Raw genomic sequence first — 72,089 nt, forward strand, 5'->3', positions numbered from 1 at the left:
CTCCAGGGTTACTCCATGACGACTTCAGCAAAGTATAATGTCTCCAAGTCTTATGTTCTTCAAGTATTCCATGCAAATTCAAGCACAAATCTGAACTTGTTGTTCTTCAAATCAAGGTTTCTAATCATAGAATATTTTCCTTTGTTCCAGACTGTAATATCACTGGTCCGAGCTTATTTTTCACAGGTCAAAGGTAGTGATTATACCTATCACAGAAGACAGTATTAGTTTCTCCACAAGTGGTTGATCCTATTCTCCAAACCAAGCTTCAATAGCCTTCACATAGGTATATACTTTTACAACCGAGTTTCGGTAGACTATACCACTATTTCCAAACAAAGATCCGAACACAGGTTCCGTTCTACATGTATCCGAATTGAGACTTAACTCCATTGGTCTGAGGTTATCGAAATTTTATATTTTCACAAATCCAAGAGAGAGATATAGAACTGCTCTGAGCTACTAAATGAACCTCCATTGGATCGTCCTTCAGGTCAAGGTCTACACTTTTTCTGAGCTACAAATGATCTGGGCCTTCGCAAATTTGTTGTAGCTCCGAGCCTCTCATAGATGTATGTTTCACATAGTCCAACCCTTCCAAATGTGATTGTCCACAAAACTGGGCTTCACTGAAACTAAAATGTCCCACAGATCTGAGCTCTTATGGCCTTATCTACTTCAGATATCTAGTGATCCTTCTAAACCTTTAACTCTCCTTGCCTTTGCTCTTTCAAGTTCATGAGTTGTCCTCTCTGTGATGGATGAACGATATCGATAGTTGATAATGAAGTATTTGACTTGTATTTATATGAGTTTTTCCAATAAACGAAAATACATGTTTATTAGAGGAGAGGCTGACTTGTGCATGAGGTCGCACATTAAAAGTATATCGGAAGGGGTCTTTGTTAATAATCAAATATAACATAGTTTCATTGTTTATGGAAACTATATTATAATAGCAACATAGGAGGGGCTATAAATTTTAAACAATGTGAAACCATATTACAATGGATTCTGGGGGGTCCCAGACACCAGATCATCATCGTACTCTGCACATCGTAACCACATGGATATCGAAGATTTTTAAAGTTGTGCACAAGCCAAAGTTTCGATATGTCAACAATGTAGATATTGCGATATCACATATCACTCTTACTCTCTCTAACCTCTGATGCAGTGGATGCGATATTACATTATAAACATTATGGTAAAGCCACTCAGGTCCGCAACCATATCGCAATCACAGGTTTTAACATGACATGGCCTACAAAAACTTGCGATAGGAAAGTTTGGATGCATGGACATGACATTACATTAAAATTGTTATGATAAACTAATCGGGTCCACAACATATCACAATCGGAGCTTTGTTCTTATCGAAGGTTCTAATCGGAGGTCCCATTTCAAAAACTACGATAAAGTGGTGGATGTGATTGAATAGTTAAATCATTATTAAACCATTCTAGTTCCACATATCGGCAGTTTGAGGTCCATATAATAGTTTAGAGATTGAAGGTCCACATCGTAAATCGAAGATCGAAGTCAGAGTTGGAGATCATAAATCAGAGATCAGGGTTTCTAAGTGGTGACACACAATAAAATGTGCCGATATGATTTCTCTTATGGATATTTCGCTGATATCATTTCTCTTTGCTCCTCTGATATTGTTGTTATTTCCTTTGGCTCTTTCTCTTGGGCATGTGCAATATTCTCTTTGGATCTACTCCTCCTTGGCTTGTCGCTCCTACTCCTGGCTTTCATATGCTTTCCTTTGGATTTCGATGGCTTCTCTTTGATGGATCCAATGGCTTACGATGGCTTCTGATGACTTCCATCCTCTTTCTTCCGATGGATTTCCTCTGTGGCTTTTGATGCCTTCCGATGGCTTCCCTCCTTGGGACTGCTCCTTGGGTCCAACACTTCTATTTTGTATGTATATATATTCAACCCATATGGTCCTCCATCTCATCACATGATCTCCAACCATGTCATCATATGTCATAATGTATGTCATCTTCTTGATATGACATCTTCATAAGAACTTTCATCACTATGATCAATGGGAAACATCACGGATCACAAGAATTTTCCATCACAAACAATCATTAGGGGAATTTTGAGGTCTAAAATGGGCCTCCAAAGGAAATTATAAAATAATAGTTGAAATAATAAAATAAGATTAGCTTACATCATCAAATTTTAGAGGGAAAAAAGAAAAAACCATTTTTTGAACTCGTATTTTCAACTTATCTCCCTATGGGTTTACTCAAATTTCAAGCGGAAACACTTGTTAGATGAAAAATGTGTTTCCTCATTTAAGGAGTACCCATGTTTCATACTTTCGATGGACCCCACTACACAAAAAATGAGAAATACATGAAAACGTGATTGCAATCACATTTTTTCATGTATTTCTCAATTTTCATGTAGCAGGGTCCATCGAAAGTATGCAACATGGGTACTCCTTGGATGAGGAATTAAATTTTACATCCAGCAAGTACTCTGTTTTGAAATTTGAGTAAAACCTTAGGGAGATAAGTTGAAAATATGAGTTGACAAAGTAGTTTTATTATTTTATTACTTTTTAGTATTTTTACTTTTTTACTCCAAAAATGGTGAATCATCCCCCATGGTTGACATCATCATCTTGAATCCTATTGGTTCTTATAAATTTTATTTTGGTTGTACATTTTTCTTAGGAGGCTCATTTTAGGCCTCAAAACTCTCCTAATGGCCATATCGACATCAATGAAAACCTTGAATAACAGTCTCCCCCTTTGTCATTAATGATAATATTCTTTCCCTTCTAACATTCTCTCCCCCTTTGACATCAATGGCAAACAGTTTTCCCAAGTACTCCCCCCATCACATTGTTTCTTGTCATGTTGCTTCTTCCGCTTTTTCTTAGATAGTAGCTCGTACAACTCTCCCTGAACTTGTGCTCCCTTTTCTATCATAATAATACTTCTCAGTCACCTCTATCATCTTGTTCTATAGTTCTCCAATGGTGCTATATTGATCTGGGTTTGTTTTACTTCGTCAAGCATTATTATATATATATTTTTATATTCCTCTTATTCAACAGTTGTCTACTTCCACAAATGTCATTTCCCGATTTTAACTCTATTCAGAATATTTTGCGATCAGTTTCAGTCTTTTGTCTTTACCAAGCATCTATCAGTCTGATCTCAGCAGCCCGTAATTTTCCAACGTTAGTGACTGTCTACAATTCAATTGTATATGATCAATTGGCTCCCTCTGCCTGCATAAACTCCTCTAGCTTTTTGTTTTATTCAGACACAATAAATTGCTATAAGTGGAAGGTATCTTCAATCAATGGATGGTTTTCTTCAATGGAGTTACTTCCGGGAGATTATCTATTGGGAGATATGCCTCATAGCACAATTGTCCATATGTGACTCATAGGGCTCTTCACAGATAGCTTTTGCAAGAATCACAAGCTCCCCCTACCTATATGGATGGTCTCTTCTTGGCAGAATCTCATCATCAAAATCTATCAAATATGTATTCATCAGATCAACAACATGTGTTGTTGGCTTGAGTGTTCAAGAGGATTTCTGATCCAATCTGCTTCTTTCTCCAAACTTATGTGACTTTCTTTTCTGGCTTATTAGTTATGCTTTGAGATTGTTTAGGAACCCCAGAAAAGTTAAAATCATGAGCCATGTGTCCAATGTTATGACATTTGAAGCACTCAATCTTAAACATGAAAGAGAGAGCATAGTTTCTTTTTGTAAATCTTGTTCTAGAGAACTGAAAGGGATCTTCATAGCCTCTGTAGTGTTTAGCCATGTGTCCAAAATTTGAGCAGGAATAACAATAACCATGAAATAAATTTTGGTACCTGGGAAATGATGATTTCCTTGATGCACTTTTGAAAGCATTCTGCCTCAAAATTCTTTGATGATATCCATTTCCTCTTGCATCCTTAACACTTTTTGCACAATTTTTTCTTGATGCACTTCTAAAGTTATTCTATCTTGGAAGCCTTTGATAAGATTTATTTCCTCTTGTAGTCTTGACACCATCTTCACATCTTCTTGGAGTAGGGTTTCTTCCAATGTCATCTTGACTCTTCTCTTTTCCTTTGTTGGAACTAAGGACATCAATGTTTCTTCCAAGTTTCTCCACATCTCTGTTGTTTGAAGCAATAAGAGTTTCTTCACTTCTGTTTGAGGATTCACTTGTATAAATGAGACTTATTTTATCAAATGGAGATATCTGATGGCTAAGAAAGTCATCCAAGGCTTGAGAAATTTTTAAGTTTTTGTTTAGAAATTCAACTTCTTTCCTTAGTGAAATAATCTCCTCTTCCAATTTTCCACAGTAATCATTTTTCGTAGCTAGTTTCTTCTCAATTTCTTCCTTAACTAGTGTTGCTTCATTAGATTCTACTTTGAGGGAGATGATATCTGATTTCATCACAAAGATTTCTTCATTCTCCTTTGCTAGAATGATCTCCATTTCTTCCTTCATCCTTGTTGTTTCACATGCTTCATTCTTAAGAAAGTTGATATCTTATTTCAATTTGAAGATCTCTTCTTCCTTTTCTCCTAGTTGGCATATCATGGTGTTTCTTTCTTTTTTTGCATCATCAACTTGTCCTTCTATGAGTGCCAAAGATTCCATCACCTTCTCACCTCCTTGTGCTTGTTTCTTTGTTTCTTCTAGTTGAGATCTAAGGGAGGAGACCTCTTCCTTGTATTGACCAATTTATGCTTCAAGTTTGTTCAAGATCTTGTGTCTTTGTTCAAGGTGGCTTGAAAAGTATTCTTACCTTTCCTTTGCATTATCCAATTGATTTGTCATGGATATGACTTCTTCATGATGATTTCTCTTGTTTTGATGAAATTCATCCTTAAGCTTGGTGAGATCCTCATATCTTTCTTGAACTTGAAGCTTGAATAGGTTAACTTCCTTCCTTGTCTTGTCAAGGTCATGTTCACCATCTTGTGATTGCTTCTTGAGCTCCTCAGACTCATTTTTCAAACTTCTTATCTCTTCTAGGGTAGCTACAAGCTTCGCCATGAGATCTTCTTCAAAGTCATCTTTACTCTCTTCATCTTCTAGGTCTTCCTTGGCCTTGATGTCTTCACTCATGTTTTCAGCTTCCTTAATGGATTCTGGATTTCCTTCTTTATTTCCATCATCTTATTGACTAACAATCATGGTCAATTCTCCTTTTGAGTGAAGATCGTGAAGTTTGTCCCACATGCCTTTTGTTGATGAACATTTCTTCACTTTGATTTTTATAGCATATGGTATCCCATTGAAGATTGTCTTCATTGCTTTTGTATTATATTCCTTGGACTATCCTTCCATCATGCTATCAGTGATCACAGATTCCTATACTTCAACGCCTTGAGCCATTAAGAAATTTCTCATTCTTACCTTCCATACATCAAAGTTTCCATTGAACAATGGAAATTTCCCAATATGATTGTCTTTAGTTTTCATAGTTGAGTAAGAGACATCTTTAGAAGGATTGGAGGCTTTCTTCCTTGGATTTGCCATTTTGGCTCTGATACCAATTGTTGGAAATACTAAGAGGGGGGTGAATCAATATTTCTTTTCAATTGTTATTTTTACCAGTTAAGATCATTTATAATTATAACACAAGATGAAAAAAAATAGAATAATAATTTTATTAATCAATGACGGCGACTCCAATCCTCTTTATAATAAATCCATTACGATAATGTGTAGGTATCTAACCCTAGATGAAGAAACCAATCTTCAATCTCCCAGGCTCCAACCTATATTTTTTCCAAGCACTGACTTGGACTTTCCAAGGCTCCAACCTTGTCAACTTTGAGGCAACAACCCTATCTCTGGTACAGGCTTCAACCTGGTATTTTGAGGACTCCTATCCTCTAGGGCTCCAACCCTCTTCTGGTACAGGCTCCAACCTGATATATTGATGACTCCTATCCTCTAGGGCTCCAACCCTCTTCTAGTATAGGCTCCAACCTGGTCTTTTGAGGACTCCTATCTTCTAGGGCTCCAACCCTCTTCTGGTACAAGCTCCAACCTAGTCTTTTGAGGACTCCTATCCTCTAGAGCTTGAACCCTTAGTTTTAATTTGTCAAGATAAGTTTTATGATCCTTTATGGCTCCCAGTATCTTCTAGAATGAGCCTTGTCTATCTTCAGCAATGCCTCCACTTAATCTCCACGTCACTTCATCAATGACAACCTTGCTTTATCATGAAGGTGTCTCCGTAGCTCTTCATGACACCCAAACATAATCTCCAAGATTACTCCATGAGTACTTAAGAAAAGCATAATGTCTCCAAATTTTATGTTCTTCAAGTATTCCTTGCAAATTCAAGCACAAATCTGAACTTGCTGTTCTTCAAACATGAGGTTCTAATCATAGAATATTGTCCTTTGTTCCAAACTATAATATCACTAGTTCAAGCTTATTTCTCATAGGTCCAAGGTAGTGACCATACCTACCATAGGAGACAGTCTTAGTTTCTCCATAGGTGGTTGATCTTATTCTCCAAACAAAGCTTCATTAGCCTTCACACAGGTATAGACTTTTGCAGTCGAGTTTAGGGAGACTGTCCCATTATTTCCAAACACAGATCCGAACTCAGATTCCCTTCCACAAGTATCTGAACTGAGACTTAACTCCACTCGTCCGAGGTTATCAAAATCTGATATTTTCACAAATCTGAGACAAAAATATAGAATTGATCCGAGCTACTAAATGAACCTCCACAGTAATTTCCTTTAGGTCGAGGTCTGTACTTTTGACAAGCTACAAAATATCTGGGCCTTCGCAAATTCACTTTAGCTTCGAGCCTCTCACAAATGTCTGTTTCACTTAGTCTGACCCTTCCAAATGTGTTTTTCCATAGAACTGGGCTTCACCGAAAATAAATATATCATAGATCCGAGCTCTTACGGCCTTATCTACTTTAGATATCTAGTGATCCTTCTCGACCTCTAAGTCTCTTTTCCTTTACTCTTTCAAGTTCATGAGTTGTGAACTGTGTCTTCCTCTTTGTGATGGATGACTGATATCGATACTTGATAATGAAGTATTTGACTTGTATTTATATGAGTTTCACCAATAAACGAAAAGACACATTTATTAGAGGGGAGGCTGACTAGTGCAAGAGGTGGCACATTAAAAGTATGTCGGAAGGGGTCTTTCTTAACAATCAAATATAGCATAGTTTCATTGTTTACAGAAATTGTATTATAATAGAACCAAGGGAGAGGCATATTACAATGGATGTCGAGAGGCCCCACATGCCACATCATCACCGTACTCTCACACATTGCAACCACATGGATATTGGAGATTTTTAAAGTTGTGCACAAGCCAAACTTCCGATATGTCAACAATTTCGATATTGTGATATCCGATTTCGCTCTTACTTGCTCTGACCTCTAATGCAGTGGACGTGATATTAAATCACAAACGTTATGATAAAGCCACTCAAGTCTGCAACTGTATCGCATTTGAAGGTTTTAACATGACATGTTCTACAAAAACTTGCGATAGGAAAGTTCTGACACATGGACGTGACATTACATTAAAATTGTTATGATAAACTAATCAGGTCTGCAACATATCACAATCAGATCTTTGGTCTTATAGAAGGTTCCAATCGGAGGTTCCATTTCAAAAGCTGCGATAAAGTGGTGGATGCGATTGAACAGTTAAATCATTATTAAACCACATCGGGTCCACATATTGGCAGTTGGAGGTCCATATCACAGTTCGGAGATCGGAGGTCCACATCGCAAATCAGAGATCAGAGTCCGAGTAGGAGATTGGAGATGAGAGTTGGAGATCAAAGAGCAGGGTTTTTGAGTGGTGACACATAATAAAAGGCTCCGATATGATTTCTTCAATGGATATTTCTCCGATATCATTTCTCTTTGCTCCTCTGATATTTTTGTTCTTTCCTTTGACTCTTTCTCTTGGGCATGTGCGGTCTTCTCTTTGGATCCACTCCTCCTTGGCTTGTCTCTCCTACTCCTGCTCCTAGCTTGCATATTCTTTCCTTTGGCTTCCATTGGCTTCTCTTTGATGGCTTTGATGGCTTCCGATGACTTCCCTCCTCTTTCTTCTGATGGATTCTGATGGCTTCCGATGGCTTCCCTCCTTGGGACTGCTCCTTGGGTCCAACGCTTCTATTCTGTTTGTATATATATTCAATGCTTATGCTATATTCAATCCATATCGTCCTCCATCTCATCACATGATCTCCAACCATGTCATCATATGTCATCATGTATGTCATCTTATTGATACGACATCTTCTTAAGAACTTTCATCACTATGATCAATGTGAAACATCATAGATCACAAGAATTTTCCATCATAAACAATTTCATATTGATATCAATGAAAACCTTGACTAATAGGGTTTATTGCAGGACCTCGAGATTCTATGGATTTTGTTTGAGATCACCTAACAGATAATGTCGTCCTTGCAAAGATGGTCTCTTAATTTGGAGGCTCATCATTTTTCTATAGGAGGTAAGGTTGATGGGTGTCTGGAGTTCAAGAGGAGGAGCTTTGTTTCTGCATTTTCTGTTCTTCAGGAAAAAAAATGCAATGCAATAATGAATACCCAATTAACTAGATTCAATTTGAGGGTTCCATCCTTATCCTTTTGGCTTCCCTGTTGGAATTTCCTTAGAAAACCAAGTTCTCCTCCTCCTCTTCCAGATGAAACCTTGAGAATCCTAATCCAAGGTGCATAATTTGAAGCAGCAGAGTATGAAATATTGTTGCAGGAAGTTCTCGAGATTGGATATGATAATCTGAACAAATAAATTGGAAGAGTAGACATTGCACATAAAATACACACAAAAACAATTCGTATTATTCATTCAAAGCCAAATTATAAGCCACATAAATAGTGCTCATGAGATCCAATAGATTCCAAACAAGGAGAATATTGTTGAGAAAATCTCTCAACAAAACTCCAACAACCAACAACCCAATCCTACCTATATACTAATGTAAGCATTATTCCAAGTCCCCCCTTTAATGCTTACATTACATCATTACAAAGATTAATACAAAAAATGACAAATTACAATTCACATGTCACATTTGTCTAACTGGTCTTCCTCGGCACTTATCCCCACTCTGAAGTCTCCCGGACAACACTCTTTTCACCACCACAATCTTCGAGCTTCCCATTCAACTCATTTAAGACATAACCGCCTCTAACCATCTTTGATGAACTTTGTATAATTGACACTTCTTGATCTCCCAAAGGACAATCTCGATACTAGACTGCAACTGACTTTCCTAAACACATGGATCTCATAACATAACCTATAGTTGATGCTCTTGAAGCCCGAAGCACAAAAAGATCCATAAGTATATAACAAATTCACACAATTAACTTAGCAATACATTCTCTCGACACCAAATAAAGAGAACCACTAATTTAATTATATTAGTATGTTAATTAATTGGTTCTACACTTCTTACAAACAGAATGGAAAAATACACCAATGAAATTATCTATTATCATTCAAACATAAACAAATCTCTTTGTCCCTCCCTGATTGTTCATATATATATATATATAATCTTGGAGTTTCTCTTCTTCACAAGGAAATTGTCAGAGGAAAAAACCTAACCGATGACAACAAACAAACTTGTTGCTGGAAGTTACAGCAGTCTTGAAAAAGACAAAAATGTTGCCCTTGGAACCACAAATCATAGATCCACGCGGTCTCCCGCAAATAGACCTTGCATGTGGCGGTGATGCAACTCGTTTGACTATCTATCTTAACTTTGTAAAGAATGGTACAGTCGACCACCGACATAATAATTATATCCAAGATCCTACGAATTTTTAATGAATTAACCAATGCCTTTTGAAGAATAAAAATAAGGAAACAAAAACAAAAGAACGCCATGTATGGAGCATATTCCAATGACTGAGGATCCCAGGATATCACGTTCATGTATGCACTCGCATCTGACTCTAATCATGAACAGGCCCGACACAATTCAATGAAAACTGATTCAATGCAAAATTTGCATTATTGAAGTTCCTGGTGATATGATGAGAAAACGACTCTAGTGATAAACTCAAATGCAGTTGCCATATGTGGACTCAAGTATGAATTGCCATGTTTTGAGCTAAAAGAAAATTAATGGCAGTTGAGTTTTGGAGTTCCAGCGTATGCTTACCATGACTAATGAATGTTTTGATTGTAGTCTAAACACAACAACAACCAAAACCCTTTTTATCTAATGAAGAACGTAATATTCTGAACAACGACGTCCACGACATGAAGTTGGAGTCGCAACGAGAAAATAACCTGTCCAACAAAATGGACGCCTGTCTGCTCGTTGTGTAAGGTTTTTAGAAGATTTCGACGAGATGGTACGTTGGCCTCTCTGCTAGATGTTCACTAATGTGCCCACTATACTCATCATACATCCAAATCAAAGGATAATGGTGTCTAATTGCAGCTGAAAGATCCACAATTCCTTCCTGTTGTGCGATTACTTACAACTAAAGAGATTTAATGGCCTTCGTGAAACCAACATCATATTGACCAAAAAGGGATGTCGCCGGACTCGCCTACTTCTTTTATAACATTATTCCACATCGAAATTCGGTAAATGGTGGACACAATATCCTGTTGTGCACCCAAGAAACCACTTCTCAGCACATTCATGAGACGGGGAAGTAACCCAACAGATATCAAACCGTTGGCGGGGATGGATGTCGTCACGTGTCGTAAATCTCCGATGGCAGATTGTGGGGGCAACGAGTAGTCTAAGCACTTCAACAAATGTTGAATTTTGCTCTTTGATACCACCATTCACTTCAACAAATGTTGAATTTTGCTCTTTGATACCACCATTCGACGGTCTTTCGTGGCCCAAAGTAAACAGTCAATAGCTTATTCTTTGGACGGAGTCAAACCAAATGCATAGGCACATAGAAATAAATAAAACTCGCACCAACCATCCAAATTTACATGAAAAATAAACACTCTCAAACACTGTCTGATTTATTTATTTACAAAGACCAAAATCTCAAATTTGGTAGATAAATAAATAAAACTCACACCAACCATCCAAATTTACATGACAACTAAACACTCTCACACCTTGTCCTGTTTATTTATTTACAGAGAGTCCATCTCACCAAAATCTCAAATTTAGTCCATCTTTATGGGCCCTCCTTTGAGGGAGTCAAGCCCATATGGGCTCTAATACCAATCAAAAATTTGGTAGAGCTAAATAAATTACACACAGAAACAATTCATATTATTTCCAAAACCAAAACTAAATTATGAGTCATATAAATAGTTCTCATGAGATCCAACAGATTTCAAACAAGGAGAGGGAAATAAATTACACACAGAAACAATTCATATTATTTTCAAAACCAAAACCAAATTATGAGCCACATAAATAGTTCTCATGAGATCCAACAGATTTCAAACAAGGAGAATATTGTTGAGAAAATATCTTAACAAAACTCTAATAACCAACAACTCAATCCTACCTATATATTAATGTAAGCAGCTTTCCAAGTTAACTCCCGCAGAGTAATTGGGGGGAAATATTTGGAAATCCTGGTTATAATATTAAGTTTTAAGATTTTGAGGTGCCCCATGGGTTTTTGATAACCCTGAATCTATTTCCACCATAAAATAAGATTCAAGCACTCCTATTATCAGATTTTTTATAAAAAAAAAATAACTAGATTCTAACAGCCTTTAATGTCCGAACAAATTTAATGCTCAATAGACAGCGTAAAAACCTTGTTACATAAAATTGACATGATAGAAAATAACTCATTGCATAAACCGGAATTGACATAATAGAAAAGAACTTGTTGCATAAACCAGAATTGACATGATCATGCATGAAGCGTGATAGAAGGGGTGTAAACGTTATTATCCCTGCAGCTGCAGCGTATAACACATTCGAAAATGGGTTGACTCATTAATTATTCTGTGTTGACAAAAAAATTAAACCAAAATATATAAAGTGGACATTAGGAAAAATAAGTAATTTTTTTTTTAATTTAAAATTTTATTTTTTCACATTCTGAATGGTGCATAGAATTGGAGTCTTACTGGGGCATCATATTTTACATGGCCTGATGTGTGGGAGTACTCCTGTGACATGTACATCATGGGTAGGAAATATAAATATGATGAGACATATAATGTGAAAATGCTATGCTGGAAAAAACGTCAATCGTGCACTGCCACTTGTTATCGTTAACAAACATATTCATTATATCATTGTTCATACTATATCATAGTGATTATCATTATTATCCTAGCATGCATATTCATTAAAGCCGCAATTTATCTATATACGTTTTTGAGGTTTTCTAGTGTATTTTCTATCTAATTTATTCAGAATTATTATTATCATTATAATTTTTATTATCATTATTATTATTTAATATGGATATAAGTTATTAATATTTTTATTATCATTATATCCATATAAGTTATTAATATATACTATAGAGTATAGGTTCACTTTTTTTTAATTGGTGTAACAATTTAATATGGAAAATTAAGTTAGACTATATCGATCAATTTTTTATTTACAAGTATTTGTTTACATTAACTTAATTCAATTCATTTGTATTTATATATGTATTTGGTTGTTAATATTTAATATATTAATTTAACAACATAGATATATAATGGTTGATCTTATACAAAAATATATATATATATATATATATATATATATATATATATATATATATATATATATATATATACTAAAACAAGTACTGATTGTGTTTTTATTGATATTGAATTTGAAAAATAATCAATTTAAAAATATATATATTTTATTAATATTAATTTTAATTTTAAGAACATGACCATAATTTATCAAAATAGTTTATACATTAGTTAGTTATAAAAAATAAATAAGTGGTAAATGTTTAAAGAAATATTTTGAAATATGATATAGTTAAATTTAAAAATTAAAAAATCATAAAAACTAATAAAATGATAAATAAAAAAATTTATATATATAACAAAAAAAAATATTATTAATAATAAGTAATAATTTAATGTTATAAATAAAAATTAATAGAAATATAATTTACACATGTAAACATAATATTATTTTTAATTAAATTGAAAATTAAAAAAGCTTAATTAAAAAGGCATAACTAGTTTTGACATAAATTTTAACTTTTTATCTTTGATTATTATTAAAATTAGAGCAACCATATAAATTAAATGGCTCATAAAAACATATAGACATCAAAATACTTATCTTATCTTATGATATATCTAACATTGCCCAATTTAAATAAAAATAAAAAACTTAACTAAATTAAAACTGCTTTATTATTAGTACTATTATTATTGATTCTAAAAATAATTAATATATGATTTAAACATATATGTACATTTTAAAATACATGTAATGAGATATTTAATGATGTAGGTTAATTCCACTTTGCATGAAGATTCTTAACCTATAAATAGACTTTGGTACAATACCATGGCTTGCTAATAACACATGCTCCAAAATCTTTAACTCATGTTCATATGAGATATGTTTTTTTAATTAACCAATTTAATTAAAAAGGAAGAAAGGGCTTAACTACTTTTAAAATAAATCTCTCTCTTTCATTTGCCATCCACCACTATGAATATTCTAGAATATTATGTGAATGTTAAATCACTACCATCTACCTAATAATTATTGATAATTAAATTAAAATTATAGAAGCCTTATGTTACTACTGTAATCATATAAACAAAATGGTTGGTAAAAGATTATGATCGTCAATTCATGATAAACATCAAAATATTTACTTCATGATTCTTAACCATGGAGATTCATGCCCACTTTACTATATTTACAGATAGGCTTTGTTACAATACCATTGACCAATACCATGGTTTATCAATACCACATGATTAAGAAACCTATAGCTCATTTCATATGACATTTCTTTAATTAATTAAATTAAAAGGGAAAAATGGTCCTAACTATTTGGAGATAAATCTTAAATATCTTAAATTTTTTATTTTATTAAATATGTTAAACCTATAATTGTTAAAATTTTCCTAAATATTTTTGACAAAATATGTGGGAAAAGATAACATGAAATGACCATTTCATTTATGGGTTAAATTAGACAAATACAACTGCCACTAGCATATATTTTACAAAGTGAATCTACCACATATACCATCTATACTGTTTTTAGCCCTTCTTCAAATATGAGAGCTAGTTCATACCTTTCAAAATTCAATAATTAAACAAAGCTGCAGAAAACACTAGCTATTCGACCTTATTAAATTGTAAAATTTTCACATGCACTTCAACTTAATAATATCACTTTCAACTTAATAATATCACTTTTTGTCATGATTTCCGTAATTTTCAGATTCATTATGCCAAAAGGTCCCAAGTGATTTCCTTGTATGTAAATGACGATATGTGGATCTTTCACAAAAGTAATTTCTCAGTCGAAATTCTCAAATAAGCTAGCATAATAGCAAATGCTGCAAAATCGTGCCTTCTCGATATGTGGATCTTTATTAAGTGGATTCTGGGTATGCATGGTATATTAGTTATTCAGTTTTTTTTATATAAATTATTTAATATATTTAAAAATAGATTTATAATTAATTTAGTCATATAAATTAAATGGTATAAATGTGGATAGGCATTGATTTATAAGAAGTATCAAAATATTTATTTTATCATACATCTTAAATTGATAGCTTAAAAAAACTATAAAAAATAATTAAATTATAACTTCATTTAAAATAATCTAATTATTATTATTAATGATAGAAAGAATTAATATATAAGTTAAATATATATACATTTAAAAAAAAACATGTAACAAGATTTTAGATTGGAGGCTTCTGTGATTCATGATTTAAGAAAATCTTCGAGAAAAATCACATTGACAACTTAGGGTCGACTACTTTCAAACATCCACTGAGGCTCATCATCAAGACAAAGATTAATTTTAGCGAAAATTGGGATTATCAAAGCATCTCTGCAGTGTTTAATAAATGTTAGATCTGCAATCTTCTTCACAAACTTTAACCACTTTCATTCGAAGAGAGGAACTTTGTTTGCAACATCCCTTCTGTATGGGGATAAAATATCAAGTTGGAGGCTTCTGTGATACATGACTTAAGAAAAATCTTGTGGGAAAATCACATTGAAAACTTAGGGTCGACGCGTGTTGAACCTCTACTAAGGTTCATCATCAAGACAAAGATTAATCTTAGAGAAAATTGGGATTACCGAAGCATCTCTGCAGTGTTTAAAAAACGTTAGATTTGCAATCTTCTTGGTAACCTTTAATTGCTTTCGTTCATGAAGATTCTCAATCATGGAGATTCACCCTCACTTTTATCATGCAGATTTTTAATCTATAAATAGGATTTGTTACAATATCATGGCTCATCAATTATATATGCTCCAAAAACCATAAGTTATTTCATATGACTCTTTTTAAATTAATGAATTTAATTAAAAAGGAGAAAAACACATAACTTCTATGGAAATAAATCTCAACATTTCATTTGTGTATACTACTAAGAATATTCTATGAATATTTTTTTTTTTTATGAATTTGACTAATTCTATTATCATACAAAACAAATATACAAAATAGAGTACAAAGGGCAAGGCTTAAGAAGATTTGCCTGTCAGCCCTGGCCTTGCCCACTTGTCAGCTCCAAAATTGAAAGGATTCAAAATTGGGAATGTTGCTGAACCACTGCCGACACTGTTACATAACATAGATGGACTGAACATAGATGGACATAACATAGATGGACACCAAGACACCAGGGCCGTAGGATGACCCGGACAAAGACACACAAACAACTGGACAATGACAATTGACACTTGGACAATTACAGGTGACACTTGAACATTATAGCCGACACATTGACAGAGATAAGGCTGCCACTTAGTCGATTTACACATCGAAATCCCAACAAAAACAGAGATTACCAGGGCGAGTTCAATCTTCATCAGTAGTCTGGAGCGCCTCTGCAATTCGGCACCCGAAATGGAGCTTATCCTCTGAATCTGAAAGCTGGATGACCTTATCTGGGCTACCCTTTCGGGCTGGCTTGCTCGGACCGGCCAGTGAAGTAGCAGCGTGCACAGAAGGGCCAGCATCCGGGCCAAGATTGGTAGCGGGGCGTTCCAGACCCATCCCATGTGCGCGACGAGTCTCCATCCATCCCGGCCCAGGATCACGCTCAGGCGGCGACCAACCAATTCCTGCTCCGACCGGAAGGCAAGCAATTGGAGAGTCTTCTCTGCTGGAGCGCTGCCCTTCTGGCAGAGGCTCGACCTCCATGTTCGGATTAACTCCAGGTTCAACAGTAATGGACACAACCAAAGTGGAATTGACTTGTGGGCAGGGGAGTCGATGCCTGAGCATGGGGAGCTCCCTCTGCCTTTCTTCAGCAGTTGGGCTTCTTTCATTATGCCCCCCCTCCTCATCGTTGCTGTCCTGAAACCACTGAGGCTGCGAGGTTACCTCAATGGAAGAAGAGGGGGAATAATAGTCATCCTGCGGTGGAGCTCTGCCCTGAATTCCACCTCTCCGGCTGCCCATTCTCGGCCTTTCCCGCCGCATTGCTATTCTCCTTCCAATTCCAGTGCTCTGAGCTTCGACAATGGCTATAGCGACCACCCGCGTCAGGAACCAACGCCAGCACCAGGACCTGACTCCAGCCCCAAGAACCAACCCCGGCAACAAGAACCAGCACCAAGAACCAACCCCGGCAACACGAACCAGCACCCAGAACCAACCCCGGCAACAAGAATCAGCACCAAGAGCCAATCCCGGCAACAAGAACCAGCACCAGCTCCAGAGACCAACACCAGTCTCGCAAACCCAGCTCCAAGAACCCACACCAGTCTCGCAATCACAGCTCCAAGAGCTAACACCCCTCAGCTCTGCAATCGCATTGCTGTCTGAGCGGAGCAGAGTCTCCTTACTAAGCTCGCAAATCTCCCTCCGTCGTGCCATCCTTCGCTGTTTAAACTTCATCTCCACCCCGTCGCTCAACTGCCTCCCTCGAGCCGAGTAGACAGGCATTAATGCCTTCTCCTCTTCGCATTCAAACGGTTTAATGCAGCCCAACGCGTGGTACCGCCAGGCACCATGAGCATGCCACCCGCCCACGTGATGGCGCGTGCCATTCTCCCTCCCCCTATGCACCCGCATCCGGGATTCTATGAATATTAAATGCCTACCATCCATGTAATAATCATTGATAATCAAATTAAGTTTGTGGAAGCCCTATTAAAAAATAATATTCTATGAATATTAAATGCCTACCATCCATGTAATAATCATTGATAATCAAATTAAGTTTGTGGAAGCCCTATTAAAAAATATAAATTTTATGCGTATAACTAGTGCAACCATAATAATTAAAATTTATAGCCAAGAGTCTTAATGGACATTTGCCCCCACTTTATCAAGGATATTATTAATATGGAAGTAGGCTTTCTTAGAATACCATGGGCCAATACGATGGCTTATCAATACCACATGCCAAACCATAAGTCACTTCATATGGCATTTTTTTAATTAATCAATTGAATTAAAAAGACAAAAAGGGAAATAACTACTTTGGAAATAAATTTCAACATTTGATTTGTGTATGCTACTAAGAATATTTTGGAATATTCCGTGGAGGTTAAATACCTGCTATCCACCTAATAATTATTTTTTTATTTTTTTATTATGTCAATAGGCATGTCTATTTTGGTTTTGGGCTTCCACAATTTTAATTTAAATAACATAAATCCATCTTAACCCTAAATTACCAAGCCTCATGAGGGATCAAATTTGTCAAGAAGTAAACCTCTTTTTGAGTGAAAAATTTTAGGAAAGGTTTGCACCTAAGAGATTTGATTCCTCTATGCTCTTGGCAGATGTGGAGTTAAGATGGATCTATGCTTCATTTTGAACAATATACTAATAAAATGTTTTAAATATAAGATTTTTTTTTTTTTCACTTGTTTTGGGTGTGTATGTGTGATCCAGGTGGATATTGGTGGCCACCAACCTATTCCACTTAGACCCTCACCATTTTTTCTTTCAATTTTTTCAGTTTCCTTAATTGTAAAACAATTTACTATTTTTGGCGGTTTTTCAGGTCTTGAACTTCCAGAGCCGTTTTGAGGCCCTAAACGACGTTTTTTTTGGAAAAATTCCTTCGGCAATGACGAAAACAATCATGTCTGCAATTTTAGTCTTAAGAAAGATATTTCCAATGAGGTATCATACACATCAAACAGAGATAATATGACCAAGTTATGACCCTGTGAAGTTGGCTGCCCAAGGGGGCCCATAAACTCTTGGTCTTACATCTCCTTGGGTTAGGGTTTTGGTTGTTTAGACTTTTCTCTTATTGTTCAATAATAAAAAGGCCCTTGAGCCTCATTATAACTCAGTTCAGAGGCATGTAGCTCCCACATCTCTTCTCAAAGATAAGCTACCATCGCCTGAGCTATCTTATTTCCATTCTGTTTGTAAGCACAGTTCAATATTTTTCTATTAATGAAATGAAGTGTTTTTCTACTGCATCTCTGTGTTTATGATTATATTTGTAAGTTATAGTGTTCCTATTTAAGTTCAGATAAGTGGTATCAGAGTGGTCTGCCATTTCCCTATTTTTCTGTGCATGTCCCCAACGAGGTCGGGGTATAAGGAGTTAGGGCTCAATCTGGTTGAACCATTGTAGGATCAGCCTCACAAAACCCGACGACCTCCAATGGCAGAAGAAAATAAATACGAGGGGGCAAGAGGTCCTTTCAAAATGTTGCTCGAGGAAGCCCTCAAGCGACAGAGGGATGCGATGATGGATAACTTTTCCTAGATCCTTCAACGGCTACCCATAGGCGATGCATCTTCATCCAGAAGCCACTCTGGAGGCACTACTCCTTTTAAGGTACAAGTTAACTTTGATATTCCCATATTTGAAGGCTTGATAGATGCAGACGACATAGATAAATGGTTAAATCTGTTGGAAGGATATTTTTCAATTCATGACTTTTTCAATTGGGAAAAGATTAATTTTGTACTTCTCAAAGTCACCCCACATGTCAATGATTGGTGGGAAACCTACCATGAACAAAAGGAAGAGAGTGAACCCTTGTTGTTTTTAGCCGCACCCACTTGGAATTATTTTTGAGACGCCATCAAGGAACAATATTACCCTTTCGGGAGCTATGAAGATAAATACATAAAGTGGACCATGCTACGGCAGGGAAGGGACCAAGATGTATCATAGTTCAAAAATACTTTCCATACCCTTCACACGAAGCTGGGTATCAAGGATACTGAGTGGAATTTGGTGCTTAAGTACCACGACTGTCTACACAATTACATCCAGGACGAGATGGAGTTCCTGGACATCTCCTCACTCGGCACAATGTATCAGTATGCTGTAAAGATTGAGCAGAAGTTTAAATAGAAGAAGCGGGACTTTGGATCTGTGAATCCAAAGAAAGGAAAAGGCACCCCCAAACCATAGAAAAAAGTAGTAAGCCAAGGTGGGGCGACCCAGGACAACCCACGAAGCCGAAAGCAAAAAATAACACCACAAAGACAAAGAAGGATACGGGAAAATGGTGTGAGTTCCATAAGATCTCCACTCACAATAAAAGTGAGTGTCGAGCCAAGCAGTTACTGGTGGCCAAGATGAAGGCTTCCGAATCAGACACAGGTTATGACTCTAAATCAGAACCTGATAAGGGAACTGATAGGGAAGCAGATCATTGATGCGGAGCCCAGTGCCACCGTGGCCACCACAAAGATCCAAAAAATTGATCCTGGAGATCCAGAGGAGGGGCAACGCCTCTTCCACTCACAGATGTGGGTGAAGGGTTTTCCGATGTAGTTATTATCGACAACGGGAGCCAAAATAACCTCATTTTAGCAGAGGTCATGAAGCAGCTGGGCCTAAATACTACAACACATCCAAATTCATACACCATTGAGTGGCTTCACTAAGGAAGAGATCTTCGTGTCAGCCAACAGTGTTGCCTTCCCTACATCATCAAGCCCTTCACAGATGAGGTACTGTGTGATTTTTCTACTCTTGAAGTTTCTGATGTATTGTTAGGACAACCATACTTGTGGAAGTGACATGTTTAAATGAGTCTACACCTCATTCTATGATTATTACTTTGGCTAATAAGTTGTATAGGATACCATAGGTAGCCCCGCCTGCCGCCATCTCTTTGATCACTGCAAATCAATGCAGTAAGATCATTTCCCAGACGAGGAATTTTTTTTCTTATGATTCACCCCCAAGGCAAGAAGAAGGTTGTGGCCACGGCTTCTAGGCAGGGCTCCTCTACACAGTAGCAATAGATGGACAAGGTCGTGGAGGAGTACAAGGATATTTTTGCCTCACCCATAGGGGTACCTCTGCACTGTCAGGTGAAGCACTCCAATGATCTAACTCGAGGCGCGTTGCTGCCTAATAGACCGATCTATTGACACTCTATTCTGGAGAATGATGAGATCAAGAGGCAGCTTCAGGAACTACTACAGAAACGACACATCAAGCCAAGCTCATCATCCTGTGGGAGCCTGATTGTATTGGTACAGAAGAAGGATGGGACTTGGAGGCTCTGTATTGACTATCGGACATTGAAAAAGATCATTGTCTGGAATAAGTACCCAATCCTACGAATTGATGACCTTTTGGACCAGCTCAAGGGGGAAAATATTTTAGCAAGATTGACTTAAAGTCAGGTTATCACCGAGTGCCTATCAAACCCTTCGATGTGTGGAAGATTACGTTCAAATCCAAGGAGGGCATTTTCGAATGGTTGGTCATGTTGTTCAGATTGACGAACGCCCCTGCAACCTTCATGAGACTGATGGAAGACATCTTGCGACCCTTCACCAATGCATTCATGGTGTTGTATTTAGATGACATATTGATCTTCAGCCAGAGTTGGGAAGAGCACATCCACCATATTCGACAGGTCCTTCAAACCGTTCGACAACACAAGTTGTGTGCTAACTTGGAGAAATGCACCTTTGGCCTGACCAAGGTTCAATATCTGGGGTACATCATTGATGAGCAGGGTGTACATGTGGACCCATTCAAGATACACGTCATTCAGGATTGATCAACCCCAACCACTCTAATAGAGCTTCGTAGCTTTTTGGGTCTTGCCAATTTCTACCGTAGGTTCATGTTGGGGTTCTCTCATATCACTTGGTCTTTAAGTCAACTCACCAAGGGCAGAACGAAATCAAATTTATTTTGGTTGGAAACCAAACAATGATCGTTCTCCGAGTTGAAGAATCACCTCTATTCTGCACCAGTGCTCACATTACCAGACCTGCAACAACCATTTGAGATTGAGATAGAAGCCTCCAACTATGCTATTGGTGTGGTTCTTACTCAGCATGGGCATCCAGTGGCTTACCAAAGTGAGACACTTTCAGATACAGTCTGAAAGTACCCCACTTACAACAAATAAATTTATTTGATTGTGGAGGTCTATCGCCAATGGAAGCATTACATTCTGGGGAAGGAAACGGTCATCCACATAGACCACCAGCCTCTATAGTTCATAAAAAGACAAGGGAATTTGTAGAACGATCGCCATCATAAATGGCCCACCTATCTGCAAAAAATCCATTTGAACATAAAGTATAAGAAGGGCAACACAAATAATGCTGTTGATTTCCTCAACCGACCACCAGTCATGGAGCTAATCACTGTTCTCAACTCCTGTGGGAACACGACATCAGGGTGGCCACATATTTACAAGGGCGATCCAAAATTCAACAACATATACTAGAAACTCCTAGAAGAGAAGCAAGCTCCAAATGTTCACCTTTAGGATGCACTGTTATTCCACTTGGGACACATCTGTGTTCCTTCAAGTGAGCTTTCCAAGATGATTTGGGAGGCACACTATAGTCAGGTTGCTGGACATTTCGGAGTAGATAAAATAGTCGCAGTATTGCAGAAGTATTTTTATAGGTCGAAACTTTGTCAAGATGTTGGGAAGTACATTATATCCTGCACCGCCTACGCCATTGCAAAACCAACCATCAACAAGCAAGGCATGTATACTCCTATACCTACTCCTAATCGGCCTTGGGAATCTGCCTCCATGGATTATATGTCGAGCCTTCCTTCTACTAAGCACGACAACAATTGCGTTTTCATGGTTGTCGACAGATTCTCTAAGATGGCCATCATGGCGGCCTGCAAGAAGAGTATCACAACAGAGGCCACTGATAAGCTCTTCTTTGAATGAATGTGGGTACACTTTGGGATCCCACAGTCCATTATCTCAAATTGAGACAACAGATTCCTGAGTGTATTTTGGTCAAGTCTCTAGTCAATGCTGGATACAAAACTTACTAAGTCCACATATTTCCATCCCCAAAATGATGGCCAAACAAAGGTTGTCAACAAGATGATTGTACACATTCTGCGCATGTACAACTCAAAGAATCCACACACATGGGATGAAAGTCTATTCTATGTCCAACATAGCTACACCAGATCTCTCCACAGCTCAACAGGTCACATCCTCTTTTAGGTAGGGCTAGGATTTCAGCCATTATGCCCCATTGAAGTGGTCATGCCATTTGTAGCCACTCAGATAGATTCAGCTCACATGTAGTCCGAATCTGAAAGGGCTAACAACTTCATTGAGCACATTCAAAACATCCTCTAATAGGTCCATGATATATTGGATAGAGCTAATGCTAAGTACAAGAAACACCATGATCAACATCGAGTGTTGCACAAATTCTAGGTGGGCGACAAAGTTTGGCTACATTTGCAGAAGGAGCGCCATGCTGAGCCCCACCACAAGCCTCACCTGCTCTGATATGGGCCATACACCATCACCAAGGTCGTTAGTGATAATTCCTTTGAGCTCAAAATCCCACCATTCCTTGGTTTATACCCAATGTTCAATGTAGATCACCTTTGGCCATACTTTCCACCATTGTTGGACACATTTGACGTTGCAGAATAGCTCACACCAACACAGATTAACTCGGACTGCATGGAACATGCCACAATTGATCAGAAAATGGACACACAGATCAAGAACACTCAGCAACAGAGGATACATCTATATCAAGTTGTCAAAGTAGGCCAACTCCTTCACCAAGGCAAATGGCTCACCAGGGACCAAGTTGAGCAGAAGTTTCCTCATCTCATGGAGGAACTCAATGCAATGGGGACCATTGCTTCCTAAGGGGGAAGGACTGATCCAGGTGGATGTTGGTGGCCATCACCTATTCCACTTAGATCCTCACCATTGTTTCTTTCAGTTTTTCATTTTCCTTAATTGTAGCAAAATTTACTATTTTTGGTAGTTTTTCGTGTCTTGAACTTCCAGAGCCATTTTAAGGCCCTAAACAACGTTTTTTTGGCAAGTAGAAATTGATGATTGCTAAAGAAATTGTGTCAGTGGTTGTAGTCCTCGGAAAGATCTTTCCAACGAGGTATCAAATGCATCAAACAGAGATAATATGACAAAGTTACGACACCAGGAAGTTGGCTACCCAACTAACCCCAACGGGGCCCATAAACTCTTGGTGTTACATCTCCTTGGGTTAGGGTTTTTCTTGTTTAGGGTTTTCTCTTATTGCTCAATAATAAAAAGGCCATTGATCCTCATTGCAACTCATTTCAGAAGCATGTAGCCGCCACATCTCTTCTCATAGATAAGCTACCATCGCCGAAGCTATTTTATTTACATTATGTTTGTAAGCATAGTTCAGTATTTTTCTATTAATGAAATGAAGTGTTTTTCTACTGCATCTCTATTTCTATGATTATATCTGTAAGTTGTAGCATTCCTGATTATCACTTTGTCTCTTTATATTTCAGAAGTGGAGAAAACAAGATGAATTCAAGGAGTCGAAGGAGAAGTTGTTATGTAGAGAAGGAATAATTAAGCCCTGCTCACAACCTTCCAATGTGTATAGTTAGTTGATGATGGAGTGGTAGCCTAAGAGAACATAGAAACAAACCATAATGAGGTATGCTAAACCTACAAATGAGCATAAATCAACCATGTTCGACATAAGCCATCTCATATATTCTAAAAAGATACACAATGAGGTGATCATATTTGTTTACGAAAATATTACTAGAAAATTATATTAGGTCTAGCAGATGATCATAATTGCAAAAGAAAATGAGGAGAACAAGGGAAATGAGGATTCCATAGAATGAATGAAAAAGGGTTGCAATCGGGTTGAGATCGAAGGAGGAAAGTGAGAGATCTGGAATTTTGCTAAGTTATTGCAACTTGGTTTAACTTAGGAATCCTTAGCATAATGATAGCCCTTGTTATCAGGGAAAATTTGAGGTTTGGACTTTATTGGAGCCAAATGGGTTTCAATCTCATCAATTCTGAATATTCATAATGTGCAATCGCTACGAAACCTGAATCTCCACAAGGTACACTAGCTAACAGAGACAACAAATTTTCCATTAAATTTATCGCCTCTCATCTTATTAGCATTAGCTCATTTGATTCATTTGTTAAACTAGTTGTCATTACACCGATCTGATACCATATCAACGATCTGATACCATATCAACCTAATAGCATATTGATGCCCAACTCTAATGCTATAACAACTCGAGATCCTATTGGGGCCCAGAGCTAATGCTATATTAGCCCGACATCCTATCGTGGCCCATAGCTATATCTATATTGACTCGATAAATAACAGTCGGCATCATATTGAGACCACTTTAATACACAACTTCATCCTAGTGCGGATCCAACACGCTAATATCATATACAATTCTACACCAAAATCCCATTGGGTTTTTCCTCGGGTGAGATCCGGACTCTGGGATCTGTCAATTGTTGTAAACAAGAACACTGATGTTATCTTCATGAAAGGATCTCTTTCAATCATGGATATCGTATTAGGGTTTTGGTTGTCAAAACAAAGAAGCCAAGTCAAGGTCCAATAGTCGAGACCCTTCCCAACCTCATTCATGGACCAGGATATGTGGATGTAAACCATGAAGCATCGGGGCTAGGAAATTTGAGGCACACAAAATCATTGCGATTATGTTATGGATGCCTTACAGAACATTTTATAAATTCTAATCCTTGATACTCAATCATGAATAGATTCCATCCATGAGATCGTAGCTTGATCATGGGGGTTGATGAAAGCAAATTTGGATTTCATATATTTGGGGAAGAGGTATTCTATGGATTTAGAGGAAGAACTAGTGGATTATTCTAGTGACCCTTATGAAGGCAAACAATTTTGGGTAGATATAGTTGGAAAAAATATGGTTGGAGAGTATTTAGGAAGGGAGGGAAACTATATCACATCTCTTCCTTTTTAGATAAAAACAAAGGCGGTTCTCCAGTTGTCTTGCTTGCAACTGGCATGGAAGGTATTTTTTGTTTTCTAGGTCATCAACTATGGCCAAAGGTAGAAGTTGGTTGAGATTTTCCAATAGAATGGGAGCTTATGCCTTTAGTTTCCAAAAAAGGAACCACTTTTTCCTCCCCCTTTAGCCACCAAAGGAGAAAATGCAGAAAATAAAATATCATCATTGAAAGGTAGATGGAGCACAACAAACTTAGAACCTACTAGGATATGTAAAATACCTAGACTAAAAGAGACATAAGGAGATGGAGTGTAGTTTGGAGGTGCTTATATATATATATATATATATATATATATATATATATATATATATATATATATATATATATATATGAAGGTCGGCTTACTGGTAAAAGGAACCTGCAGTAGTGCATTCATAGCTTCGTTATTGAATATGGACAATCAGAAAAATCAGCTAGAAGTAAACAAATAATATGGAATTTCTAGTCCAAAAGGGAGGAAGTGATAGGAGTAAGGAGAAGCATAGGAAGAAAGAGGTGAAATAAAAAAACGTGTTAAATCCAAGGGGGTTCAACTCAAAAGTTTACTAGAAGAAGACATGGAAATGAATCAGGTTATATCAACACCAATTCAAGTGGTGGTAGGAAAGGCTAGAGGCAGGAATTTCAAAATTAAAACCCTCAAGGATAAGTAGAGAAAAATTAGAAACCTCACCTATTGGAACCTCCTTTGGCCAACTTATTGGTGCAGGGTTTGGTTTTTTTTCAGGTTCAACACATTAAAACATGCCAACTGGTCCTAAAAAAAATTGGAGCGTTTATGCCTCCCCAATTCTCTTTAAAAAATGGACACCTATCTTCAAAACAAGTAGGGAGAGGATAGACTTATACCCTATCTAGGTTCATATGTAGTGTATTCCAATGGAATTTTGGATTGAAGGAACACTTTGTGAGTTGGGAAATATGCTTGAGACATTTTTAGAAGTTGATATGTCATTTCAAGAGACTCATAACATGTCAATGGCACATGTGCTGGTGAACATCTATCTCTGTGAGGGTCTAGTGGAGGCCATGATAGTGGGAAAACTCACCTGGAAACATAGACAAATCTTGTGTTATGAAGGTGTGTCATTCAGATGTCATAGATGCCACCAGTATGGGCATTTTGTGAAGAGTTTTCATCTACCCTTCAAAAATAAAATAAATATTAATATGCAAAAAAGGGCCACTGTAGAGATAATGCCTCCTTCATCCTCTTCTAGTGCATCGAATGTTGGGAACCAAGGGGCTCAAGGACTTAAGGGAAGAAATGAGGAAAATACGAAAGGGTATAGTCTTGGCAAGGCAAGTAGTGACAAAGGAAAAGAGAAGATGGACTAGCACAATGAAGAAGGAAGTTGACATAATCAAAACAAAGAGGATCATATGGAACCAAGAGAGATGTAGAATTCCCTCCGAAGGATACTTCTTGTGCTCCTATTCCATGCTCATTCTCCTCGTCAAGAACCCCAAACTCTATTTTGGACAATGAGGATATGGTTTCATATGCATTGACTTTCCTAGCTTCCTGAAAGTTTACTAAACCTGTTGTAGCACAATGATCATGCCCAATGAGTAATTCAAGCATCTCACCTCCAATTATTTCTATTGAGCGAAAAAAATTGATAGACTCAAAAGACTCCAAAGCAGCTTATATCCTAAGGTCAAGAATAATTACAACAAGAGGAGACAAAATAAATGGAGGGTTAGGGAAATTTCCCAGGAATCTAATAGATGTAAAGGGAAGGGGGAGAAAAAAATACATATGGAAAGCAAAGGAGAAAGCCAAAAAGGAGATGGAAGTAGGAAGACAAATGACCATTAATGATGTTCTTAAAGTACCAACAACCCTGGGAGGGGTTATCCTATGAAAATGCAATCATTCAATTGCAGGGCTTTGGCTAGCTCTTTGAAGGATTATGCATGTAAAAAATTTGGACATACTCCTTCTTCAAGAGACACTTGGGGGAGGGGATGAAATTGCCAAATTTCTAGAAGTCATGTTCAAAGGATGGAAATTAATAAGTCTAGATGTCAAGGGAAGATCAGGAGGATTATCCATGGGGTGGAAATGTCAACACATTAAAGATCTATCTATCTAGATTGTTGAGTCTAGGCTAGGCATGAAGTTTTTTTATGAAGAAATGGGATTTCCAATTCCAGTGGTCAACATTTATTGTTCATATAATGATAGAAAGGTATTTTGGGTCTTGTTATCGCAAAAATGGTTCATCTCCAAGGAAAACCTAGTATTAGGAGGGGAATTGAAATTTTCATTAGGAGATGTAGGAGCCTAGGGTCCCCATTAAAGAAGAGATACCCTCATGAACTACTTCCTTCATCAGTTAATGGATCATAAATTACTGGATATATACATGGTGAGAAAAAAAGCCACTTTGAGGAACAAAATAAATAATGGGTTGGATATGGAAGGGGAAACAAACCATGACCCATTTTGCATGGAACTAAAAGGAGGAAGTCAGAAATTAGCCTGTCCATTCAAGTTCAACTCTTCCTGGATAAAGGATGAGGAATGATAGGTAATCATTAAGAACCCCATTTAATGTCAAATAGACGGATTTGTAGCAGAGAAATTTCAGGACAATCTCAAGATTTGTAAGAAGGATGTGATTGGATGGAAAGCATTAAAGCGTAAAAGGGATGATCTACAACAAAAGGACATTTAAGAAAATTTGAGGATAATCTATGGCTTAGAGGAAGGGGATTCAACTCATAGTCTTCCAAGGAATAACTCTTTATGATAGAATAAAAAAGGGAAATACTTGTTGTGGTGAAAAAGAGGAATCTTTCATGTTGAAGAGCATGAAAATATGGCTAGAATGTAGAAATAAGAACTAGAATTGTTTCCAAGCTTATGCCAAAGGGTGGAATTGAATAAATACTATTTAGATCATGAAGGAACCAGAAGGAAATGAGGTAACTTCCTTTGAAGGACTTGTAAATATGGGTAAGCATTACTTTTCATCTCTTTTCAAAGCTCCAAATGGAGTATCTATTGCGAAGGTTATTTTAATAGCCCAATTTTCGCACGTTGTAGTTCAGAGGAAGACAACAAACATTTGATGGTGAAGGTTATAGAGGATGGGTTGAAAGAGGTGTTTCTAAGCTTCCAAAAGGAGAGAACTACGGGTCTTGGTAGTTGGACCATAGAATTCTTCATAGGTATTTTTGAATTAATTGGTCCAGATATCTTGAGAATTATATAGGAATCAAGACTGAAGGAAAGGGTCCTGATTGTTTTTAATTCAACATTCATAGTTCTAATCCCAAAAGTAAATGACCCTTAATCATTCAAATATTTCAAACTAATTTCATTGTGCAACTTTATCTACAAAGTAATTGCTAAAGTGATTGCAAGAGGGATCATAAAACCTATACTATAAAAAATTGCTTTAGGGGAGCAATTCAGATTCCTAGAAGGAAGGAAAATTCATGAAGCAATAGGGGTGGCTTAGGAATTCCTTCATAGCATTGAAACAAGGAACCTAAAAGTAGTGATAATAAATATTGACATTTAAAAGGCCTATGATATGGTAAGATAGATGTATATACATATTCTTCTTATGCATGCAGGATTCAACACATGTTTCATTTCTTGGATTATGGGGTGTGTCTCCTTGGTATCCTTTGTTGTATTAATAAATGTACATCCCATTTTTTTCATGCTAAAAGAGGACTTAGATAGGGATTCCCTTTATTACCACTCCTTTTTATATTAGTGACAAAAGGCCTAAGTAGTATTTTGCATGAATTAAAAAGGAGAGGGTTTTCAAAGGAATTTTAATGGCTCATAATCTAGCAATATCCCATTTGTTGTTTGTAGATGACGTCCTAATCTTTTGCGACAGATCAAGGTGAGACATGAAATTTACATGACATATTATCCCTCTTTGCTACAACCACTAGAATGATTATGAATGGAAGGAAATATACCATATTAGTTTAGAACCTGGAAGAAGCAGAGGTGCAACATCTTCAAAAATTTTTCCCTTATGAGATGAAGGATATGTTGGAAGGGATAAAATACTTAGGCTTCCATCTCAAGCCAAAAAACTACAAGAAAAAGGATTGGAGATAGTTGACTACAAAATTAGAGAAAATGCTAAGTCGTTAAGAGTTTTGTATGGCTTTCAAGAGAAGGTAGCTTGGTCCTGGTCAAATATTTATTAGAGGAAATTCCAATTTACTGGACGTATTTAGCATGGATTCTTAAAGGAATCATGGAATCCCCACGAAAAGTCAGTTCTAGATTTATCTGGGTAGGATCCAAGGATCAATTTGTCATGCACTGGATGAAATGGGGCAAAGTAACAATGCCACAATTGTTGGGGGTTTGAGGAATTAAAAAAATATTTATGTTCTCCAAAGTGTCGACTATAAATAATATATGGAGGCTTATAACCACTAGGAATTTGTGGATAGAGGTGGTTTAGAGCAAATACATTTGGCATTAATCTATTGAACATTAAGTACAGAACCCCAATAAAAGTTGTAACAATATCTTGATTATTTGGCTAGATGGTTTAAATTCCTTTGAGGTAATTGTCTCAGGTACATCCTGTAGGATTGGTTATGGGAACAACATCAAACTTGGAGTGGATTCATGGGTTGGCAGCATAATTGATCATATTCTCCCTAAAACATTGGCCAATATTCTAATACAAATATGGTGTTCGAGGCTAGCTCAAGTAGTAGTCTTAGTACCTACATCCATATGACATCAAGGTTGGTTATTGGTAGAAAATTTGGACCTAGTTGGGGATCTTAAAGACCATTGGAAGCATTTCCTAGGTGCCCTGTCAAAATATCATATTACAATTATAGCAGAAGATGATGAGATAATATGGATTCGATCACCTCATGGATTTTACACCCCTAAATAAGGATATATCTTTCTTATGGCGGATAGGTTTAATGCAAAACATAAATGGTGGTTGAAAGTGGTTTGGAAAATAAAGTTCCCAACAAAGGCTTGTATTTTCATGTGGTGCTTAATGGAAGATAAGGCTCCAACCTAGGATAATATTCAAAAGCACCATAAATAAGGTATGGGATGGTGTGTATTATGTAATAATGATGCATAGTCCATTTCACATCTCTTTGTACAATGCACCTATATCAAGGAAGTTTGGGACAAATGCAAGTCTGAACTCAACATAGAATTCAAATGCTAGTGGACCTCAATAGAAGAAGCATGGAAAGGATGTCATTCAAGTACTAATTTTAGCAAATACAAATCCATGCCTCTGATTATATGTTGGGGGGTCTGTTTGGCAAGAAATTAAAAAAAAAATAACGAGACACATATCACCTCAGACATAATGACGACCTCAACACTCTCAATTTTGTCACACTTTCCTTAGCATAAAGCTTCTAAAAAGTTGAGGGTGATAATAGAAGAGAATCCCGATAGAACAAAACCTTGGGATTCGGGGCCTTACAAGAGCATAATCAATCATCTAGCCAGGGAGGAGTTTTCTATCTTGATCCAAATAATTCTTATGAAATTAAGATGGGTTTGGGTAGTGGTACAAACAATTTCGCAAAGCTGAAAACTCTCAAGTTGGTCCTCCTTTTCATAAAAGAGAAAGGATGCAATAGCATTCATATCTTTGGAGATTCCTAACTGGCAATTAAGTGGGTCAAAAGAGAGTTTCATTGTAGAAATCAAACCCAAGTCATTCACTTGGAATTTGGATAGTGGCACTTTCGGGGATTCATGAATGGAAAGCTCTATAAATTTTACCACAAAACCTTTATGGAACAAGACCATGTGTCAATTTTGGAAGAAGATCCTCAAACATCTTAGGAAATTTGTTTGTTTTTTTACAACAACATCTTTTTTGGGACTTGTTAGATGACTAGGAAGGATAGGGCTCCATATCCCTTTGCATGTTTTTCTTTATTCAAATTGCATCACAGGGAACAATGTAAACGTATTTTGAAGGTTCATCTTAAAATTTGTAGACTCTAGCAGACTGATCATATTGATTATTTCTCTGACACATGGGTAGTATTTTTTCCCCTTGTGAAAGTTAGTCTATTAGTGGCATGCATATGCATGTAATACATGCACCAATGTGTATGCACATAATGTAACTTGTATCATTATGCTAAAGAAACAAATTATATATATTTATTTATTTTGAAGTCATATTTGTATTACCTTCAGAAATCAAATTACATCATTGGTAGACTAATTGTTAAAAAATATACCAACCTCACTTTGCCACCAGGGAAACTGGATTTGTCGGTTGGTATAAGATGACACTAAGTTTCAACCAAAACAAAAGAGACAACAATTGAACATCGCAAAGCCATATGACAATGAGATGAAATGCTACAATAGAAAAACAACATAGCATTCAAGTCAGGTATTCGAAGATGTCATTGGAGTAGGGTCCTTCGCACTAGTACCATCAATATATAATATTTTTTATTATTTTTTTCTATATAAAGTTGACATAAAAAGTATGTTATTTATAACTCATAGTAAAATATTTTTTGTTATTAATATACTTTTGTTTTAAATTTTTCATGTCAAATGAAATAGAATGAACTACACATCGTGTAGTAACAATAAAATTATTTTTACATGTCGGTTGTCAACTCGATATTAAATAGTGAAGAAGTTACGTATCTCCTTCATACAAAAAAGTAAAATATTCTTTTTAACTTTCAATTATTTCATCTCTCTATATAAAATTTGATATAAAATTAAAGTGGAAATTGAAGTATTTTATTTATGGCCATTAGTTATTTTTTTTATTAATGTATTTTAATTTGTTAAAGTATAGTTTTTTTTTATTTTTAAATGTAACTTTACGTGACAACATCTCCCTCATACTCGGCTCTAGAGCGCTTTTTGGGGCAAAAAATTATCAATAATTATTAGGTGGATGGTAGAGATTTAATCTCCATGGAATATTCTAGAATATTCTTAGTAGTGTTCACAAATCAAAGGTTGAAATTTAACTCCAAAGTAGTTATGTCATTTTTTCCTTTTTAACTGAATTGATTAATTAAAAAAAAAATCATACGAACTAGTATCATATGGAATCATTTATGGATTTTTAGGGCGTGTGGTATTGATAAGCCATGGTATTAACCCATGGCATTGTAACAAAGTCTATTTATAGATTAAAATTTTTCATTGTAAAGTGGGGGTGAATGTCCATAGTTAAGTTAACTTATATATTAATTCATTTTATAATCATAATAATAATAATAATAATAATAATAATAATAATAAAGTTATAATTTAGTTATTTTTTATGATTTTTGCGTCGAGAGGTGCTCTACAGCCTAATCTGGCAGCGATGTTGTAAAACATTAGTTATGTAAGGCATTATGTAATGTAATATTATGTTGACTCAGTAAACATTAAAATTAAAAAATAATAATTATATATAATTAAAGTTAAAAGTTAACTTTGGACTTGATCTAGCTCAACACTTAGTACATCCATATTTAAGATGGATCTAGATTGGTTTTAAATTTAGCAAAGTGAGATGTACGATGAAGTGTTTTAATGCTTATCATCAATTGATGGCTATCGCCATTTAATTTATATGGTTATGCTAATTCTACTTTAGTTATAAAGATATGTCTATCATATTTTTTTAAGATTATGTTGGGTGTGTGTTATATTCTTCCCATGACTAGCCCCACGCGTGGGGGGGTGTTAGTCCCCCTTGTATGTTGTGTCGGGTGTAGCAGGGGGGCGATAGCACCCTTGCACGGGGTCTGGGGCAACGCCCCATGATTTTTTTTTTGGACCCTATATTAGGTGGGCAGACCTACCTATGGTTTTGTGCATGGATTTCACAAATGGGTTTGGGCATGTTGGTTTTCTGTCCATGGTATTTTCTAGATCCGGTCAAGGGAACTATGGTTATGTTCTAATCCAGGGTTAATGGGTTGGGGTTTATGGATGCTTCAGCATGTATATATACGTATTGTAACATTGAAAGGAATATAATGAAAAATCAATCTAGTAGTCCCAGTTTTGGGATCCAAGGGAAAATATCTATGTATATATGTTTTATGTTTATGCTCTCGCAATTGTTTATTTTCTGTTTTTAGAATTCCTATGTAGGTAATTTATGTACGGGGTTAAAACTTACATTTGGTATCACAGTTGTTTTGACTTCAAGGGGACGCCTTTGCTGCTAAGGGGTTTTGGTTGGGACTCTAGTAGACACTGTTCAGTGGGAGATCTACAGGATCAATTCTTGTGGTGAAAGTATGTGGCGAGAAATGGAAAGATAGATGTTAAGAAATTTAATGGTCTGAGTTTTGAGTTCTGGAAACTCAAGATGGAGGATTTTCTGGTGGATAAAGATTAGTGGATCATGGTAGATCCAGGTACTAAACCAACGATAATGTTAATAGAAGACTGGGCGAAGTTGGATCGAAAGGCAAAGAGCACAAAACAGTTGTGCATCTCAGATTCAATATTGTTGAATGTATCAGGGGAAGCTTTAGTGAAGGCTTTGTGGGACAAGTTAGGGACTTTGTACTAATCTAAGTTTTTGTTAAATAAATTGTTCCTACAAAAAAGTTGTATAACCTGAGGATAAAGGATGGAGACTCAGTGACAAAGCATCTGAACGTCTTTAATATTGTGGTAATATGGTTGTTATCTATTGATATAAAAATTTTAGATGACAATAAGTGCATTGGTTTGTTGTGTTCTCTACCAGATTCGTGGGATAGTTTGGCTGTTGCAATAGGTAGCAATGTGACTGCCTTGCAATTTAATGAAATAGTGTCATCCTTGCTATCAAAGGAGATGAGATGGAAAAATACGGAGGGCCATAATGGTGATGCCTTGTCTGTACAAGGATGGTCCCATAACAAAAACAAAAATAAATCCTCGAGTAGCAGATCTAAATCTAAAGGGAGATCTAAATCTCCAGGAAAACCTGTAAAGGTGTGCTGGAAATGTGGAAATGAAGGGCACTTCAAAAAGAATTGTAGATCTAAAGCTCCCGAGAAAGAAAAGGGATCTGATGATTCTCCTTCTGCAGAGCTAAAAACCACCTTAGATGAAGGTGGGGATGTGCACTTTCCTTCTTCTTCAAGTACACATGTAGATCATGAGGCATGGTTGATTGACTTAGGTGCATCTTTTCACTTCACTCCCCACATGGAATGGTTCTGAGGAGTATGATAAATATGATGGTGGTGATGTCTTCTTAGGGGATGACAAGAAGGCTAGAATCATCGGTCGCGAAAAAGCCAAGTTGAAGTTGCAAGGTTGAAGGGTTAGAACACTTTCAGGTGTTCTCCATATGCCTGCATTGGATAAAAATCTGATTTATGTAACAAGCTAGATGATGCAGGTGTAAAACTAGTGTTCTAGAAAGATACCTGTAAGATGGTTCGGGGAGCACTGGTATTGATGTGGGGAGTTTGGATTGGAACTTTGTACAAGCTTTAGGGTAGCACAGTTACTGATGGGTGAAACAGTTTTGTGGTTCCTAAAAGTGGAGCAGAAAATCTAGTGGTCTTTGGAGAAAACACCATGTTATGGAATCAAACGCTTGGACATATTGGAGAGAAGGGCCTTTGAATATTTCATGGTAATGGTAGGATAGAAGGTATGTCTAATTTCTCTCTTGATTTTGATTTCTATGAAAATTGTGTATATGGGAAGCTGAATTGGGTGAGTTTCCCCTCTAGTGCTAAGAGGGCGAAACAAATATTAGAGCTTGTGCATAGTGATGTGTTTGGACCTATGTCGGTTCCATCACATAGTAAGTCTATGTACTATATATCATTTATAGATGACTTCTCAAAGAATAAATGGATATATTTCCTTAAGAAGAAATCTGAAGTCTTTGACAAGTTTAAAGAATTTAAAGCTCTGGTGGAAAACCAGACAGAGAAGAAGATAAAGGTGTTGAGAACAGATAACAATGGAGAAATTTGCAAGAAGGAATTTGAAGAGTTTTGTAAGAAGTGTGGTATAGTATGGTAGAAGACTACTCCATACACACCTCAACAAAATGGAGTTGCAGAAAGAATGAACAGGGTGTTCATAGAAAATGAAAGAAGCATGCCCAATGGTATCGGGTTAGGAAAAGAATTTTGGCCAGAGGCAGTGGAGACTGCATGTTACCTTGTCAACAGATCACCTTCATCACCGTTGGAGGATAAGACTCCACAAGAGGTATAGACTGGTAAGAAACCCTCTCTTTCACATCTGAGGGTATTTGGATGTGATGCATATGTACATGTTCCAAAGGAGAAAAGAACCAAGTTGGATAGTAAATCTGAAATGTGCATCTTTATTGGGTATAAGGATGGTTTAAAAGGTTATAATATTTGGAACCCAGAAACAAGGAAGGTTCTATACAACCGCGATGTGGTGTTTAGAGAGGTGAAAGATGTTATTAAACATGAAGTCCTACCAAAGGAACCTGAAAAGATAGAGTTTGAGCTAAAGGAGGAGGAATCAAACTCTACAGTAGAAGAGGAATTAGAAGATGAAGAGGCACAAACTCTAGTTGTGATAAGATCAGATCGAGAAAGAAGGTAGCTAGAAAGGTATCACCTAGCTTCTTTCTGTTCAAATTTTGCTTTATCTATTACTGATGATGATCCTAGAACTGTTAGGGAAGCAATAGATTTAGAGGATGGAAAACTCTGGAAAGAGGCCATGGTTGATGGAATGGCATATTTGCATAAAATTGAGGCTTGGGATATGGTGGAGTTGTCGGCTGAAAGGAAACCCATTGGCAGCAAATGGGTGTTTAAGAAGAAGATGAATGCAGAAGGCGAGGTGGAGAAATACAAAGTTTGGTTAGTAGAAAAAGGTTATTCCCAAGTGCCAGGAACTAATTTTGGTGATATTTTTTCTCCTATTGCGAAGGTATCTTTTATTATATTACTTTTATATGTTGTTGCTACTTTTTATTTTGACGTAGAACAGATGGAAGTGGAGACAACATTTCCTCATGGGGATCTGGAAGAATAGATCTACATGAAGCAACCTGAAGGATTTGCGGTGAAGGGTAAGAAAGAACTGGTATGTAGGTTAAAAAATTCTTTGTATGGGTTAAAATAGTCACCACAGATGTCGTATCATAATTTTGATACATATGTATGGTGACATGGCTTCACCAGAAGCAAAGTAGATCATTGTGTGTATTTTAAATTAATTGGTGATCGTGTTATTTATTTGGTCTTGTATGTGGATGATATGTTAGTTAATGGAAATAACAAACAAATTATCTAAGAATTGAAGACCCAATTGTCCTCCAAATTCGACATGAAAGATATTGGTGTTGCGAACTATATTTTGGGCATGGAAATTAAATGAGATCGGGCAAAAAGGAAACTCTGGTTAAACCAGTGGAAGTATGTTGAGACAATATTGTAGAGGTTTAATATGCAGAATAGTAAATTGGTGAAGGTTACTATTCTTGTCAATGTAAAGTTATATGTTGAGCAGTGTCCTAATACGCAAGAAGAAGAAGAGGACATGTCTCGTGTTTCATAAGCAAGTGCAGTCGGTAGCCTAATGTATGCAATGGTCTGTACTAAACCAAATGTTGCACATGCAGTGGGATTATTGAGAAGGTTTATGTCAAAACCAGGGAAGGAGCATTGAACAACAATGAAGCGGGTTTTCAGGTATTTGCTTGGCACTAGCGATTATGGTCTGTGCTACCAAGGAAGACCAGGATTGGACAGTGTTTCGGACATCCGTGGCTTTGTTGATGCAGATTGGGCTAGAGATATGGATAAGAGAATATCTACAAGTGGGTATGTGTTTAACCTATTTGGATGTGTAGTCAGTTGGATGAGCAAGAGACTGTCTGTAGTGGCACTTTCAACTACAGAGGTAGAATACATGACAACCACTCATGTAAGCAAGGAAGCAGTTTTGTTGCAGATATTGTGTTCAAGTATGGGGTTAGTATAATGAGCTATAAGGATAGACTGTGACAGCCAAAGTGCAATTTTCTTGGCAAAGAACCCTGCTTATCATTCAAAGACAAAGCAAATTAATATTCAATAGCACTTTGTGAGGGATATGATTGAGGAAAAAAAGGTGTTGTTGGTAAAGGTGGACACTTTGAAGAATATTGTAGATGCATTGACAAAGTCTGTGAGGACTGCAAATTTCTCTTGGTGTAAAGAAACAATGGGTGTTGCAGGGCTGGACCAATGACTAAGCTGTCCTATGGCCCCCTGTGGAAAGAAAACAACAAATGGGAGAATGTTGGGTGTGTGTTATATTCTTTCCACGACTAGCCCCACGCATGGGGGGGTCATAACGGGGGCGATAGTCCCACATGTACGTTGAGTCGGGCACAGTAGGGGGGCGGTAGCCCCCCTGCATAGGGTCGGGGCAATGCTTTGGGAAGTTTTTTTTTGGACCCTATATTAGGTGGGTGGACCTACCTATGGTTTTGTGCATGGATTTCGCACATGGTTTTGGGCATGATGGTTTTTTATCCATGGTATTTTATAGATCCGGTCAAGGGAACTACGATTATGTTCTAAACCAGGGTTAATAGAATGAGGTTTATGGATGCTTCGACATGTATATATATGTATTGTAACATTGAAATGAATATAATGAAAAATCAATCTGATAGTCCTGGTTTTGGGATCTAGGGGAAAATCTCTGTGCATATCTGTTTTATGTTTATGCTCTCATCATTGTTTATTTTCTGTTTTTAGAATTCATATACAGGTAATTTTGTATGGGGTTAATACCTACAGATTACATATAACTATTATAAGAAGTAAGTATAAAAAATTTGCTACTATTTTCACTTATTTTATTATTATATCATCCACATTATTTTCTAATTTCTTCCTTTCATTTTTAAAAGTATATATATCATCTCTATAATTTTATCATTTTCATTTTCATTTTTTTAAAGAAAAGGTGTTTTTATTTCTTAAATTCAAAAAAAATATGACTATGGTTTTCTCTGGTCCGTCACTAGGGAAATTAAACCAGTGGAAAAAGTAAGGTTTTCTAACATCCAAAAATTGATAGATAATATAAAATTTGAACTTACAATAAGTAGGTCCTGAAAACTATAAATTGAAAACTAAAAGACAAACAAGAATATATGCAAAATGAGAGTGAATACAAATTATCATTTTGTCTTTGGGATTTTGGTTCTTCAATAGTTATTGGTTCCTTGTTGTTCCCTGGCAAGCAATCTAGGTCGAGAGGGTGGCCCAAATGATCTCCAATATGCTACAATCATATGTACATGGATCATGTCAAGAGCTAAAGTTCATTAAACATAAAGAGGATTTCCTCCTTAGCATTGGTGTGGTCCAACAACACTCTCCAACTACATCTTAAGGTGCCAATAGATGTTTATTTTGTACAAGTATTGGCTAAGTTGACCCCCGATCATGTCCAACACTAGGAACAAAATTTATAATTTCACTTGCTACTTCCATGTCGAATAGGTATCCTCATTCATAGACTATGTCCCTTTCAGCATTAACAATTTCATCTTGGACATGTTAGGGCATGTGGACTCAAAAGAGCCTAGCTAAGGACTCTACTCATTGTTGGGCTCTAGAATTTCCCATGTCCCTATAATATGCGAGATCATGCTATCACTTGGCTCTCTATTGTGGGATAGAAACTAACAAAATAAGTGATGGGAAATAAACAAGAAAATAGGTGATAGGACCTGGAAGAAGAATGGAGAACATGGGACTTGAGATAGAGGTGGAGACTAGCAATGAGAGTTGGGGTTAACTAAGGATCAAATTCCAAGGAGACTTAGAGCATAGTGATAGGGGAGAAAACTAGAGGGTCTAAATGGGAGAGAGAGAATGTCCACCAAAAAAAATAGAGGGAGGAAAAAAAGAGACTTCTGGGAGAAAAAGAAGGAGCCAACGAGAATTCTAACTAAAAACTTAAGAGAAAAGCTTGCCCCAAAAGGAAACAACTAGATATAGCTAGTGCACATGGAAATCATTTGAGTTTAACTACCTTGGTGCTCCTTTCCTACATTGAACATGCAGTATTGGAGCCAAGGGCCATGAGTAGATGTGAGCCTTACAGTGTCGAGACTTGTACTAGAATTCAACCTCTGGCATGTGCATGATTGCACTTGTACACAAATCGATGATCCTCATTTGCAAATAATGAATAAAAAACTTGGAAAAGGGAAATGGTAAAGAACCCAAAGGCGATGCCTGCAACCCTCCATTAACCAAAATAACTTGATTTCTATAATGAGTAGCATTAAATTCAACTCATCGCCATGACCTTCATTCATAAATGTTCTTCATTCATAAGTGTTCTATGTGCAAGCATCATGTCCAATATCAAGATGTGATAGCATAATAATAACTTGAGAAAGCACTGCAGCATGTCCTTCTTTTAAAGCAAAATGAAAAAGAAATTATGCACCATCATTTAACTCATCTAAAATACCATTTATCATTTCATTAGTAATAACACAATTATTCTCTCTCCATATATATATATTACTAATATTATGGTATCATCTCCTTACCTTAAATTACCCAAGGTACATGATCATTTTATATCTTGATTACCTATAATTATAATATCTAAAAACCCCCTTGCACATTTTACCACGTGACTACAAAACGTAAACAATACTTTCAAAACTCCACATAAGTATCGTAGAAACCATTGAAGATACAAATAAATATTATATAGTATTGGAAGATGGAACTCACAATTAAAAATAACTCATGACAAACCTTTAATTGGAACGTAAATGTGTCTAGTTATTGGGGTTTTTTTGGAAAAAAATTAGTTGGAAAATGACTGAAATTTTTGTGTTATGGAAAACTTGTTTTACTTTGTGACAAACTATAGTTAAACTAAGAAATCAATAATTGGAATGTAAATGTGTTTAGATATTGAGGTTTTTTTGGAAAAAAAATTAGTTGGAAAATGATTGAAATTTTTATGTAATGGGGAACTTGCTTGAGGGTTTGGATTGAGCCTCCTGCTCAATTTCAAACCTACATTGAAAATTGAAATATGTAAAAGTTATGGCCTTATAATCCATATTTGTATACCTGCCAAAAGCAAGTTATATTGCAATTGATTGTTAGTCAAACTCATTTGACTTTTAATTAATTTGTAAATTTTCAAACAATTCATAAAGTTTATTAAAGTTTTAAAAAAATTGAATATTTCAAAAATAAAAAAATATATTTAAAATTTTTAAAATCTAAATTCCAATTTTCTAATTGATCCATATACAAGATATGACTAGTTTTATGAGCTTTTAAATAGAATTGTCAATATTAAAAATTATTAAAAAAATTAAAAATAACAAAAAAAATCCTACATATACCAAATGTCTTCGTCATTAATGAAGATTCAGTACTTGGGTATTGTTTATTAATAAAACATAATTAAACTATAGTATTTTTAATTATCGTCGGATTTTCCATCATGTCAATCGTCGCCATCAACCTTTGATATCCCTACTCACTCACATCCATTCTCTAGAAAATTAAAAGCAACAGGCAATCAATCAATTTTTATTTTCTAAATCAACATTGGTATGCCATCAAATCTCGCACTTGTATCAAAGCCGGAGTCATCTAACGAGGTGGAGGAATTGCCCGGACGGCCAAAAGTGGCCGGAATCCGGGTAAAAAAAATTTCAAAAAATCTTGTAGCGGCACTATTTGAATCGTGTTTTTGATGGTGGAAATGGATTCAGCAACATCAAAAACATCTAGGACACCTAAAATTTGAAGTTTAACAATTATAACTTGGATTTACAAAAATCCTTGCCAGATTTTCTCCAAATATCACCGGAATTTCCATATCTTTTCGGGCAACTCCTCTGCCTCGCCAGTTTTTCTCTAAATATAACTGGAATTTCCATATCTTTCCGGGCAACTCCTCCGCCTCATTAGACTACGCCATTCCTTATTAGTCCCTACCCAAAGGGCCAGGCAGGGACTCTTGTAATCAAAATGCTTTGGGAAAAGTGGAGACATTAAAAAAACTGAGGTTTTAATGCAAATTAGCGAAACTTTTGTTGTACATGTATTTTTGGCTTTTTCTTCGCCTTCTTCTCAGCCTATTAAACATTGTGAATGCACTCTAACTGTTTTATGTTAAACAATCAAATGTTTTGAGTTCTTATTTGGCCTCTTCTCGAGGTCGACAACCACTAAACTTTGGCTTAAAATGAGATTTATTGAGTTTTGTGGCTTAAAATGAGATTTATTGATTTTTTTTTTTAAATTTATGGCATAATGGAATAATGCTAGGTTGAAATTAAATGTTATGAGACCATCTGTATTAGCCTGCACGCTGATCTGTTGTCAATGCATGATGTTGATCTGTTGTGCATACAGGTTGATGATCTGTTGATTTTCTATCAAGAGGATGTTGTACATGTTTCTCTGACCGCTTCAGAAATTCACTGCTTCAGAAAATTTAGAAATTCACTGCTTCAGAAAATTCTATATCAGAGGTGCCTAGGAGTTGGTCTTCGTTGGAGTTTTGTGTGGATCATTGGAATTTTGTTGAACATTGAAGTCTGCCTGATCAATCACTGAAGCTCGATCACTAACTGAACCTTGCCTGAGTTCATCATGTTGTTGTTCGCATTGTGTAAAACAAATGATACTATTCTTTGTCAGATATTTTTTTCTTTGTCAGATGTTATCAACAATCAGTAATTAGTTTCACAGATGTTATCAACAATCAGTAATTAGTTTTGCAGTGGAATGGAACAATCAGTAATTAGTTTTGCAATGGAATGGAACATTCAATAATTATTTTTGCAATGGAATGGATTATGAATAGCTTATCCAGTGTGAAATTGGTTACCCACCTATGCATTCACTGGTTACCTAGCTATGCATTGCTAGGTATGCCTGTATTCACTAGTTACCTGGCTATGCATTGCTAGGTATGCATGTATATTCTTATATCATACCTTCTTTCTTGTTCTTTTGGAGAAGTTTAAGAGTCGCCAATGCTACCTTTGAGAATACAATGTTGTTGATGGATATTAAAAATAGATGATAAACGACTAATAAACATATAAATAGAGCACGGCTTGAGCCTTTTTCCAAAACAATTTATAAACAGAGGACAAATGCGGGTAAAGATAGAAATTATGATTAAAAATCTTTGGTGATAGGTAGGATTCTATTAATAAGCTAACTATTCCAATTGTAGGATTCAGGCAAGCCTAGAAAGGAGAAATTGCAAATAACTATTCCAATTGTAGGATTTAGGCAAGCCTAGAAAGGAGAAATTGCAGATAAGGGTATCCGTAGAATCAGAAATAATTGGCGATTAGCTATTCAAGATTGAAAAAACTGCAAGCAAGTTTCATGCGTCTAGAAACCCAATAACCCAATAGGCTACAGAAATTAATAACAATGATCCTAAATTATCGGAACTCCCTATGAATATGCTAGATTCATACTATGATCCAAGGGAGATTTTAGTATTATCCGATCTTACCTTTTAGTATTGGTTGTCTGCAAAGGAAACTAGGCCATCCACTCTTACCTTTTAGTATTAGCTGCCTGCAGAGGAAATTAGGCCAGTGCCAGCTTTAGGCATTGAGGCAACAACAGTTGATCGAGTAGATTCAAAGGCAGATTCTTCATAGGATTCTATCAGGTAAGACTACTGTTCATCTATGCCTTTTCTTCAGAGATTCGGAGCCCATCGTCTTCTCCAAAAACGCTGGCTCGATGACCTGAGACAACAAGCATTTGATGTTGTAGCTTAGAACCAAACATATTTGCCAAAGGGATACATTCAAGTGTTGTACACTGGTTCGCTTCCACTGCAATTGTCCCAAAATGGGGAAGGGCATGTTTGCCAGAGTGATAATCAGAAGCATATTGTAAAAAAACAAAATAAAGGAAAAAAATACCAACCACTTGATCCAGGCAGTCAGAGCATAATTCTATATAATTTTGTAATACATATGCACATTAACAACTAGGCATCTTAGCCGATAAGAATTCTCGAAGTACTGTGCACTGGATCTATTCCATTGTAATACTCCTGTATGGGAAAGGGCATGCTTGCAGCAGTGATAAATGAAAGAATATTATCAAATTCACAAAACTGACGTGATCCAAGCAGTCCGAACATGATTTTAAATAAAAATGATCTAGGCAAACCCAAGCATAATCTAGGTTTCCATCAGTGGAATAGTTTGAGAAGTGGGAGGAGCCTGGAATAGGAAATGATTTTTCTCTATAAGTTCTGGTTTTTAAGGCATATAATAACTCCCTTGCACATAGGATTCGATATTTTCTAGAGGATGAACACATTCTGAAACAACTATGCTTGTTGTGGTTTTGAGGTTAAGCTTAAATATCAATTCTATAATGTGGAATTAAATGCTTAAAAGAATCTAAAAATAAAACTTTAATGCCAAAGAAAAATACCTCCGGCCATTGATGCTGCTCACAATCTTTCACTATTTCTCCCTCACGTTTTGGCATTGGGTACAGCTTCAACCTTTGCTCATGGAGTTTAACAAATATTTCTTTCACCGAGACTCTTGAAACTAAATATCTCTTCACATTTATTTTGCTGTGAATTTCTCCGTGCGCTCAAAATAGAAATAGTGAGGGGAAATTTGCTGTAGCAAAACCAATTGTAAAATACACCAAACGTTCTTCAAACACCCATGGCTACCGACAATGAAGGGAAACACCCACAGTTGACGCACTAGCATTTGATTCGCCGACAACCACCTTTCATTTGTGAGAATGAGAAAACATATCCACTTGTGCAACAGCTATTCCGGTCATGCATTAGACAGACCCTACAAAGTCCAAATCCGGGTATGCATGTTGTAGAATAGACGAACTTTTTTAGCCAAGAACAACATTAGAAATCACGCCTACGAGGCTGTAGCGGGAATCGAACAATGAGGAGCAGTAGCCCAAAATCTCTCATCCATGTGGCACTTCCAAGCTCTGCTCACTCTAAGTTGATGGTGTAAGACTAAAGGCGATTGAGTTAGTGAGCTTGGGGACCAAATAGAAGTATATATAGCCAATCTTCCATCAAGCTTCTGATGGCTATGTGTCAAGTGTTCCACAGATTATGGTAGAGAACTGCAGATGGAGTAATGGACCACTTCAGAAGCTCCCAACAAGAAATTAATTAACTGCAGTTGATTTCCTTAATTTAAGGAAATTACTGCAGTTGGTTTCCAGAAATTAAGGAAATGACTGCAGTTTACTTCCGTAATTGTAGGGAGCAGTTGGGAAACGTAAAGGAGCTTAACATTCTCCCGCATGGTCCATACTTCCAATCTTAATGTCTCATCTTAAAACCCATTGATAATCTATATTAAGTAATAGATACATGAATCATGGCGATAAGTCCTCTAATGACGAGTATTATCTTCCATGTATTACTATGTATTTATTTCTACTAAAATTTATGTGGCAACAATTTCTTAATGAATAAACCCTACATTTATTCTTGGTCCTAAATAGATGAATTTTCTCAAATCAAATTAAGGTGCACATAAATATGAGAAAAACATCACAATAATTAAGACTTTCATTAAAATAACATTGTCCATACAATGAGAAACTACATAATGGAACCAAGTCCCATATTCATTACATGATCCTTGAATTTAAACGGTGGCATGCCCTTAGTCAAAGGATCAACGATTGTCAACTCAGTGCTAACGTGCTCAATGACCACTTTATTTTCTTTAACACGTTCCCTTATAGCTAAATACTTAATGTCGATGTGTTTATTTCGACTCCCACTTTTGTTGTTTTTAGCCATAAAAACAGTAGTTGAATTGTTGCAATATATTCTCAATGGCTTAGAGATAGAATCCATAATTTTAGGCCCAGAAATGAAACTCTTAAGCCATGCACCATGTAAAGTAGCCTCAAAATAGGAGACGAACTCGGCTTCCATAGTGGAAGTGGCAATCAAGGTCTGCTTGGCACTCCTCCATGATACAGCTCCATCGGCCATCATAAAAATGTATCCTGATGTTGATTTGCGTGAATCAACACATCCAACAAAGTTAGAATCTGAGTAGCCAATTACTTCCAAATTGTCCATCTGTCTATACATCAGCATGTAGTTTTTGGTTCCTTGAAGGTACCTCATTACTTTCTTTATAGCTCTCCAGTGGTCTAAACCTGGATCACTATGATATCGTCCCTACATTCCCACAACAAATGCAATGTCAAGTCTTATGCAGACTTGAGCATACATTAGGCTTCCGAAAACAGAAGCATATGGAATGTTCTTCATTTGTTCCCTTTCAAAGTCGTTCTTCGGGCATTGGTTCAAATTGAACCTATCACCCTTCACAATGGGAGCTACACTTGGTGAACAATCCTTCATCTGAAATCTCTCTAAAATTTTATTAATATAGGTTTCCTGAGACAGACCCAAGATGCCTCGAAATCTGTCTCTATGGATCTTAATGCCAATGACATAAGATGCCTCACCCATATCCTTCATATCAAAATTTTTAGAGAGGAATTGTTTCACCTCATGCAAAAAACCCTTATCATTGGTTGCTAGCAAAATTTCATCCACATATAAAACAAGAAAACAGATTTTACTCCCATTGACTTTTAGGTATATACATTGATCCATAATGTTTTCTACAAAACCGAAAGAAGAAATTACATTATGGAATTTCAAATACCATTGGCGGGATGCTTGTTTTAAACCTTATAATGACTTCCTGAGCTTGCAAACCAATTGCTCGCCATCACTAGAGGGTAATCCTTCAGGTTGTTTCACGTAAACTTCCCCCTCTAGATCTCCATTGAGAAATGTCGTTTTCACATCCATTTGGTGCAACTCCGAGTCAAAATGGGCTACTAATGCCATAATAACGTGCAAGGAATCTTTCTTAGATACAGGAGAAAAAGTCCCCGTGTAATCGATTCCTTCTTTCTAAGTGAATCCCTTAGCAACAAGTCTTGCCTTGTATCTCTCAATGTTACCCAATGAGTCTTTCTTTGTATTAAAGACCCATTTACATCCAATGGATTTTGCACCATTAGGAAACTCAACAAGATCCTAGACTTCGTTACTCTTTATAGAATTCATCTCTTCCTTCATGGCATCGTACCATAATTCTGATTCTTTGCAACTCATGGCTTGTGAAAATGACTCAGGATCATTTTCAGCTCCAATGTTGTAGTCAGATTCTTGCAGATACACAACATAATCATCAAGAGTTACTGATCTCTTTGGTCTAGTAGATATTCTTAATATTGTACCATCATCTTCTTGAGAAGTATGTGGTTCAACTCGTTGTTCAAAAGTTCTTGGCAACTCTTGAACTACCTGATCTACTGGAATGTCATCCGCAGCTTGTGGAACTTCAACAATTGGTTGTTCAACACCAGTTTGTACTTGAGGGGTGTTGTGAACAATAATCAATCTATCACTTGAGGTGGAAGGTTGAGATTCTAAATGATCCTTCTCAGAAACTATGTTCCTAGTTTGACCGCTCCCACTGATCAAGTCATTTTCAAGAAACTTTGCATTTCTTGATTCCACAATCCTGGTGCTGTGGGATGGACAATAAAATTTGTAACCTTTATACCTTTCAACACATCCAATGAAATACCCACTAATGGTCCTTGGGTCCGGCTTCTTCTCTTGTGGATTATATATTCTCACTTCAGACGGGCATCCCCAAACGCGCATATGTTGCAAACTCGATTTCCAACCTTTCCATAATTCAAATGGCGTTTTAGGAACAGCCTTGGTTGGAACTCTATTTAATATATACACTACCATCTTAAGTGCTTTAGTCCACAAGGATTTAGGAAGATTGGACCTGCTAAGCATACTCCGCACCATGTCTAATAATGTTTGATTTCTTCTTTCTGCTACACCATTCTGGTCGGGTGAACCAGGCATGGTGTATTGGGCAACAATCCCATGCTCTTGAAGAAATTTTTCAAATGGCCCAGGTGCTTGTCCAACTTTTGTGTATCTACCATAATACTCTCCACCTCTATCTGATCTCATGATCTTAATTTGCTTGCTGCATTGTTTCTCTACTTCAGCCTTAAAGATCTTAAAGGCATCTAATGCTTCGCTCTTTTTATGAAGCATGTAGAGATACATATATCGTGAGTAATCATCTATAAAGGAGATGAAGTATCTCTGACCATATAAGTCCATGTCTGGACTACATATATCAGTATGTATGATCTCTAATATGTCTGAACTCCTATTGGCACCTTTCTTTTACTTGTTGGTTTGCTTTCCCTTTATGCAATCCACACAAGTCTCAAAATCAGTAAAATCCAAAGTATTAAGTACCCCTTCATTTACCAATCTTTTAATTCTTTCTATGGAGATATGACCTAGTCTTCGGTGCCATAATTTAGAGGAATCTTCATTAATAACACATCTTTTAGTGCTAGTGTGAACATGCATTGAATCATAAGTGACATTGTTTTGTAAATTAATGTAGTAAAGACCATTAGACAAAATACCATTCCCAACATAATTAGATTTATAAAATAGACTGAAGGATTTTTCTGAAAAGTTTAAGGAATATCCAAACGGTACAAGCCTTGAAACTGAAATCAAGTTTGTAGAAAAACTTGGAACATAAAAGGTCATTTCTAATTCTAAAACAAGGCCACTACTTAAAGTTAAATAACATGTTCCTATAGCTTCCACATGCGAGGCCATCTTGTTTCCTGATAAGATGCTTTGATCACTTCCCACTGGCTTCCTTAGGTTTTGCAAACCCTGCAAGGAATTTGAAATGTGATTTGTTGATCTAGAATCAATCCACCATGTGTTAATATTGACATTAACCATATTAGATTCATAACAAATAAATGAGATTAAATTACCTTTGTCCACAAGCCATTTCTGAAATTTGGCGCATTCCTTCTTCATGTGTCCCTTATTTTTACAGAAGAAACACTTGGAATCCTTCTTGATATCGGCTTGGGGAGGTACTTTACCTTTCCCTTTCCGATTGGCTTGAGATTTTTCCCTTTCTATGCGTTTCCAGCATTGCACTTTCTCCCAGTTCCATCACGAGTCTCTCTTCCTCTTGAACACACATGGTCATGAGTTCATTAATTGACCATTTATCCTTGTGTGTGTTGTATGAGATTTTGAAGGGTCCATATTGGTGTGGAAGGGTGTTCAGAATGTAGTGCACCAGGAAAGACTCTGATATTTCAACGTCAAGTTTCTTCAATTGAGCCACAGTGTCCCTCATCTGCATGATGTGCTCGCGCACACCTTTCACATTGGTGAGCCTTAGGGATGAGAACTTCATAATTAGGGTGCTTGCTAGTGCCTTGTCTGAAGTGACGAATTGATCATCAATGGCTTTCAACAAGTCTTGGACCTTTTCATGTTGATCAATGGAACCACGAATACCAGCTGAAATTTTAGTCTTAGTGAACATCATGCTTAGGCGATTAGATTTCTCCCATCGCTCATAAAGCATGATGTCTGCTGTAGTGCTGGTATTAGTGAGTGCTGGTGGTTCATGTTTCCTAATAGCATAGTCTATGTCCATCCACCCCAAATGAAGGAGAACTCTCTCCTTCTAGACCTTATAGTTATCTCCCTTAAGTTCAGGGATATCACAACGAATTTAAGAGAAATTTGTAGGTTGTACAACTACATAAAATTAAATATCACATGCTTATGTTAAAATTGAGGCCCAGAAAATAAAATTTCATGCTTTACCAATGTAAACCATGCTTAAAAATTGAATCTAATGAAATAAAAATTGTCTATGGACTAAATTTTTAATTCAAGTAGATTCAATTATTCTTTATGATATAATTGATAAAATTATTCTCTTAATTCATAATTCTAAAGGGTATATTATGATTACAATTTGATATAAATTCTATCTTAGATTTGAACTTTATGATAAAACTATTAATTCATAATTCCTATGGGTAAGTTATGAATATTTTATCCTAATTAATTATATAAATATAATAAAAATTCACGTGGGATAAAATTTATTATATTTAGTATAATTAATTACAATTAATGTCTAAATAATCTTTATGTGATCCTAATCTATCATAATATATAATATTATTTAATTAGAGATGTTGTGGCTATTCTCTAATCAATTAAAATTATATGGATCACTAGACATTATTTCTTACATAAATTGCATAAACAAAACTATACACAGTACTTCACATTTCATGCTACGTGAAATGGCGTATACACAGTTTAATATGAAGCAATTTAAAAAATATGGAAAGCGGAAACAATTACCGCACTGACGAAACACTTAAAAATTTACTTATAAGATTATAAACATTTCTTTAACTAGAGTAAAAAAAAATGTTTCGTGAAAGGAATAAGTCAAAATGACATTTTAAATAAACTCCATATGACTCCGCACTAATATAACCAGAACTATAAGTGACAGAGTATGAGTAAAAACTGCCATAAATATCAGCATTACTGTAAACAATGGCAATAATTCCTCACAAGATAAAATAAAATTAAAGCACCATTGTAAATTTTCACACACCAAGGCAGAGATAAAATTTGCTCTGATACCAAATGAAAGCAAATAATCTTAAATACCGATTCTATAATGCGGAATTAAATGCTTAAAAGAATCTAAAAATAAAACTTTAATGCCCAAGAAAAATACCTCCAGCCATTGATGCATGCTCACAATCTTTCACTGTTTCTCCCTCATGTTTTGGCACTGGGTACACCTTCAACCTTTGCTCATGGAGTTTAACAAATATTTCTTTCATCGAGACTCTTGAAACTAAATATCTCTTCACATTTATTTTGCTGCGAATTTCTCTGTGTGCTCAAAATAGAAATAGCGAGGGGAAATTTGTTGCAGCTAAACCAATTGTAAAATACACCAAACGTTCTTCAAACACCCATGGATACCGACAATGAAGGGAAACACCCACAGTTGACCCACTGGAATTTGATTCGCCGACAACCACCATTCGTTCGTGAGAATGAGAAAACATATCCGCCTGTGCAACAACGATTCCGGTCACACGTCAGACAGACCCTGCAAAGTCCAAATATGGGTATGCATGTTGCAGAACAAATGAACTTTTTCAGCCAAGAACAACATTAGAAATCACGCCTAAGAGGCTGCAGCAGGAATCGAACAATGAGGAGCAGCAGCCCAAAATCTCTCATGCATGTGGCACTTCCAAGCTCTGTGCACTCTAACTTGATGGTGTAACACTGAAGGGGATTGAGTTAGTGAGCTTTGGGACCAAACATAAGTATATATAGCCAAGCTTCCATCAAGCTTCTGATGGCTATGTGTCAAGTGTTCTACAGATCATGGTCGAAAACTGCAAAGGGAGTAATGGATCACTTCAGAAGCTCCCAACAAGAAATTAATTAACTGCAGTTGATTTCCTTAATTTAAGGAAATCACTGCAGTTGGTTTCCAGAAATTAAGGAAATGATTGCAGTTTACTTCCGTAATTGTAGGGAGCAGTTGGGAAAACGTAAAGGAGCTTAACATTCACCACGTGGTTCTCTTTCTTGTCGGAGTCTTTGTCTCGGAGTCTTTGTCTCACCACGTGCTTGTCTTCGTCAGAGGAATGAAGACAAGTTTTATTTTCTTGGCTACGTAATTGTCCATTTTTTCCCTTTATGAATGCATGTTCACGATTAGGTAAAGGCAGATCACCTTGATACATGGTTTGTTTTTTTCGAGAAACCACTCAATTTTCGCTGTAACTGGATTCGAAACTGAGAGAACTCGTAGCCTCAAAGGTTCTCAGATAAAGCCTAAGCCTAAGTAAGGGTTTGTGCTGAGAACTGAACTTGGGGAGCCGAAGTGTTCTAGCTGCCTTGTAATCAATGGGTTTCTGTATCTTCCCTAAGTTATTGAATTTTGTGTTTCTGTTTCCTCATTTCTTGGCGCTTACACTCGATGTCTTTTTTTCCTTTGAAGGGCTTAGATGAGAGTAATTCCTAGATAATAAAGTTCACTCGTCCTATTAATACATAGGATACTCAGTGTTCCATCCACTGCCTCCATTTTTTATTTTTGTAATTCAATGCTTGACATGAATAGATACCAAAATGAACTATGTATCCATGTTATATTCACTTCGATTTTGATTTTGAAGGTTTTACATATAGTTTATCACTTTTTTCACTTTGAAATTAAATGTAAAGCATATTGTCTGCGAGAACACAAAACAATAGATGCAAACAATCTTTTACGGCGTCAAAAGATAGAAGATCAGAGGAAATCACTATATGAAGCAACGACCATCGTTTTTGGTATAAGTTACCACGACGGAAATTAATCATCTGATTATAAGTCTCTTTTTTTTTCCTAAATATTTTGGAAAAATTGAATACAAACAAGGAAGTTGCAAGGAAACAAGTAACTCCCTTGAATGGGGCCTGTTATACTTTTCTCTTGCTTTTCTTGTTCAAATATAGACTGATCACTCACAATACAATCTATTTAAGACTGATAAAGACTTGTTACTTCGTAGCTCACCTTGTCTAGATTTTTGTTTCCACTTTTCATTAGTTATTTTCCTTATCATGTACAAGATTAAAAAATAAAAAATAAAAAATAAACGAAACAATTGAAAAAGGTTTTATCTTTATAAATTTCAACGAAATATTAAACATCTAATAGAAAATATATCTTTAAAAAATAAACTTCATTTATTTATAAATTTCATTAAATAATAAAGCGTCAATAATATAGAAATCAAATGAAAGTACAAGTTACTTCCAACTATAAATATAAATTTGTCCATAAATCTAAACGGGTCACTCCATCAAAAGGTATTAATGGATCATATTTAAATTATGATCGTTCATAAAGAAGTTGCAAGTGGAGTGTCCATCTAAGTTCTCTCATTTGCTTTTGGGATTTTATTTTCTTAAATTTCAATGTTTTTTATTTAATTGGGATGGAATAGAGAGTAAGTTGCGTATTTTAAAAGGTATTTTTATTTAATTAAATATCATATTGATGTATTATATCCTTTAATTTAAAGGATAATTATGTTTTGAACATTTATATAACAATCCAATTATTTTATAAATAATTTTTATCACTATCATCAACATAAAAAAATTATAAATTTATTGAAATTGATATTATTTATCTTTTTTTCATTATTTGATTCAAATCTCATAAAATTTCTACTTAAAAATATTGAAATTGATATTATTTATTTCTTTTTCATTACTTGATTCAAATCTCATAAAATTTCTACTTGATCATTTTAAACTTCTTATATGAGATTCAATGTATTTAACCAGTGACATTTTCTGTTTTAACCTATCTACATCTTTTGATGCATCTGATAGTGAAATCCCTTTATTAAAAAATCTAATAATGTTCACAAAAACATTGGCCAAATTTGAGGTCATCATTATGCAAATGCTTTTTATCCAAATACAATATTCCCTTAGCTTCTTTTAAACCATTTAATAATTTATTCAACACCAAATATTCCAATAATCGTTATCAATAATTTGTAACTTCAATGACATACTATTTAAGATTTTAACACATGAAATCTGAATTAATAGAAACATTTTATCCAAAAAATATATCTGTAAAATTTTATGGCTAAAATTAAAATTGTTAAATGAGTATTATTATTATTATTATATATTTCTACATAAATAGCTATACATTTTTTATTATTATTAATATTTTTATATCTAACTATTGTAGCGGCTACAATCACTCTTCAAAATTTTGGCTTGCACCCAAATTCAGAGCCTCCCTTGAGAGTTTCACTTGATGGTTGCATACACTCAGGTTCATTCTGTGAGCTCGTGTGAGCCTTCGCACCCACCTTGCTTGTTCCTTCCACCCAAGATTTTGCATGTTGATGTCAATGTCTTGCTTGCGACCATGTTCTGGTCATTCTTAAGGTCTTCACTTCGTGTGTACATGTTATGCTCGCTATAAAAAATCTATGGCACTCACACACGATGTGACATTCACTGTTGCGCAAGCATTGTCACGGTCGATCAACGATCAATCACAAGTGCCGCGCTTGTCGCTTACACCATCAGTCAGTCATGTTGAACATGTGTGTGTGGTTGGTTTGAGTCGTCTCGTCGTCAAGTCATGAGGGTGTATGTTGTAAGATCACATTTTCATCTTTCACTTGTTCACACACTTAGTCATTTTGCTAAAGTTCTAATGACCAGACTCCCCTCTGATAGCTGGACCATCACCCCACCATCGACTCGATCCATTGTAACTCAGAACAACACAGAAGCACCAAGCAAGTCATTTCAAGTTGCGCTTCCCGCAAGCAATTCAATCAACCTTCATGTTGGCCACCCGGAGGGTTGGACTTGGCAGCCACCTCGGGATTGACTCCCGTAAAAAATTGCACAGAGGCTATTGACCTTGCCCACTCTGCTAACTGAGGAAATTGTGCAGGCAAGTCGGATAGTCACCCACTGCCCAGCCCTGTCTCCCTCAGAAAAATTGTGTTGTTTTCCCAATCAGTCCTCCCGACAGTCGATGATTGTTCATCCAGAAAATTGTGCAGTTTTCATGAGTAGGCCTCCTGTTGCCCAGCAATCTACTCAGCTTAGAAATTGCGCAGAGATGATCAGTAGGTCGGCCTCCTAGCCTCAGTGTAGTTTCCCTCGCCAGCACACTACCAGTTCCCTCCAGGAATTGCGCATTTTCTGCTGCCAAGCTTTTGGTAGCCGACTTCCCATTCCCCTTGGAAATTGCACAATTTCTGCTACCAGTGACCCAGTAGCCAGCTGCTAGTTCCCTCTAGGAATTGCATAGTTTTGACTGCCAGGCTCCCGACCAGTTCCTCCATAAAATTGTGCAATTTCTGCCTGTTGATCCTCTATGCAACCCACCCTATTCCTCTAGAAATTTTTACAATTTTTGTTGTCAAGCCCTTGTTTCCCGCTTGTTCAAGAAAAATGCATAGATTATGTCTGCCTTGCCTTCCTACAGCCTGAACTATCCTTCCCAAAATTTGCATAGTTTTTCTTTCCACTCGGGTCAGACCTCGCGGACAGTCATTGTCAACTTGGATTGTTCATCTTCATCACCCAATGACTCTTGCACAGTTTTCATCAGTAGTTCCCGGAGCCATCATCCCACCTCCCAACCTTGCTGCCTCTCCCGTCACCTGCATCCGAAATGATAATGTATCATGGTAAACTAGGAGGTTTTTTGGATTTGATGTCATCTTGTCATGAGTGACTAGAGGTACAGGTACACCAACAAACATGACAACAAATGGGATGAACAAAGGGAGCACATGCAGAAGGACAGGTTCACCAACGGACGAATGAAAAATGTATGCAAAGATATGTGCTCGCGAACGGATGATCATGCAAAGATGTGTTCGTGGATGGAAAAACGAATGAACATGCACCTTTTATGAATAGATGAGCCTATCAAGCCTTCCAACATACAAGCAAGAAGCAACATGCCAAAGCAACATAAATTGAGCCAATAACCATGGAAGACTATGCGCACTTTGCCATGTGGAGGTGAAGTTGTAACACACCATGAAGACATCCATTACCCAGCAACATTGCAGCTCGACATGCGCTCCAGCAGCACCACGAATGTACTGGCACTGTCATGTCGAGTTGTGTCATGAGTCATGTTGTCGACATCTCTACAGTGGGCCATGTTTTTGATCAATGTAATGTAACGTGGAAGTCCAAGAGACCCACTTGTTGTACAAAGAGTAATGTAAAGTCGAAAAGTCGTGGAATTCAAATAATCATGAGTGTAGTCGAACAACCACAAGGGTCAGTTTTGCCCTTGGCTATAAATACCCCCTCATTTGTACATGCAAAGGACTTTTCACCTCATCTCCTCCCACATAGCCAAAAGAGTCTGTAATCTTTTCATTGAGGAGTAAGTAGTGGTTCCAACACCCCGTGCACGGTGTTAGTGATGTATGGTGTAATGATGTGTCTTGGAACTTTCTCTTAATTCAGAAGCCTGCTAAAAGGCCATCACGTTTTCACACATGTACTATAATTGTTGCAAGACTAATCTTGAACACTTGTAATGCATGTTGCTTTAACTTGTGTTGAACACTTGAACTTATTTCACTTGTTGTAATACATAATATGTTAATGAAAATGTGTTATATATGCTGATTAGCATTGTCTCGCCCTTGGTGGCTACCTCTCCGGACATCAGACAAACCTTTCACATAAAACTTGTTGTAACAACCGTTGCACTTGTGTAGACTCATTCATTGAGTGTTGTACATGTTATCTTCTCTTGTATGTTGTGACTTCCGCATCCGTGTGGACTGCTCCTTCGAAAGCTATGCATGTCTTGTTGTGTTGTGTGTTCCTAGCAGAGTTGGAGCTTCCTCCCAATGGACTTGGGACTCACTCTCACCCTCTCCATTTATAGTGAAAGAACCATTGTCACAAGTAACACTAGCATCACCAGGCACATGAACATCACTTATAAAAAAAAAAGCAGACCACTCTCCTATGCTGGAAAGCAAGAGTTGAGGCAAATCCTTAAGATAATGGCAAACAGGCCATCATACTCGATGGGACTCCCATACCAAATGGTGTGAGGTCTAGTTGGGACTTCATACCGGGGTGATCCCTTGAATGTTGGTGGGTCCAGGACCATCAACATTTCTGGCACTAGAAGGAGGGCCGTGAGTTGTATATGGATGAACATCCTCCCATACTCATTCATCAACCATCTGGTCAAGGCAGTGACTCACAATCCTTCTCACCTACACGCGACTCTGCAGTTGGTTACTCCTCACCGCCCAATCTTGAAAATTAGATTCCATATCAACACCTTCGCTTCGTCCGTCCCATCACTCGCGAGTTCACAAAAGCAGTCAGACTGATCCTAGGTATAAAACATCTTCCATATGCATGAAGAAAGCCAAAAGCCACTCCTACAGGAGTTTTTGTATCATCGATGGAAGAAGCAGTCCTTTCCACACTTGAAGGTCTGGCAAAAGCTATTGAAGACGGAGAGGAACCTCCATCTTTTGGCAAGGCGAACAAGACACTCTTGTGATCTTGGGATCGAAATCTGGTATAGGAGATAGAGGGGAAGAAAGTGGAGGAGGTGGAGGCAGAGATGAACCAACAGACTCAGAGCTAGAACCATCGGATTCTGAAAGAGAGGAGGAGGATGAAGAAGAAGAAGAAATGGCTAACCAAAATCTTGAATGGATGACTCAGGGACCACTAGCTCTCCCGGTTTTTTTGCACAAGATTCTGAAGTGAGCAGAGAGAATGAACATCAAGTTCAACCCTGACATCACAGTGAATGTAGAAGACCACTTGGACAACTTCTACCTATAGCTGCAGACCCTTGAGGTACTGTATGATGACATAGCATGTCGATTGTTCCCATGTACCTTGGACGGCCGTGCAGCTGCATGGTATCACAACCTTCCAGCAATCTCTATACAGAATTGGGGTGCATTTAAACACATGTTCCTTGAAATTTTTTCTGAGACCCCAGCCATGCTACTCAAAGAATTGGGAAGCCTCAAGATGGAGGGAAAAGAGAAAGTGAAAGATTTCAATCATAGGTTTACAAGCATATTGAATAAGTTCACAACGTACACTAAACCTCATGACTCATCACTTTTGACTACTACACGTCCACGCTGCCAACCAACATTGCTCAGTTCATCAAGCGAGTTGCGAAACCAAAACTCTTAGAAAACTGTGAAGAGGCTATTGTTGTGGAGGGAGACCTACACTCAATTGGAGTCATAAAGCATGATAAATCAATAAAGGACTCTAAGGATGTGAGCATGAAGTCCCAAGAAATGGCGAGTAAGGGTAGAGACAAGGAAGTAAATGATATTGAGACCCTCACTTGCCTTGTGAAGAACTTGACGACAGAAGTGTCCAAGCTCAAACAACGAAAAAAAGAAACATTTGCAAGCAGACATCCACCCAGATAGAGACAAGAAAGTAGCTCATCAAGCAACAACTGGTTTGCTTCCAAAATCGTGTAGAAATCTGTGTTCCAGGTCAAACAGAGTGCAGATCCTAAGTTTTGTTCTTTCCACAAAGAACATCACCCCATGAACTCTTGCTCAGATTGGAAGCAACTCACAATCACTTTCTGCAGTCATACACTTGATATGGAAAGAAATATGTAAGAGCATTTGGAAGACACTGAAGAGCGCCAGTATTGCAGCAAGGATGTTGCAACTCTTTTGCTACCAGATTTACTTTATCAACCCGGGGTTTGTACAAACTTGGAGGTGACAGTGCTGTATACACAAGTAAAAGTGATGATTCTACCTGTTGTCATTGTTCAGCTGGCAAGAGACCACTGGGTTTCAAGCCAGACTTTTATGGAGTCAAAATAATCTTGATTTCTTGATGGAAGAAAGGTAAATCTACTCTAAGAGAGAGCTACTCTACTGCAATAATGGAGAGGGTCGAAATTTAATGCTAAATCACACCATTTCCTAATTAACTACTAAGAAACTATGCTTTGCAGAAATGATAAATCAACACGAACCGAATGATACTATCTAAGTTATAGAAGGAAGAAGCATCAAACATCACTAATGTGCAAGTAAAGAGACTGAACTAAATCTGATTTTGCTTTTTTGTCTTTTCATGCGAAATCAAGTATGCAAACTAATTTCTTTTGTTGATGTGGCAGGTGAATTAAGGAGGTTTGAGGATGGTTGGAAGGGTTATGATATGGTTGGATGGTGTGGGAGACCCTTGGGAGGCTTTTGGTGAATTCCTAGAGGTTTTTCCTCAATTCGGCCTCCAAACAGGCCATTTCAGGAAAACCTACAGGATGTGCTAGAAACCTACAAGATTCCCTGTAAACCTACAGGATACAACTGAGAGAAAAATGTGAGGTGTTGGAGGTGATGGAAGGCCTAGGGAAGGTGTTTGATGGGTGTAATGGAGTGGGAGAAGGTATAGGATCACTCAGAAGTCAATAACAAAGATAGGATATGGTTGGATTCGCTCAATGTGCTTGGAAGAATTTCTATGAAAAATGATGAAAACTAGTGAAGGTGATGGTGAAAACAAGGGATGGCTAAGGTGGATGGAATGGAAGGTGGTTGCTGGCTATAAAGTCTTAGTCTCCTCTTGAAGCACCTGCTTTGCATAAACCATGTATATCTTCCAAAAATCTATGTAAACAAGAAACATTCTCATAAACTAGAAAAGCAGAATTAATGAACTAACTGCCTACATTATGCATGAGGAAAGTTGCTGAAAGGAATGAAAGCATGGATGAGATCTACTGCAAAAATGAAGATGAAAAATATGACAATGGAATCCTACCTTGCAAAACTAACCAAATACTAATTTAAAGACATCAAACTCCAAAGCTCATAAAAGAAATAGAAATTTGTGTTTTTGGGGCTGCTTAAGGGTCCCTTCCTCAAGTCATGATCCCAGAGGGAGGAAGTGAGGCCAAGACACCTGCTGAAAACCTTATGGTGCTCCTTTTATCCATTCTAAATTACTGCTTAAGTAAGGCACAAATGGAAGCAAACTAATAAACAACCAATCCAATCTACGCTACTTGCAATGGAAATGCATCTAAAATAAAATTAATAATGAAGCTATGAAACTACACTAGACATACATGCACAAGAAAGAGGAGCTTTGGCTGCTAGGGTTGGGCCCTAACCCAAGAGCTTCATCCCTCTGAATTAACTCCATGCTGTCTCAAAACAAAACTTTCACAAGTCTGGAGCTCGAAATTAGCTTAGAGTTTTACAACAAAAATATGAATCCTAATGAGGCTCTATGCCTCTCTGCTTATACAACTGAAGTCCCCAACGACTTCCTTAAAATCAAGGAGGCTCGGCTCCCGAAATTGAGATAAACTAGCTCTTTGCCTCTCACTTTCTCGGTTGCCTTCTAATCCTCATGGCTTGGATGCTTGCACTCTAAGTTGGTGTGATGGATGGAGGAATATTTGAATGGGGGATAAGTAAATGAGGAGGATTTACCTCCTACAATCCCTCTCCCTTTTCACATTCGAGTTTTAACCTTAGTATTTGCAAAAATTCCTTGATTTTCTCCTTCAATCCTACAGTCAATGTATATTAGTCCACTAGGCATAATATCCAACTCTAACTCATCTCATAAACAAAATATAATAAAAAAAATGTAATAAGTTGTGAGAAAAATTGGTTTGAATAATCTAGGAGGTGAATTAAGGCCCATATAATTTCCCAATGATGAGGCTCATCATCACCCCCCTATTGAAACTGTTGTTCATCCTCTGAGTAACTCAATCAATATCCATATCCTTCATAGCTCTAGTGGCCTCCCTGACATCCCATGCTTATGTTGTGGTTTCCTCTTCTTGTTCATAGAAGCCTACTTTCCTTTCTACCTCCTCCCACTGCCTCCTTTCTTCTTCTTCCTTCCTTCCTTATATAATTCCTAAGAGTAGTGGTGGATTGAGTTTTAGGCCAATCCAATTGACTTTCAGCCTTTGCATAGATTGCTTGTACATGGGTGTCATGTTTAGTGCTTCTCTCAATCTTTGAGGAGAGTGGTACTCTCTTATATTTAAGTTGTATGGAAATGTGTTCCATCTCCTTAAGCAAGCATGTATGCTATCATCCCCTAATAGCCTGAACATGTCCTCAAAATGTGAAATTGCATGCTCTTAGGTAGCAGATATCTAGGTGCAAGTTGTGGATCATTTGCAATCAAATTATTGGCACTGATGAGGGCCATGGGATCTGATTGTTTAGCTCTAATCATAAGAGGTTCAATTTTCTCTCTTGCCAATATCTTCTTCATTTCTGCAACCCTTGACTCCTCATGGTTCATCGATGATGCCAAAGCCATCAATTGTAAATTTCCTAGCTTGGCATTAGGGTCCCATACATTCATGTCTATTAAGGCCATGTTGTGTAAATAAAACTCATCCATCTTGGCCTTGTCTTCTAGCGTGCTATGATCACAAAGATCAATGAACTGCCTATAGTCCTCAAATGGCATGATGCCTCTCTATGCTAGCTTCTTGATCTAGAACTGCAGCCATTGTTCCTTGAGGTATAAGGCATAAGATTTAGCTGGGATCCTACACTAGATTGCTTCCAAAGAGAGACTGGCCATACATGCCAATTGATTCTGTCTTTCCTGCAGCTTTCCTCTCAACCATGTATTTTCTACCTCTAGTTGATTTTTCATTAGGCCTCTCTGTATCTCAAGCTACTTAGCTCCTTGCCCATCTCCTTGAGCCTCTCCTCCATGTGCCCAATGTCTTCCACCCCATTTGATTTGGAAATTTTCATCCATTGATGAGTTATGGCCCTCTCCTTCTTAAGCTCAAAGAATAGTGGAATAGCAAATTTTTGAGGTATGACCCTGCCTCCTTCAAGAATCCTGTAGTAGGAGTCCAGGTTAGGTTGGGGGCTAGGTTATTTTGTCTCTGGGTCCTCTTCTCTAGTTTATTGTTTCTTTCCTACATCCCTTTCGAATTTTTGTGCCTCCTGTATGTTTAGCAAAGTATCCTATAGGACTGCTTTTGCTTCCTGTAGATTCTGTTGTGTATCCTGTAGGACTGCTTTTCCCTTAGAGGAGGTTGATCTAGTCATAGGCCTTCTCACATAGGTGATAGGAGACTTTGGGGGAGGCATTTTCTCCTTTTGTTTAGGGGAGTCTTCAATAACAATAGGAATTTTGGTTGGTGTTTGGGGTTTCCCCTGTCTTATTCTTGTGCCTTTCCCTATCCTAAAATATAAGGGGGTCTGCCTCTACCTTTTACCTTTTTGCTTGATGGGGGTGCTAAGAGCAGTGAGGGTAGTTGCTGCCTCCCTCTCATCGGGTTCTGGAGACACCCTAGGTGACTCCTCCTTGTTTTCTGTCCCCTCTTTCTCTTGCTTTCTTCACCTATGTCCTTCCTTTCTTCTTCCTCTTGTAGATCCTCAACATCTTTATTAGTTTCCTCCTTAACATCCTCCTCTATTTCTTCATCATCCTCCTTCTCTTTTTCCTCTTCTTATTCATCTTCCTCATTTTCTTTTGTTTCATCTCCTTCTTCATCCATTCACCTTCATCTCCTTCTATTTCTTCTTCTTCCTGCTTCACTTATTCTTCCTCTACTTCAGTCTCTTCCTCTTCCTCTTCACTAACAGTAGGACTAACATCATATGTGAGAGCTTTGATGTCTTCCTCTACCTGCATATCTCTGAAAACTGACCATGTTATAGGAATTCTGGGGTTTTGGAGGGCATCTTCTATAAGGATCTTAATTATGTTGGGTGTGGAGCCTGATTATCTTCTATATTCAAAGGTATCGCCACATTGGACCCCAGTTCGAAATGGGGGCACAACGCCGCCCATAAAAATATTCGCTGCAGGGGGGGTCCAGGGGGCAGCACCCCCGAAGCTAAAAACAACTGTAAAATTGCCTTATAAAAGTATAGTAATTTCTAGTCAATCTGGGCTGTTCATTAGGCGGATGATCTGATGGTAGAACTTATGTTTAGTTTAGGGTTTTCTGCCCTAGAAGGAAACCCCTCTCTTTGTATGAGGGCATTGTATTTTGAGGCTATGTGATAGATGTGTATTCTATGAGCGGGAAATAGAGAGATGAGACTGTGAGAGAAAACAGAGGATATTACAACGGATCTATTGTAGGTTGTGTCTCTTCATTTTTGCTGGATAATAGAAAGGAAGGACTGGCTGTTCGAGGTGGACGTAGCCCAAACTGGGTGAACCACGTATATTTGTGTCTCTCTTGTTTTATGCGCTTTCTGTGTTTATATTTCTACAATATTTTATGTGTTCCATTGCTCCGTAATATATAATTTTCTAACAACTGGTATTAGAGCCGAAGGTCTATTTGGCTGATAAACGCGCAGGAAAGAAGGGTTCCTGGTTCAAGTGGGAGTAATGGCGGAAGATGGTAAGTTTAGGGTCGAGAAATTTAATGGCCAAAACTTCTCGCTATGGAAGATGTGGATGAAATATTATATGTATCAAAAAGATCTATACCTACCATTGGGCGGAAAACCAAAGATGCCGATGGGTATGACAGACAAAGAATGGAACCTTCTCGATAGAAAGGCACTCGGAACAATACGGTTGTGCCTTGCTGCGTCAGTCGCCTTCAACATTTCGAAGGAAACCACGACAGAGGGTTTGATTCAGGTGTTGTCGAAACTATATGAAAAACCCTCGGCCTCAAACAAGGTATTTCTTATGAAACAGTTATTTAATATGAAGATGTCGGAAGGTGGATCTGTTGCAGAGCATTTAAATGATTTTAATACAGTTACAAGTTAGTTAAGCTCTGTAGGGGTAAACTTTGATGATGAAGTTAGAGCTCTCTTATTCTTGTGCTCATTACCAGAAAGTTGGAATGGTTTGGTAATGGCCATTAGTAACTCCGTTTCTGGATCTAGTACTTTAAAGTTTGATGATGTTGTCGGTCCTATCCTTAGCGAGGAAATGCGACGGAAAAGCTCCGGTGAGACATCGGGAAATGCTTTGAGTGCAGAGTCTAGAGGAAGAAAAATGGAAAGAGGAAAGAGCTCAGGATATCGTAGTAAATCAAGGAAAGGCAGATCCAAGTCCAGATCGGGGATAGTGTGTTGGAAATGTGGAAAGAAAGGACACCTAAAGAAAGACTGTAGATCTCAGAAGGGAAAAAAAGGAGATGCACAATAAGAAAACAATCATGAAGCAAATGTGACAGGTGAGGTGTTACAAGATGCTTTGATTCTTTCTTTCGAAAATATTACTGATTCCTGGGTGGTAGATTCAGGGGCTTCATTCCATGCCACACCTGATAAGAAATACTTTCATGACTATTTTTGTTATGCTCTTAACCTGTAAAGTAATACCCAAACACAGAATATGCGAAGAAAAGATACCCAGAACACAAAATAGCAATGATTTTATTATTCAGAGAGAAATGTTCACAGGCCTCTTCGAGGGGGCAACCTCCAATAGAGCAGAGCTCGATTACAAAAACAAGACACGATGCTCCTCGCAGGGAGTCTCTATCCTTTATATATGACTCATACATGCAATACCACGGGTCAATACCGTGAGTTTTATTAATACCATCTATCTAATACTACGGCTACGGCCCATTTGCAACTAACTGTGGTCCCGTCATTAATTTCGGGTTAACCACTTACAAAATATATGGGCTTTATTGACTCTTTGACTATGACGTGATCCCAAGACATAAATAAGGGGGTTAGGGTGGGACCCTAACATGCCCTCCCCCTTAAGACTAGCCTTGTCCTCAAGGCTGGAGCTGCGGAAACTGCTGAAGAATAGTAGCTGGTTCCCAAGTTGCATCTTCCGGAGAGGTGTCTTTCCATTTGACGAGGACTTCCTTAATCATGCGGCCGTGCAGGTGATTGTCTCTTGTGGCGAGGACCTGTTCGGGTTGAAGCCAGATTGACCCTTCGTCATCCAGTTCAGGTAGACTACTTTGAACTCGGCAATTGTTCCCAATTACTTTCTTGAGGCATGATACATGGAAAACTGGATGGATTTTTGTAGTAGGTGGCAAAGCCAACTTGTAAGCCACTTCTCCAATGCGCTGAAGTACTTGGTAGGGTCCGTAGAATTTTGGAGATAGCTTCTGACAACCCTTGTCTTTGAGTGATGTTTGCTTATATGGTTGCAGCTTCAAAAAGACTTGGTCCCCTTCTTGAAACTGGCGCTCTGAGCGATGCTGGTCGACCTGTTGCTTCATGCGGTTCTGAGCTTGATGAAGATTCTCTCTAAGATGGGCGAGCATGGTGGCGCGGTGTTGTAGGAGTTGATCCACTGCTTGTACTTTGGAGCATCCCTGGAGATAAGAAATAGGGGAAGGCGGAAGTTGACCATATACTGCTTCATAAGGAGTCATTTTAGTAGTGGCATGATAGTTGATGTTATACCACCATTCCGCCAGAGGTAACCACTGTACCCAAAGGTGTTGCTTTTCTGAAGTGAAACACCTGAGGTAGGTTTCTAGACATTTGTTGACTGCTTCGGTTTGACCATCCGTTTGCGGATGATAGGAAGTGCTGAGTTTTAGTTGAGTGCCATGTATCCTGAAGAGTTCTTGCCAAAAATTACTGGTGAAGATCGGGTCGCGATCACACACAATAGAAGCGGGCATGCCATGTAGTTTGAATATCTGATCCATGAAAGTTTGCGCAACCAAAGTTGGTGTAAACGGGTGGGGTAGGGCACAAAAATGAGCATACTTTGACAAGCGGTCCACCACCACCATTATGACTGACTTGTTCCCTAATTTTGGAAGACCTGTAATGAAATCCATGGAAACCTCCGTCCAAATTGATGTCGGAATGGGTAATGGTTGTAATGTGCCTGGTGTGTTGACGGTTTCTTCTTTGTGGCGTTGACAGACATCACATTCTGCGACAAAAGTAAGGATGTCCTTTTTCATGCTGGTCCAAAAAAATGATCTTCTGGTGCGAGCATAAGTTTTCTGAAAGCCCGAATGTCCTGCAATGGGAGATGAGTGAAATTCGGCCAATATGCGACTTTTGAGGGTTGATGTTGGTGATATTACTACTCTGTCCCGGTAGCGAAGAATATCATCCTGCCAGGAGTAGCCCTTGATGGAATTTGGATCGACCTGCAATTGAGAAATGAGTTGGGATAGCCCTGGGTGTGAAAACCATTCTCTGCGAGCTTCTTCAATCCATTCTGGAATGCGGAGGGAAATTGCTAGCAGAGTACTTTCTTCCTCAAATTGGCGAGATAATGCATATGCTACCCTATTGTCTTTCCCTTTCTTGTAAATGATCTCATAATCATATCCCAGCATTTTAGCTAGCCATTTATTTTGTTGTGGGGAAGATAGGCGTTGCTCCAGAAAATATTTAAGACTGTGATGATCTGTGGGATTTGGAAACGTCGCCCCAATAAGTAAGGGCGCCAGGTGTTGACTGCATGTAAGATGGCCATCATTTCTTTTTCATAGGTAGATTGGCCCAGATTCTTCCCACTTAGTTGTTGGCTTGTGAAGGCCAAGGGTCGCCCTTCCTGTATTAAGACTGCCCCAATACCTGTCCCTGAAGCATCACATTCAATGACAAAAGATTTGTTGAAGTCAGGTAGCGCTAAGACTGGAGTGGAACACATGGCATTTTTGAGGGCTGTAAATGCCTGTTGGGCTTCCTCATTCCAGAAGAAGGAATTTTTCTTTAGGAGTTGAGTGAGGGGCTTCGCTATGCGGCCATAGTTGCGGACAAATTTGTGATAATAGTCGGTGAGTCCCAAAAATCCTCTCAAGCTCTTCAAGGTCTTAGGTTGAGGCCATTCTTGCATTGCCTGGATCTTTTTGGGGTCCACCTTGACACCTTCCCGCCCCACAATGTGGCCCAAATACTCAACTTCTTCCATGCCAAACGAACACTTGGAAAATTTGACAAATAATTTATGTTGGCGGAGCAGTTGCAAGAGTAGATCTACATGGTGAAGATGTGCAGCCCAAGTGCCACTATAGATGAGGATGTCATCAAAGAAGACCAGGACAAATTTCCTGAGATATGGTTTAAAAAGGTGATTCATAAGGCTCTGAAAAGTAGAAGGGGCATTACAAAGACCAAATGGCATGACCAGGAACTCATAATGGCCTTCATGAGTTCAGAACGCCGTCTTGGGAATGTCGACTTCCTTCATGCGAATTTGGTGGTAGCCTGAGCGAAGATCCAACTTAGTGAAGAATTGAGCCCCATCGAGTTCGTCCAGCAAATCGTCAACCACCGGGATGGGAAATTTATCTTTGACTGTCAACTTATTGAGGGCCCTGAAGTCGGGACACATCCGCCACTCTCCGTCTTTCTTGAGCACCATGACCACTGGGGATGAATAAGGACTAACGCTGGGACGAATGACACTTGCTTCCAAAAGTTCCTTGATTATCTTTTCTATTTCATTCTTTTGGGTGAATGGATATCTGTATGGCCGCACGTTTGGGGGTTGGGCCCCTGGAACCAATGTGATGCTATGATCATTTTCCCCTCGCGATGGTGGAAGCTCCTTAGGCTTGTCAAAGACCTGCCGATGTTTATTTAAAATTTGTTGCATCTCAGGATGAATTTGCAGGGACTGGGTTTCAACGACTTGGATGGCATTGAATTGAGCTACCACACCATGATTGCCCTTTTCTAACAATTTCTCCATCCTATGCGAGCTGATGATCGAGGGGGCTCCCGCCTGGAGGCCACGGAGGGTATATGTGTAGTTGTTTTGCTTAAAATTCATATATAACTCCTGGAAATCCATTGTAATTGGCCCAAGAGTGCGAAGCCATTCAGCGCCGAGGACAATGTCGCATCCGCCCATGTGGATGGCAAACATGTGTGTTTTCAACTGATAATCCCCCATTTGAAGTTTGACATTTTCGCAGCGGCCTTCACATTTCATTGTGCCCCCATCCGCGATTTGGACTTGGAAGTTAGAGACTGCATGTACAAAACAATGCACTGCGTCGGCGACTTTTTGATGGATGAAATTATGGGTACTTCCACTATCAATCAAGACTACTACTGGGCGATGTTTAAGAAAACCCCTGATTTTGAGAGTTTGAGGTGAAGAAATTCCTGCCAACGCATTTAGCGAAATAATTGGTTCGTCAGATACCATCTCCTTCTGGTTGTCTTCTTCTATCGCCTCAGGTTCCTCAAGTGGTGGATCTTCCTCGGTTGAGCTGTAGTCAGTGGCATCTATTTGAAAAAACTTGGGCTCCTTGCATTTATGACCAGGGGAATACTTTTCATCACAGTAGTAACATAGTCCTTGCTTCCTTCTTGCGGCCATTTCCTCAGGTGACACCTTTTGGACCTTAAGTGTCTGAGTCGTGTTGTGAGCTTGTGGGGGACGACCTTTAGTGGGAAAATTGGGGCGGCTGTATTGGGCTGTTATGGCACGTTCCACCTTACGAGCTACCTGGCAAGCCTCTGTCCATGTGGGAGGGTGGTGGAGTAGAACTTGAGCTTTGATGGCTTCTTTAAGACCACTGATAAAACATTCCGTGTAGAACTCATCTGAGAGACTCTGAGTGCGGAAGGCTAAGGCTTCAAAAGCAGTGATATATTCATCCACTGTACCCGTCTGTCAGAGCTTAGTGAGACGTCCCAAAAAGGAGTCTCCCTGTTCATAGCAATCTCGAAGAGCTTTGGTAAATTGGGCCCAACTCTGAAAAGGTCCATTGCGACGTTGATGCCATTCCGCCCATTGCCATCGTTCATTGTCCAAGTACATGGTCCCCACCATAAGCTTAGTCCAATCATCTAGGAGACGATTCAATTTGAAATACTGGTCCATTTGTGCTAGCCATGCGGACGTGTGAGAACCGTCAAATTTCTGCATATCCAAGTTGGGAGGTCGCTGACTGGGTGGTGAATGGGTGTGCCAGACGTGAGGAGAGTGGCTAGACTCATCCTCATGGTGTTCATGGCCATTATACGGTTCCTCGAGAGCTGGCTCCTTGCCCTTATCGAGTGCTTGTCGTACCTGGCTAGTTAGTCCGCTAATCATATTTTTGAGGTCGTTCATATCTGCTTCAATTTTGTCTAGCCTTTCATTGGCCATCGCTTGAGCTCTAGTTTCTACCATACACCAACTTGATGAAAAAAAATTGGGACCGCCAATTTTTTTTTTCTAATAGATTGAATGGTACCACCGTGCTCAACTCGTCGTCCTGATGCTGATGGGCTAGATCACAAATAAGCGCTTCGGAAGATCTCAAACTCTTTTTTTTTTTTTTTGGAAAACTCCTAACGGAGTTTCACTCCTTCTTGATCAATACTGCAGTCGCCAAATCCTCAAAATGTCAATGCGGCCAAAAGTCCTGCGAAAAGTATATCCAGGTACAGGAACCCTTCACAACTACTCCGATCTGGTGGATTTGAGAGATCTGAATGGTGGAACAACTGCTGCTACTGATCTGATGGAGCTGCGGGACTGATGTCTGCTGCTGCTGCACTTTTTGATCTAGAAGAGATGATGTGTGATCCCCCGATAGAAAGGGAACTATGGTCTTGAGGAGTGTCAGGTGCTACAAATCGCAATATACATAAGGGTCTGACAGTAGTACACGGCCCAATGTTTCAGGGCTCTAACTAAGGAGGATCGACCGTACCCTTAGCCATACAACCCGACTCCCCTATCGTACGGGCGAGTAATCTCTCCGAGTGCTGTTCTCGGTGTACTGTAGCCACAAGACGACCGAAGGTTTATCTATGGCAAGGTTTCAAGGGAGCTAGGGGACTTCCTATATACCCAGAGGGTACGTGGAAGATAGTCCGTGCGCGGTTCTGTCTAATGCGCTACTACTCGAAGGGGTACCCACAGGGGTTACAAGGGAGTCCAACACACGTGACCACCTCTTGTATTTCCTGTGTGCATGCCTCCCCAAATCCGCAGGTTTATGCGCTTAACGACAGATCCCGTGGTTTAAAGACGCCGGAACACGTCTCTAGCCAATTTTTTTTTTTTGCTAAAAATTGGAGATCCCACCAAGTCCTGGAAAGTGCTCTGATACCACTTGTTATGCTCTTAACCTGCAAAGTAATACCCAAACACAGAATATGCGAAGAACAGATACCCAGAACATAGAATAGCAATGATTTTATTATTCAGAGAGAAATGTTCACAGGCCTCTTCGAGGGGGCAACCTCCAATAGAGCAGAGCTCGATTACAACAACAAGACACGATGCTCCTCGCAGGGAGTCTCTATCCTTTATATATGACTCATACATGCAATACCACGGGTCAATACCGTGAGTTTTATTAATACCATCTATCTAATACTACGGCTACGGCCCATTTGCAACTAACTGTGGTCCCGTCATTAATTTCGGGTTAACCACTTACAAAATATATGGGCTTTATTGACTCTTTGACTATGACGTGATCCCAAGACATAAATAAGGGGGTTAGGGTGGGACCCTAACAATTTTCAAGGAGATTTTGGACAAGTTCATCTGGGTGATGATAAACCTTGTAAAATCGTTGGAATGGGTAAGGTTCTTGTAAAACAGCAGAATGGAAACCAATGGCTATTAAAGGAGGTAAGGCATGTTCCAAATCTAAAGAAAAATATGATTTCAACAGGGCAGTTAGGCGGTGAAGGTTGTGTGACAACTTTCACAGATAAAGCTTGGAAGGTCACCAAAGGAACCCTGGTAATAGAAAAAGGCGAAAAGGTTGGTACATTGTATTTATGCAATGGTATTTCTAACTCTGTTAATGCTTTAACTTCCAAAGGAGCAGATGCAGCATTATGGCATCATAGGCTCGGACACATGAGTGAAAAGGGGATGAAGATTCTTCACTCAAGGAATTTGTTGCAGGGTTTGAAGAATGTTGATTTGGACTTCTGTGAGAATTGCATTTATGGAAAACAGAAGAGAGTCAGATTTCTCATAGTTGGGAAAGAAAAGAAGAACGAAAAATTAGAGGTTGTGCATACAGATGTATGGGGACCTGCTCAGGTATCATCTCTCGGTGGCTCTCGTTATTATGTTACTTTTATTGATGATGCAACTAGAAAAACTTGGATTTATTGTATTAAGAATAAATCTGATGTATTTGATACTTTCAAGAAATGGAAAGCTTTGGTTGAGATTGAGACAGGAAAGAAATTGAAGTGTCTTAGATCAGACAATGGAGGTGAATATTGCAGCAAAGAGTTTGATAGGTACTGTTCAGAGCATGGAATTTGCAGAGAGAAGACAGTTCCAAGAACACCACAATAAAATGGTGTGTCAGAAAGGATGAACAGAACAATCATGGAGCGTGCAAGGTGCATGAGATTGCATGCAGGATTGCCTTTACAGTTTTGGGCAGACGCTGTAGATACTGTTGTTTATCTAATAAACAGAGGGCCTTTAAGTCCCTTGGATGGTGGTGTTCCAGAGGAAGCATGGACAGGTAAAAAGGTAAACTACTCTATTTTAAAGCCTTTTGGTTGTGAGGCCTTTGTCCATATTGATAAAGAAAATAGAACAAAGCTTGAGGCAAAGTCAAAGAAATGTACCTTTATTGGATATGGTGTTAATGATTTTGGTTATCGCTTATATGATTACGAAAATCACAAAATCATTAGGAGCAGAGATGTAATATTCAATGAAAAGGTCTTGTATAAGAATTAGTTGCAGGAAAAGAAACAGGAAAAGGAAAACAAGGAATACGCAGTTCTTGATGAAATCACTGAAAATGTAAAGGCGCCTGAAAATAATAATAATCAATAACCACAACAACAACAACCACCACAACAACAACAGGCACCCCAAACACCTGAAAGTGGTGTTAGAAGATCTACTAGGATAATTAGACCCCCTGAATGATACTCTCCTTCATTATATTATTTATTGTTGACTGATTCCGGTGAACCCGAATGTTATGAAGAAGCAATGCAGGTTGAAAGCAGGAAGAAGTGGGAGGTAGCCATGGAAGAAGAGATGGACTCCTTAATGCATAACCAGACTTGGGACTTAGTCAGGTTGCCTGTAGGAAAAACTACATTGAAGAATAAATGGGTTTACAGGTTGAAGGAAGAAGATGGAGGAAAACAGAGGTATAAAGCTAGACTTGTGGTGAAGGGGTTTGCACAGAAGAAAGGTATTGATTTTGATGAAATATTTTCTCCTGTTGTTAAAATGACTTCAATCAAAACTATTTTAAGTCTTGTAGCAGCTGAAGATTTGCATCTTGAGCAATTAGATGTAAAGACAACCTTTCTCCATGGGTATTGGAGGAAGAGATATATATGCAGCAGCCACAAGGATATGAGGTGAAAGGGAAGGAGAAACTAGTGTGCAGGTTGAAGAAGAGATTGTATGGCTTAAAACAGGCTCCAAGGCAGTGGTATCTAAAATTTGACAATTTTATGTCTAAACAAGGTTATACTAGATGTCACTCTGATCATTGTGTTTATTTGAAAAAGAAAAATGATGGCAGCTATATTATATTGTTATTGTATGTAGATGACATGCTTGGTGCAGGATCTAACATTCAGGAAATAAATGTGCTCAAAAGAAAATTGGCAAATTCATTTGCAATGAAGGATTTGGGAGCTGCAAAACAAATCCTTGGTATGAGAATAACTAGAGACAGGAAAAATCTTAAATTAACATTGTCTCAGAATGAGTACATACAAAAGGTGTTGAAAAGATTTAACATGCACAATGCAAAACTAGTTAGTACACCTTTTGCTAGCCATTTCAAACTTAGCAAGGAAATGTGCCCAAAGACCCAAGAAGACATGGATTATATGTCTAAAGTTCCATATGCATCAACGGTTGGAAGCTTAATGTATGCAATGGTCTGCACAAGGCCTGATATTGCACATGCAGTGGGAGTTGTAAGTAGGTACATGAACAATCTAGGAAAGGAACATTGGATGGTAGTGAAATGGATTCTCAGATATTTGAAAGGTACCACAAATCAAGCATTATGCTTTGGTGGTTCAAACATCTCCCTACAAGGATATGTTGATGCAGATATGGAAGGTGACAGAGATAACAAGAGGAGCACTATAGGATATGTATTTACTGTTGGAGGAACAACTGTTAGTTGGGTTTCAAAAATCCAAAGTGTTGTTGCACTTTCAACAACAGAAGCAGAGTATGTTGC

This window comes from Pinus tabuliformis, chromosome 9 (genome assembly GCF_031772625.1).
Source record: "Pinus tabuliformis cultivar Carrire ecotype Pingquan chromosome 9, CPIR1, whole genome shotgun sequence".
Taxonomy (NCBI): Eukaryota; Viridiplantae; Streptophyta; class Pinopsida; order Pinales; family Pinaceae; genus Pinus; species Pinus tabuliformis.